This window comes from Drosophila miranda, assembly GCF_003369915.1.
Source record: "Drosophila miranda strain MSH22 chromosome Y unlocalized genomic scaffold, D.miranda_PacBio2.1 Contig_Y2_pilon, whole genome shotgun sequence".
Taxonomy (NCBI): domain Eukaryota; kingdom Metazoa; phylum Arthropoda; class Insecta; order Diptera; family Drosophilidae; genus Drosophila; species Drosophila miranda.
In genome coordinates this window covers 15,277,761-15,347,957 of record NW_022881614.1, presented here as the reverse complement: position 1 = coordinate 15,347,957, position 70,197 = coordinate 15,277,761, and the positions used below count along the sequence as shown (strand labels likewise).

Below are 70,197 nucleotides of genomic sequence, written 5' to 3'. Positions count from 1 at the left end.
GGCTGCCTATTTGTCCTTCGGGGCATCTGCGGCGCATTTAATTACCTCCTCGGTAATGGCTGCCCCAGCCACTCTGGCAATCTCCAAACTCTATATGCTGGAGACTGAGGAGAGTCAGACCACATCGGAGTCCATTGAGCTGGAGAAATCGTAGGTCAATGAATTATCCAGTGTGACAATTAAGTTTGACTATTTTCCCATACAGCCAGGATTCGTCCTTACTCGATGCTGCGTCCAGCGGTGCCAGCAATGCCGTGCCCATTGTCCTGGGTATCATTGCCAATATCGTGGCTTTTGTAGCCTTCGTCGCCTTCGTCAACGGCATAGTCAATTGGCTTGGATATCTGGTGGGCGTCGATGATATCGACTTTGAGTAAATATTTTCAAAGCTGTTCATTCCGCTCGTCTGGGCCATGGGCTGCCGAGCCAGGACTGTAATCTCGTTGCCAAGGTCGTTGCCACAAAGACTATAATCAACGAGTTTGTGGCCTACGAACGACTGGGCGCATACATACTAGCGGGCGACATCACAGTAAGCTTTGAATATAATATGGGGTCATCATTCACTAATCTTCAATGAATTTTAGGCTCGTAGCGGAGGAAGCGCAACGTTTGCCATCTGCGACTTTGCCAATCCCAGCTCCCTGGGCATCCTCATTGGCTCTCTGAGTGTCATGGCCCCGCATCGACGCCCAACCATCACCGCGGTGGCCTTCAGAGCCTTTGTCGTGGGCAGCATTGTGTGCTTTGTGTCAGCCAGTTTTGCAGGTCAGCTTACTAGATTAACCATAGAAGAATTGATGATTATTCAATGTCCTTTCAACTTTTCTTTTAGGCATACTTCTACAAGAAGGCGACGAAAGAGCGAACTACGACAGGATCATACAGAAATTGGCTAGCAGAAATGCCACGCACGACTAGGAATACACAGGTTTAGATCTTAAATCTTTATAGGCAGCTTATCATCTTAAGAATAATAAAAAAAAAACCTGTTATTTATTAAACCAAATCAACAAACGTCGATATGGTAGGGTTTCTATTATCCATTAAAAAACCAGTTAATTGAGGAGCAATGTGAGGACGGTCATCATAATTTTATATGTTTTCCGGACGATCAGGTAATCCTGACGTATTATATCATAATATAATGAACAGAGTATAACCTATATTGAAACCTATATTTCATAAAAAAATTCCTAAGATTCAAACATAAACCATGGAACCACTAGAGGACGAAGAAGTACCCTCGAAAAAGAGAAAAATTCTTCTTCTTTTGCTCCATATACTTTTTCACATTCTGTGGATTTCATATTTCATAGCCGCTACAGTGGTTTATATCACTTATGGTAGGTGTTGCAATTTATTTGATGCTTGATTTATGGTACGAAATGATCACATCCAGACAGGAAAACCGACAAATGTATTGATCCGAGCAGTTCAGACGAGCCGTCTTCGAGTAACACTACGAATGCAACCGATGCGAGTGACGTTGATTCAGAAGATGATAAATTTAAACCGTTCATACTATGCAAAATGAATTGGTGCCATGGCTACGGGTTCCTCATATTTTGCTTTGTAGTTTTCTATATACTTTGGCTATACTACTGGGTCTTCAAGCCTTTTATAGGACAAAAATTTTATGACAAAAGGATCGATCCGGCAATTGACAATTGGATAGAATTCAGTCGCCGCAAGTGAGTGTAGCGCACAACGAATGTTTTATTTGCTCCTAGTTGTTCCTTCTTTCCTAACCTGACAAACCACCGGATAGGATAATCTCTATTATAATGCTGATTTTTGTTATTGTCCGTGCTCTGGCCTATTTGCTATTCGAATGCCGCGATGACTCGAAAAAAATTGTGGGACTTGCGGGACCGGTAGTTTTAATACTCATAGGATTCGCTGTATCAAAGCACCACAAGACCATTCCATGGAGGATAGTTACGCATGGTCTCCTGGGACAGCTGTTGTTGTGCATTGTTTGCATCCGATTGGCCTTTGGTCGAGACTTGTTTGACTGCGCTGGCGAGAAAGTCACTATTTTCCTTAGATTTGCAGATCACGGAGCCAGCTTCGTCTATGGCGATCGCATTTGCGACGAGTTTGTGTTCGCCTTTGCCATACTGGCGGTGATATTCTTCTTCAGCGTGGTCACCTCCTGCCTGTACTATCTCGGCGTGATGCAGTTCTTTCTGGGTGCGTTTGGGTTCATGCTGCAGTCCATGGTTGGTACTACAGTCTGCGAGAGCGTCAATGCGGCCGGCAATGTTTTCCTGGGCATGTCAGAGAGTCCCCTACTCATTCGGCCGTACATCGAAATACTCACAAAGAGTGAGCTGCACACAATCTGCACCTCAGGCTATGCCACAGTCGCAGGAACAGTACTGGGTGCGTATATTTCGTTTGGCGCGGCGCCGGCCCATCTCATCACGGCCAGTGTGATGGCGGCTCCGGACTCGCTGGCGTTCTCCAAGCTCTTCTACCCGGAGACGGAGGAGTCCCAAACAAGATCTGAAAATATCCAGCTGGAGAAATCGTAAGTTTTATTTTTATCTAACAACATCAAACAAGAATATCCTTCGTCGTCTGCAGGTCGGAGACTTCCATCTTGGATGCAGCAATCAGCGGTGCTGCAGCCGCTATGATGATTGTCCTGTCTCGAACATTATTGCCTTTCTTGCCATTCTTTTTTTTTTCCATATTGTGGACGTTGACATGCAATGACTGCATCTTTCAAGAGGCGATGCAGTTACTGCACCGTCAAGTGGCCCGTGTGACACCAGCAGAAGGCTGTTACGCCCGGATCCCAGGTAAAACGCAGCCCTCCTCCCGCCCAACCGACCGAGGGGCGCTGCCGCATGACGCGCGGTGCGTAGCCGAACCAAACGCGAACATGCAAGAAAGATAGCTATTAGGAAAATTAGTACTAAACTTACTAAGAAACTAAGCATGCAATCAAAGTACAAATACCACTACAGTTACTAATTAATAGAAAGGTGTGTAAGGATTAATAATTTAATAAGAGGAAGAGAATTAGTGGTGAATATAATATGGTAGAGGGAATTATAATCCGAGCATAAGACCCTAAACGGAATAATTCGATCTACAAAGTGGAAGGAACAACGGTATAAAATTTCTAGTCAGTCTAATAGGAATCGTGAAGTTTATGCGGCTCAACAGATCACGGCTGCCTATGTCACCCCTGATCAAGTTGTGCCTAAATAACACACCAAGCATTTTTCTACGGTTAACTAAGGATGGGAGGTTTACTAATAGTAGTCTACTAGAGTAAGATGGGAGTCTTACACCCGCATCCCAGTTAAGGCCCCGCAGAGCAAAGAGTAAAAAGTTTTTCTGTACTGATCCTATACGGTCCTGGTGTACTTTGTACTGAGGGCACCATACACAGGAGCCGTATTCTAAGATCGGACGAACAAGCGAGGTATAGAGAGTCTTTGTTATATAGGGGTCGTCAAATTCCTTTGACCACCTCTTTATAAACCCAAGCACGCCCATGGCCTTATTTACCATGGTAGAAATGTGTTCGGAAAACTTTAACTTGGGGTCTAACATAACACCCAGATCATCCACCAGGGTAATTCTCTCAAGAGAACCACCAAATAGGGTGTAGGGAGCCAACAAAGGGCTAGAACGATGAAATGTCATAACTTTGCATTTCGAGGCATTAAGGTGTAACAAGTTTGCACAACACCATGACTGAAAGTTATTGAGATCGGATTGCAAGCGAGAATGAAATGAAATGTCCTTGTACTGGACACAGAGTTTAACATCATCCGCATACATAAGTACTCGAGAGTATGTTAATACTGAAGGTAAGTCATTAATAAAGAGTGTGAAGAGTAAGGGGCCTAGATGGCTGCCTTGTGGTACTCCCGAAGAAACCTTTACTGGGAAAGAGAGGGAGTTTTTGAAGAGGACTCTTTGAGACCTAGAACAAAGATAGCTAGAAATCCATCTCAGGAGGTTGGGCGGAAACCCTAAAAGGTCAAGTTTATGCGCTAAAAGGGAATGGTTTACAGAGTCGAATGCTTTACTTAAGTCGGTGTAAATAACATCCGTCTGTAAGTTACATTGAAAGCCTTTAATAATGAAAGAGGTAAACTCTAACAAGTTCGTGGTGGTTGATCACCGCCTTATAAATCCATGCTGAGTTGGAGATATAAGTGACTTGCAGAGATGTTGCAAGTGCGGAGTTAAAACCTTCTCAAACATTTTAGGAATAGCGGATAACTTTGCTATACCTCTATAATTTTTTGCATCAGACTTGCTACCTTTTTTATGGAGAGGAATTATAAACGATTCCTTCCAGATCGGCGGGAAGCAAGAAGAATCAATGGACAGGTTGAATAGTTTAAGCAAAGGTCCACACAGAGCCTCGGCGCAGTACCTGAGTACACAACCTTGAACCCCGTCTGGACCCGGTGAAAACACCGGCTTAACTAGTCGAAGATCATGAAGTAGGGAAGTTTCATTTAACAAGGGACTGAAAATGCCGTTCGACCTCGGTAAACCGTATGGGTACGGATGACCAGAGTAGCTTTCCTCAGAATAGGTGGTTTGGAAGAATTGGGCAAAAAGATCGGCAATTGCCTGATCATTATTTGCCGACGTATTACAAAATGATAGCGAGGATGGGTGTGCGGACGTTCTAGGCTTACTGTTTACGAAGCTGTAAAACTGTTTAGGGTCCTGAGAAAAACGTATCCTGCATCGAGATAGGTAGTTCTTATAGCATTGAGCATTAAGAACTGAAAAGTTTGACCGAGCTAATACATAGCGAGAGTGAGAAGTAGGAGAACCCACTTCTTGAAATTTTTTATAAAGTCTTGATTTTAAGTTTTTTAGACTGGATAACTCTTTGGTAAACCAAGGGGGTTTTCCAGATCTAGTCGGACAAGAAAGCGGGACACAAGAATCGAAAAATGTGCCAAGAACATTGTAAAAAATGTTTGTGCCTTTTATGATATCAGTGCACAAGTACAAAGCGGACCAATCAAAATCCCTAATGAGGTTATTAAGCTTCGCAAACTCGGCTTTACGAAAGCAGCGGACACGTTCGGGCAGCCTACTCGACCGATCCAATACAGTTTGTCCTATATCTAGCGACCCCTCGAAAGTAGGGTGGTAGGCGTCTTCAGGTATAGTGAGCGGAAGGGCTCGGGTTAACAACACTATGGTCGGATCCGATACAAAGCACAGATCAAGCAATCGACCCAAGGAATTTTTCACATGGTTGACTTGAGACAGGGATAGGTCAAGCAAGCCGTCAACAAAGTCATGTCGTGACATGGGCACTAGGATACTAGACTCGCTTACCGAAGACCAAACAGTGCCTGGCAAGTTGAAGTCACCAAGAACTATCATACGATCTTTATCAGATAGCGAGGAAGAAACAGCGGTTAAAGCGGACAAGTGCTGCTCATAAATTGAAATATCCGAAGAAGGTGGGATATACGAGCAAGTAATGAATATAGCGAAAGCGGGAAGAATCAGTTTTACACACAGGAATTCCAGTTCCTGTTGAACTTGGACTGTGAAGTGTTCCGACGTGAAGTAAGAGTCCACTGCAATTAGAACCCCCCCTGCCCGTCGAGACGAACGGTCCTTTATAAAAGTTGTGTACCGACCTGCCAAAACCTCGGAACTAAGAATGTCCGGCTTTAACCAGGTTTCAGTAAACACAATAACGTGGGAAGCAAATGCAACACTATCCCGGAAAAGAATGCTGAGCTTACTACGCAAGCCTCTTAAATTCTGATAGGTTACTAAAAGAGAAGTTAGTTTTTTGGAAAGGTGGAAGCAAGACGGGAAGTTGAGGTTGAGGGTGGCACACTGGAAAGATTTGGAAGGGATATGGGGGGCCTATTCTTCTTCTTAGCCTTAAACTCCTTCACCACCAAATGCTCCGGCCAAAATTTGGCGGAGCAAATGGTGTCAAATTGAGTTGGGGAGATGCTTATCTTAAACGAGGCTATCTCCCTGGCATAAGAGAAGTTAAATTTCTCCACCTTTAAACCCACAGCTTTTATTTTGCTTTGAATAAAAGCAATTACATCATTAGATGTGAGGTCAGGGGCCAGCCGTGAAACAAAAACTTGTCGTTTTGGTGGGACTCCCCCACCAGTGGTTTAGTCACCACAGGCCTAGTACCTGTGGTGGCAATATCCGGAGGTCCGGAACGTCTATTTACTGGTGGGATCGGGATAGACGGGACAACTAGCGAACTTGCGGACACCACGGACACGGACGCTGCAGACGTACTTGGCTGCACATTCTCCGAGGCGATGAATTCGGCTACCGAATCTGCATCGCCAGCAGCTGTCGTTGCCCTTGGAGTGGCAAACGAGATCAACTGCTGCACACTTGGAGTGGTCGGAGTCAGTTTTTCGGCGGCGCACGGCTGAGTGACGGTTGGCAATTGCAGATCCCGCGGAGTGACCTTTTTGCGCCTCGGAGACTCATTCAGCAGTTTTAAACCGCTAAACTGAGCCTCCATGGCTAGGAGCCGATCGTATTGGTTTTTAAAACCAACGGTCAGCTCCTTAAAGCCACTCCGCGTCTGCCTCATGAAAGCCACCATGTCTTTCTCCACCGCACGGCATGCCTCGCAACTGTAATGCAAGCCATTACGTTTGGCTATAGCATCACTCACGAGGCCAGAAAATCCAGCGCATTTTGCGTGCACTACGCTGTCGCAGAGCCAGCAGGGGACATTCGGCTGATCGTGGGTGATCTGCTTCTTACAGCTTTTTTTGGCACAGACCACAGCGTATTCCATTTTATTATTTATTTATATACTATTATTTGCAAAACAAATTGGTATCAGACCAATGTTCCAGACAACGCTCAAAGCGGAATTGGTAAAAAAAAGAGAGCAGAGTGGAGAGCGGTTATAGCGAGAGCTACTAAGCAGAGAGCGCTATTGCTCAGAAAGTTTAAAGAGCGAGAGAGAAAGAACAGTTATTGAAGTTGAGGTGATAGCGAGAGAGTGATAAAACAACAAAAGCTACCAGACGAGAGCGGACTGCAATGCAATGTAATGCGTACTCACTCACTGCAACAACACAAACACAAGCACAAGCACAAGCCGACGCCGAAAAATAAAAAGATAAATAATGTTTTAGCACAAATCAAAAGGCATGCACTCGCGTAATAGAATAGGTTTCCAGATTGTTGTCTGGTTAGGAAGTATAATTATAATTTAGTTAGGAAAACACCGGGTGTTTATTCAAAACAAAAGGAAAAAATGCGGAGCGCAAAACAAAAACACGTCTGATCACTACGAAAGATAATCGGATGACTTCTTACTTCTTCAGTGCCACCACCGAGTGGATATTCGAGATGCTTGGCCAGAATGACGTCAGCTTGCTGTATATGATGTTCATCCCACTGGTTTTCATCATGGGTGTGCCGTACTATGACTGTGAGAAAATTGGACTTGTGGTGGCCGAGAAGACGTTCATCAACGAGTTCGTGGGCTACAAGCACCTGGGCGAATTGATCAAAGGCAACAAAGTTGATGTAACACCATTGTTTACTCTCACCATTTGACAGTATTGATCTTTTTCTGCTTGCAGCATCGGAGCGCTGCAATCGGCACATTCGCCCTCTGCGGCTTCGCCAATCCGGGCTCCCTGGGCATCCTAATAGCAGCTTTGAGCGCCATGTCTCCATCCAGACGCTCGGATATATCGCGAGTAGCGGTGCGTGACTTCTTTGCTGGCAGTTTGTCAGCTATACAACGGCATCAATTGCTGGTAAGTTTTCATTCGTCACAAACATTGTCAGTATGATGCCATGCAGAAACATTCACTTTATTAGGTATTCTTATTCAAGAACGTGACATGGATACTATAAACCAGAGATTTGATGTTCGAAGACTACTTATTTACTACCACTACTTATATGATTTAAACAATACAATCTACTCTTTTCAGAATGTTACACAAGCTGTCGATGACTTTTTTTACCTGCTCTTTATCCGCAGCATCCAGACCGACTACACTCTGAACCAGCTGTAGGGAACTGTCGTGGAGTTCCCTTATTATTTCCTTGGGTGTGCTCTCAGCCCGCTTACGCTTCAGACACTGCACTTTACAGACGTGCTCCGTATCGCGCTTATAGCTAGATTTAGTCAGCAATTTTCACTGTCTGTCCGATGCGGTGGTCCCAGGCGATGGTTTCTGCTGCACTGCTTCCAACAGGGGTAGCACTATTTTATCTATGGAGTGGCGTGCGCTGAATGCCCTCAGCTGTGCATCATCGCCGCCCTTGCAGGCATGTAGAAACTTCTGGATATGCCAGTTGCATATAGTTCCCCGTATATCCCCGTAATAGTTGCAGCTGTGCGGATGGGCTAGTATGGCCCACCAGCTGGAAATATACACTGGTGAATGTATCGCGCTTTTCTTCCTTGAGTAGCTCCCTGACGAATTCATATGTCTGTTGAAGCCACTTTGAAAGATCCGTCTTTTTTTGGTGCGCTAATAGCTCCATGATAGCAACCTCTTGATAAACCAAACTTCAGAAACCCTTATATTCCTTTCGACTCTACTCACCACTTCATAGTACAGCTCTATTTTACTTTGTGCACCATTGCCTATGAGCTGCAACCGCTCCAGTAGAGTTTCCCCATATCTGTTATTTACAGGTGCAACAGCATGGAGATACCGAAAATTCTGAGCAGTAAATGGTGGAGGCTCATGTTTTCCGATGCCATGGAAATACCTAAGGGAGCGCTGCACATGCCACTGACTCGGGCTATGTGAGAACATCGCATACGAGTTGTTGCACTCTTTCCAGTAATTAGTAGCCTGGATTAGCGAGTTTCTGTTCCAGCCCGGATTTACCTCAACTAACCTGTAATGTGGGTATGGCAGCTACAACCGAAACGAGAGCATTAGTATATCTGCACAGACTTGTGATGTGACGGGATCCTCTTGAAACACACCAGAGCAAAAGTAGTTGACTAATTCCTCACTTTCTGCCAAGTACATTAGGCTGGCAAAGGCTTCAATTGCTCGTTCGTAATGGTCAGCGTTGACAAAATGAGAGGCGTCTGACAAGAAAATTAAATTATAGCACGAACGATCCTCATTAAGTTTTGTACCACACTTAACATACCTCTAAATATGTATTCAAATATTTTCTGCAATGTTTGACAGGTATAAGGCGTCACAGCTGCATTGTCTACTGTGACAACACCTACAAAATCAAAGCAAATATCAAAAAAGTAATTTTCTGCTTCCTCTGGGTCGATAAGTAAAGAAACAAGTCGCTAAAATGTAGACATTCGATTACCACACATCACAATTAAGTATGGTTTCAACATACCTTTTGAAAGTCCTCCAATGGATAGGCCATCTCAAAGATTTTCAGTAAGCATGGTCGTATATATTTAGATATAAGTAATGAAATATTTTCGCCAAGATCTTGAGTCGTAAAATAAACATGATCAAATTCAAGAAAAGCGTGGAATTTGACCGACCTACGATGAGCCACTCATTAGCAAATCAATAAGGGCTTCCGAAATAGATTCGCTTCCACTTAGTCTTAATAAGTTCGTACAGCATTAATAAATATGTGTGCGTTACTCGCAGATACTCTTCCACCTTTTCCAAGGGCACAGTTAGTGCATCCTATGAAAGAAAAGCCTACTTTTAGAGCTTGTAACTCATTGAATCTTCTTATGAGTGCTTACTTTCTTTTGGATTGTTTCCATTTGGTTGAGAACCGTGTCGCACAGATGCAAGACGGTTTCCTTGAGCCAATCAGGCATAGTCCCAGCTTCCCATTGGCCACGATCAACATTTTGCATGTAGTGCAGGCAAATATAGGTCATCGTTTCGCTTGTTTTTATAAATGCCTGCAGATGGGTTATCTTAGCGCTTAGGAAACCAGAAATTTCGTTCATCTGTTGGATCACTGTCAAATAAAGCCTGAAGAGTGAGCTGATCGTTGAAACTGCGACAATAACTTACGGGGTGTTATGCGCGCATTCACTTTCTTTGCACTGGCGGTGGTGTCTGTCAGCATGGAAAGCACAGCTAAGTGTAGGCCGATGGCATTTGGAACATGTTCCTTTAGGACACTGCGCTTGGAGCTACTTTCACTGGAGGGAAATTCCACATTTTATCATCTTGTAAATGAAACAGAGTCGCCAACTCACCTTTCACTAAGATAGCCGTGCACAATGGAAAAAAGGAAAAAGGCGGCAGCGTGTACTAGACGTTCACCCGCCTTCAGCAACGGTTCCTTGGACGCTGTTGTAAATTTCAGAGCCTCCGTAAGTACGGTGATCAGATCGCTGCAATCGACATCAGTCGACGATTTCTGTAAAAGACTGAAGACTTGAAGATTTTTTTGTGGATAGTTTTCCATGCATTCACTTACCATCATCTGAAACCAATCGCACATTTGTTTAAACGCAGTGACGCAGCGAGCCGCTTCATCAATATAAGCCCTGATACTTTTTTAAGCTTTTTTAATGTCAACACATCCACAGTCTTGACGGTGTTATTCCTTATGCATTCGCTGCAGCTTTTTAACGCCGACGCAAAATCGGTAAGGATAACAATATCTTTTTGGTCTATGCTCTGTTCTCCCGAATTTTCAGCCATTTCGTCGAATTTTAATATTATTTTAGTTTTCGGTACCGATTGGCGCCGAAAATCACTCGATAACAAATCGAATATAACAGAAATGTATTAACGCAACCGAAAAATAACCTAGCCGATAAGCCTGCCTATCGGAATTCTGCATCGCTGCAACATATATTTCGGCATATTTCTGACGGTCAGTACATTTTATAGACAAATCCGCGGTCACACAGATTTTCTTGCCACCCTGTCTAGCTCACACACCTTGCATATGTTTATACTTTTCGTAGTATTTTCCAGTATTTTTGAAGACGCGTTATGGACTCACCTTCTTGTCCGATGCACCAATGTAGAAATCGTGTAGAAATGCCATATAGAGCGATGTCAAAAAGTGCATAACGGAGGTTTTTCACACTGGCGCTTCCATGGGGCTTGTATGAAAAAAAAACGGCCAAAAAAATTCCAAACGTACATTTCCCCTTCAGGTGTCGCTTTTGGTAATTACATGCAAATTCAGTTAACATGTATCAAATGTGTAGTTTAGCGTATAGTTATTATGTAAAATAATTAATTCAGTGGACATTTTTTGCTTAAACCTCTGTTACAAACAATCCTATAAAGATGAGAACTTAAAATAAGCCAATCTTGTAGGAAAGTGATTCGTCAATCGGATAAAACTATGAGCGCAGATCTGGGGGTCCTAGCCGGCTAGTAATATTCAACCGAATATCAAAAACGAGGAATATGATGCACTTCAATCCGTCAGTATATTTATGGTATATTTCGGTATATTATTCAGGGTCAGACCGTACATTGTATGGACAAATCCGCAGTCACACTGCTGATCTCGCACACGTTGTTTTTTTTACAAGAAATGCAACGAAGGGAGGCGAATCCGTTTCAGAGCCTTGGACTACGTCCTTGGATGGTGAAACAACTAACAAAATTAGGTAACTATATATATTTACCACTAGATAAAGCCTGCTAATGTGTGAATTTTATTTGTACACGCCTCAAAGGCGCAACACCCATCCAACAGAATTGCATTCCCGCGATATTGTCGGGAACGGATTGCATTGGCGCCGCACAGACGGGATCAGGTAAGACCTTTGCCTTCGCCCTGCCCATTCTGGAGAGATTGAGCGAGGAGCCAGTTAGCCATTTTGCTTTGGTTCTAACCCCCACACATGAATTGACTTATCAAATATCGGAGCAGTTTCTGGTGGCCGGCCAACCTATGGGAGTGCGCGTGTGCGTCGTATCCGGCGGCACTGACCAGATGATCGAAAGCCAGAAGTTAATGCAGCGTCCGCACATTGTGGTGGCCATGCCCGGACGTCTGGCCGATCACTTGACGGGCTGTGACACGTTTTCATTCGATAATCTAAAATATCTCGTTGTGGACGAGGCTGATCGCATGCTGAACGGCGACTTTGATGAAAGCTTGGCCATAATCGAAAGATGTTTGCCGAGTACCAGGCAGAACCTTTTCTTCTCCGCCACTATGAAGGAGTCCAGTATATTCCCCATATCCAAGGATGTAAGTAGATCTCAATGACAAAAAGGATTAATTTCAACAGACTTGTTCTTTGTTTAGTGTATCGAATGGTCGCAAGACTCTAATGTAGCCACTGTAGACACTCTGGATCAGCGATACCTGCTGTGCGCCGACTACGATCGGGATATGGTTCTGATCGAGTCGCTGCGCAAATATCGCGAGGAAAACGAAAATTCCAATGTGATGATATTCACAAATACAAAAAGTACGTGCAACTCCATCTACCTCGAAAAACTAAACTCAAATTTCGTCAATTTCAGATACTGTCAACTTCTCTCCATGACCCTTAAGAGTATGGACATTGACAATGTATGCTTGTACTGGTTTATGCGGCAAAAGGAGCGTGTTGCGGCCCTCAGTCGCTTCAAGTCCAATCACATCCGCACACTGATTGCCACGGATGTGGCATCTCGCGGCCTGGACATACCCAGCGGGCAACTGGTGATCAATCACATGCTACCACGGACGCCCAAGGAATACATTCATCGCGTGGGTCGGACAGCGAGGGCTGGCCGCAAAGGCATGTCCATTTCCATATTTCGATTTCCGCGCGACCTCGAACTTCTGGGCGCCATTGAGACAGAAATTAACACAAAGCTTACAGAGCATCCAATAGATCGTATGTGGTCAACCTACCTTCTTATATACATATATCCATACTGAAACCCCCTATATTCTATATTTCAGAGCGAATGGTGGAGCGAATTTTCATGCAAGTGAATGTGACGCGACGTGAATCGGAGATGCAGCTGGATAACAATGACTTTGACGAGCGTGCCCAAAACTACAGACGCAAAACGTGGATAATGGAGGGCAAGGATCCATATGAAATGGAAGCGCTGTAAGCTGTCTAATTTTCGCTTTTTGAAATCATTGAATAATTTTTTTGATTTCTGTGTGTGCAGCTATCTCAAGAAGCAAAAGGATAAACTGAAGGAAATTCGTCGAAAACGAAAACTTCAGCAGGCAGACTCCGCCACTAGTGAAGAGGGCAAAGTGCTCCTACAAGACGAACGCTTCAAGTCCGTAGATAGTGCGCGATTCGAGAAAAAGGTAGAGGCCGAAGTCGATCTTCTAAAGATGGGGTGGAAGGTGAACCACCAAAGAAGATGAATCGAAGTAAACCGAACGTTTCATTGGAAAAGCAGAACATTTTTAAATCGAAAAGAAAAGTTTAGGGACATTTTTAAATAAATGTTTATATAATAACAAAATAACTTTTGAGCTTAAACTTCTAAGTAGTCTGCAAATTGCACACTTAAATAATTTTAAAATTTCAGACATGCTACGGCTAGAGAGCCAGGCACTTTACTTTACTACGCTTCTTGCTTCATCAGAAATCAGTCTAGGGCGATCGTCAGGAGGGCATCTTCGGGATGGACCTCAAGCAATGCCTTGGCGCCATCGTTGAATGGATAGGATATGCTGCCATCTATGACCAGATCTGTAAGCGAATGAAAATTAGAAATGTCTTATGCAAGATGATGCCCATCGACTACTCACTGGCATCGATGCAGTGCGACTTGACGAACACATTCTGCACGAAATCTCGCTTCTTAAATGTCTTCGGCGAGGGCCAAACGCCCACACAGATCTGCTCCCTGATCGAGTAGCAGAGCCGCGGATCGTCCGGTGCGAAGAGCAGCCCTTGGTTATACCGATGGGCGATCTCCTGAGTATTCTCGCGTAGTCGGAGCACATCGGCAGAGTTGCTATTGGGCAGCGATTGAAGCAAATCGTCAACGTCGCGGCTGGTGATGCGATTGATGCTTGTGTGCCACGATGTGGAGCCGGTGCCAGTGCTAACGCACAGTCCGGAACATTTTGTTTTGTTTACCACGTCCTGATGATTGAGCACAAGCTGCAGATGGGACACACGGGACGAAATGTGCTCGCCAATGAAAACCTGACATCGAATGGCGCAATATAGTTAGGAGTAGTTTGAAAGAGTCCTACTTTGCACTCACCTCGTTCAGAGCTAAATAGGGTAGGATGCGCTTCATCTTTGCTTTGTATTTGGTGGCCATGTGATTATCCAGCATTTCGGGATCCGTTGTCACCTGCTCCATCTTCACTTCTGTATGTCGGAACAGATCCGTGGACTCCGGAATCTTGCCATTGCTGCCCAGCAGCGTGGTGCGGACTCTTGAGCGATGCATCCACTTGAATTCGCCCTATAAAACGAAAAGAATCCCCAGTATCACACACGGATAACAATAATCAAGTAATAAAGCAGAACATAACTTACGCTCTTAATGCGCGCCACTGCATCGGCGGGATTGTCCGAATAGTGCTTGGGTAGCATGAGACGACCCTCCGAGTGGAGCGGATCAGAGTTGAAGCCCACAATGGGCGTCTTCTGCTGGCTGAGGGCAAAGAGGGGACTGACGCGACCGGCGGACAGCAGAAAGGTGCCATCACCGCCAACAGGAACGATGACATCCGCCCAGCTCATGACATCTTTGCTCAATGAGCTTCTAAATTCAAGTCTGCTAGTTTAGTAAAGTCAACAGCGTGAGGGGGGCCACATGAGAGACACATTATGCGGATGGTGGAAATACAATTGTAGTAGGTGGGGTAGTAATCGACGATTATGACGGCGACGACACAAGCACAGAACCACATAAACACAGCAACATCGACAAACGTTAGCCACACTCACACTCGCACTCATATTGAAGGCAGCGATACGCACCTGCTGGACAGCTTGACCTCGCACCCGACATCCTGGAAGCTCTGCACGATACGCCGCTCGAAGTCCTTGTGCAGATTGTGCAGACAGAGGACCATCTCCACATCGGTGCCCCGATCGCGCAGCTTCTGCTCCAGCTGCTCCTTCGACAGTCCCGGATGCCGCAGCTGCTCGAATTCATAGCGCGAGAGTTTCGTCACCACCAAAGCCCGCTTAAGCTTGAAGTTCGCAGGCGTAAACTTGGCATATTCTGGAACCAATTGAGCGCAATTGAAACTTGGTTAGTTCATCGTTTGGGTTCCCCCCACAGCGGCGGGTAATTTACTTAGCCCTTCTGGTACAATCCTCTTCGCACTCAGGATCATTTTAGGTACAGACAGTCTTTGGAGGAGACTGTGTGTCCACGACTATATAGTCGGCAGAGTACAACAATTTTGATTTCTAGCAATGCCAAAACACATGCCCGAGCTGATAATCATAATGGAGTAACAAGTGCCTACTCATCAGCGAGAAGCGAGTGTGTGTGTACGAGTATAACCGAATGATTGAGGGGAGATTGCCAACCAAAAAAAAATTTGAATTGCGACCCAGGAACTACAACCACCTCTGTCGAACAGTTTGATTCTGTTAGTTCTAAAAGTCCTTACCTTCGAAAAATCGCTGCAGGAATTGCTTCGATTTCAACATGGTGGGCACAGGCGAACAGCAAACATTTATTTGAAAGTTTAACGTTTATTTTTCCTTTTCTTTTTGATTTTACAAAACTAAAAATAATGGGGTCAGATTTTCTTTGTTCTTCTAATTGTCGTATGCCGGCATTCGATCTGAAAACAAAATAATTATTCACTTCGCGGCGTTGCGTGCAATAAATGGTCTTGAGCTCCCTATCCACTCAGCTATGTCACTTCCACGTTCTAACTATGAAGCAGATTAACTGATTGATTATTATTTTATTCTGTTCCTCCGTCGGCGAATCGCTTCTGTATGAACATTCGCCTTTTGCTGTAAAAATACATATATAAAAAACAAACTCAAATCTTGTTCGATCTCTGGAGTGCCATTCACTGCACCACTCGACCCTACTCTTCTTCTTGCCCTGCAATACACCAACGCACATTCACACTCGTCCGGCACGACCGGGTGCCCGCTAATATTCTTCCATGTTTGAATATTTATATTTAACCTATTGTCATAATGAACTCTTAATTATACTTCCGGCGACAAGATGGTACAATACTTTCTTGCATGGCATCCAGTTTCACGAATCGCGCTGCTGCGATGTACTTTTATTATGGACCCCATAGTTTGTCTAAAATAATCATACATATAAAAATATTTATATTACTTAAAGTCCTTATATTAGGCCATACCTTGCTTTCGGAATCCTTTTCAGCATTAGACAGCAAACTCAACACGTTTTGGGTAACTTGATGCACATCGACCGTTTTACAATCGCTTAGAGTCATACCAAGCGCCTCACCTATAAACATACCACGAGCTGGACGAGCTGGACCAACACTCAATGATGATGAGCCGTCGACTAATAGCTCCTGACGATTCACGAGTAAAAAGTTATTGGGTGGGATTCGCTTCGTCGAGTTCATCTCGATACTGCTGTTCCAATTGTTTGCAATGATATCGCGTCTGCTGGTGTTCGGATGATTCAAGCCTATCCCGTCGTAGCTGTTCATATTATTCGAGAGCAATCCGCCGTGGCCGTTTGAATTGACGACAACTTGATTATTCGAGAGCAACCCGCCGTGGCCGTTCGAATTGACGGCAACTTGATTATTCGAGAACAACCCGCCGTAGCCTTTCGAATTCACGGGTCCTGGATTATTCGAGAACAACCCGCCGTAGCCTTTCGAGTTCACGGGTCCTGGATTATTCGAGAGCAGCCCGCCGTAGCCGTTGGAATTGACAGGTACTGGATTATTCGAGAGCAACCCATCGTAGCCGTTCGAATTCACGTGTTCTTGGTTATTCTGCAGCATACACTCGATCCTGTTTGAATTTGCAGATCCTTGATTATTCGAGAACATCCCGACGCGGCTATTCGAATTAACGGGGCCTTGGTTATTCGGGAGCAGCCCGCCGAAGCTGTTTGAATCGGAGGTGTTCATATGATTCGAGCGCATCATAAAGTTGCTGTTCAAATTAAAATTATCAGTATTGGATCTGCCATTAAAGATGGGTCCATTGGGACCCAAGTTTTCAATATGGACATGACTATTTGGGATATTTAATACGTTTTGCGATTCACCAAAGCTTTCGTTACGCTCACGAAATTTATTATAGGCTTCTAGACCACGATGGAAATTTGCAGACACGCGGTTTTGATTGTAGTTTTCCATACTGTTGTTACGACCGTTTATATTGTAAGGATAGGTTTTGCCACGCTTTTGAATCGCTTTCTGCTGAGATTGTTTTCCGCGATTCCCCACGCGTTTGGTGGGCCTGACGCCAAGCCGCGATTTAACACTCGGACGTGGAGGCGTCTGACTTAGTGGTTCACATTGTTCAGTACTCGAATTTACATCATTAGTTTCCAGGCTTTCATTATACATTAGCTGATCGAAATCGTTCTTCTCGAAATTAAGCTGGTTTATATTCGCTGCGTGTGTGTCATCGTCCACATCGATACTTTTCTGCACCGTAAGAATATTGAAATCACCATCATCGTCTTCGTCCTGAGATAAGTCGGCCTCGGCTTTTATAGGATAGGTTTTGCCACGCTTTTGAATCGCTTTCTGCTGAGATTGTTTTCCGCGATTCCCCACGCGTTTGGTGGGCCTGACGCCAAGCCGCGATTTAACACTCGGACGTGGAGGCGTCTGACTTAGTGGTTCACATTGTTCAGTATTCGAATTTACATCATTAGTTTCCAGGCTTTCATTATACATTAGCTGATCGAAATCGTTCTTCTCGAAATTAAGCTGGTTTATATTCGCTGCGTGTGTGTCATCGTCCACATCGATACTTTTCTGCACCGTAAGAATATTGAAATCACCATCATCGTCTTCGTCCTGAGTTAAGTCGGCCTCGGCGTCTTTGTAAGACTTTAAATGCGCAGATTTTCTATTGAATCGTTTTGACATCTGATTTTTTTTTTTTTAGTAAATGGGCATTTCGTCTTTGTGTATTTTCATGTACTCATCTGCGAAAAGAATTTATTTAAAGATATACACGTTTCGGAGCCCGTTTCATTTTATAGAACGAAAACTAATATAAAATCGGCTTACCCAAGCTCCATAGTACGGCGTTTGCATCATATTTTGTCATTTTGCTAATACAATTTCTACGAAGCCATTTTTTAGGAAACCCGGCGTCAGAGATTTACAGTTATGAAAAAGGGTTGCATTTATCGCATTTATCAATATACCGAAAAGCTTTTACTTCACAACCAGGGCGACCGTTTCTGATGTTTTTAATACTTTTCGGTATTTTCTGAGGTCAAAATTGAATCGATGGCTTATTGGTTTTGGTTTTTATTTTGTCAATTTAATAAAAGCAAGTGTTTAAAATAAGCCATCAATTAGAAAATAGATTCACTAATCGGATAAAATTATGTGGGCATGGCTAAGTGTTCTATACAGCTAGTAATATACCACGGAATATCAAAAGCTGTTACACTTGGCTTGTTTCCCAGAGGGCAATGCCGGCTAGCTGTCGACCCCAGGGCTGGGTAGTTCCCCTTGCCCGCCAAATGTAGACAAAAAAGGAGACATACTACTTCTCGGGACATCAAAACTAACAACAACCTAACAACAACAAAGAAAATCATAAACAGACGGCTATCAAGTGGGTGAAGCTTGGGTGTTATCACTTCGCGCGCCCGCCCTACCTGTGACCAAACACAACGTTCATTTTGGCCACCCTCTGCTGGAACGGTAACGGCTGGCCTAATCCATGGCTTACGCCACGCGTCCTCCCTCTATTTTAAATTTAATGCATCATGCTTCAATATATATCCAAGCTTTGATAATCGTAAATTGACAATTTCATCTTTCTCATTAATAAATAGCTATACTCAAAATTATCACTAACCACTAAGAAACACCAAAACGTTCGACACAAAGGCAAACAAGGAAATAACTGCTGAAATTTCGTTCAACCAACAGGGATACCCTCACCCATACGTAATGGAATATGTGTAGATGAGTGGATCCAGTTTTACGGGAGTTAATTTAACTCGGGCCCCTACGGAGACTTAACCTACCAAGAGCTCTTGTTAAGGGTCCCCGGGACATAAACAATAAACAATATTTTTCCACAAATCGCTCGACCAAATACGGTGGACTGATGGGACCCCCGCGTCACCCACTAAGGGTTAATCTTCTGGCACTGAACAGCTGATCGCAGATTTAGGTTCGTGAAAGGTGTTGGTGTTTTTACATATTTTTTTTCAATGGCCAAGATTTTACGTTAAACGGTTTAAGCTAGTACTAATTACTAAATAAAGGACAACACACGGAACAAAATAACATTTAATGTGGAACGGTATTTGGAGTGCGGATTATGTTTTTTTTCTTTAAGTTCAAACGACGTGGGCGATCGCTGGCCGTGGCCGGTCAGCCCTAAATTTATATAGGTCCGTGTACACGTGTGCGCGTGTGTGTGTGTGTGAATAGGGTTTCGGGGTTTTTACTTGGTGAATGAGACCAAACGTGTGGCACGCACTGGAAGGCGATGCAACGATCGTGCGGTGTGGCTAGAATCGCCCTGGCAGCTAAATCGTCCTCTTTCACCCTCCCCCTTCACACGTCCCGCGCTACTTGGCTCACACACGCGCAACTGGAACGAACTCACTCAGGTTCCGTTGGGCAGTCTTCTTCTCTGCAGTCGACTTTCTCGAACTCCAGTGTCCCTCTCCAGGAAACCTTCTGGCCCGGTTCTGGTGGCTATATTCCTTGCCGGCTGTTAGTAAAATTTTCAGCATTACAACCTATTTTATCGCCCGCCTTTTCTGTACTCACTTCAAACTTTTTGTTTTAAGCACAAAATTTCAAATTTCGACGTTACTCCGTCCACGCTCCACGATTTCCATAATCCAATCCACGTTTTCTAATATTTTCACTCCTATTTATCCCTTTTTCCCTTACTAATACATATAACTAATCCTATTCTCTTCCTTATATCCCCAGTAACGGCTCCAGCTCCCCCCGATGTACCCTTACACCATCGAGCCTCCCTGGACTTCCGCTAGATGGCGCGTCGCCCTCAGCCCTGGCCACCTATCGTTCAGGTGGGACTGGAACACCACCACGAGTATGTCGTCAGTCCCAGGAGGGACAACATACGCGTGGGCATGCCCACCGGATTCCGGAACACTATTGAGCACACGCCGGCGTGCCCTGCATTCTTCTGCCGCGCCCAACGTAGGCCACACCCACACCTCACTACATTCTCAGGTCTTTGGCGTGGTACACTCCTATGGGACGGCCGTTAAGGTCCTCCAGAGCATACGCGTTCTCTCCTACTGGCTTCACTACCCGGCATCGGATGAATTTGCGCGCGAACTTGGCATTAAAGCCTTTTCCGAAGTCACTAAGGACAAAATTTCGGCGGAATACCTCTTGTCCCGGCCTCGCGTAAAACACCCGAGCTCGCTGGTTGTATCTTACCCTACTACGCTCGTATGCCTGATGTAAACTAGCGCGAATCCTCTTTTGGATGAGTTGTCGCTTGTGCTGACCCTCCAGCAGCGATATGTCATGCTCGCCGATTGACCGCAGTCGCTTTGCCAGCTTGTAGCATGACCCATGCAAATACATTTGCTGCCCGAAGACTGCAAAGAATGGTGTTACGCCTGTTGCCTCGTGAACCGAGTTCCTAATAGCCAGTTCTATCTCCGGCAGATGCACATCCCAGTCCCGGTGATCGTCTTCCAGATACGCCAGAATCGCGCTGAGTACTGTGCGATTCACGCGTTCGGCTGCGTTACTCTGCGGAGAATACACTGGCGTCCTCATATGAGTGACTCCGAATGCATCGGTCATCTCCTTAAAAGTTTTCGAGACGAACGATATAATCCCGCACCTCTATCGCCATGTTCGGCCAGTAAAACTGCCTACGCAATAAGTGCAAGGTTTTCGCGATTCCTCCGTGCGCTGTCTTCTCTTCCGAATGTGCTTTGTCTATCAACGCGGCCGTCAGCGAACTCGGAACCCACAATTTCCAGACGGCGCCCTCCAGTTGATCATCCAATCGTTCAAAGCGCATGCGCTTGAATATCATGCCGTCAACAATCTGGAGATCAGGTAAGCGGTATTGGTTCTCTGTTATTTCCTTCCTTAACTCCTGATATTCTCCAGATTCAAACTCCACCGTTTCAAAACCCAGGATACTACTCGGATCCACTTCCAGCTCTTCAATACTGCGTGACAATGTATCTGCCACTACATTGTCCGCTCCTTTCCGGTGTTCTATGCCGAAATCGAAGGCCTGCAGTTGAAGGGACCAACGAGCTAAGCGACCATCCAGGTTCTTCATGGTCATGAGCCATTTGAGACTGGCGTGGTCAGTTATGACTGTAAACGGCATAAGCTCTACGTACGGACGGAACTTAAGGATCGCCATGAGGGCTGCCAGACACTCTTTCTCTGTCACCGAGTAGTTTTTTTGGTGGCAATTCAGTTTGGCAGAGAAAAACGCTGTGGGCCTCTCGTTCTGCTCGTCATCCCTTTGGAAGAGTACGGCTCCTACTCCATAATGTGAGGCGTCGCACTGTATGTAGAAGTGCCGCTTGAAATTCGCGTGTACCAGGACTGGTGCCGAGGTGAGTGCAGCTTTTAGCTCCCCCATGGCTCGTTTTGCCTCCTCCGTCAATTTAAACTTTCCATTTCCCGACTTTTTCAGGGCGTCTGTGAGCGGACCGGCCATCTCAGCATAGTTTTTCATAAAGCGCCGGTACCAGCCCGCAGTTCCCAGGAAACTACGCAATTCTCGAACAGATCGCGGCTCGGGAATGCGCAAAATGGCCGACACACGATCCGGATCCATCTTCAGCGCTCCTCCTCCCACTATAAATCCCAGGTATTTAATGTTTTTATAGCAAAAATGAGATTTGCTCAGCCCTATCGTTAAATTTGCTTCTCGTAGACGCTCGGCAACCTGTCGCAGAATCTTCACGTGCGTTTGGAAGTCCTCAGCTATAATCAGCAAGTCGTCGAGATACGCATAGACGTTTGAACGCATCTCAACCGGAATCACCTTATCGACCAGTCTACATAGGCGTTGTGCGGCGTTGCAGAGGCCAAAGGGCATCATACGGAACTGGTACAGAGGCCGTCCCGGCACCGTGAACGCCGTATATGGTCGACTCTGCTCGTCCAGCTCGATTTTCCAAAAAGCGAATTTTAAGTCGACGTTGGAGATATATATCGTCTGATCGAGACGCGACAAAATCCCCTCGATGCTAGGAAGTGGGTAAGCGTCCTTGATGGTTACTTTGTTGAGCTTTCGGGCATCGAGGCGATTTTTGCCCGGCCTTCGCACCACGGTGGTACGGTTGCTCCACGGACTCCACTGTACTCGATGACTCCCAAAGCCAACATTTTGTCCACCTCACCACACACCACTTCCTGCATCGCTGGCGACAGCGGGTAATGTCGATCCTTCACAGGCTCGGCCTTCTCCACCAACTGAATTTTGTGAGTCTCTCTCGACGTCCTCCCCAGGCCTACGGCTTCGAAAGTCAGAAACTCTGCCTTCACCTGATCCAAGGCTGCCCTTTGCTCTTCTGACAACTCCCATTCTTCCTGCACTATCTCCTTCTCCGGGCCTTCCACATAGTGAGCGACTTGATCAGCCAGCACTTCTTCCACTAATCTGTGAGATGCCCCTACTGGACCTTCTCACATCACCTCAGGAGCCAATGAGAATACCCGCCAAAAGTCTACCCCCAAGTAAATTTCCTGTTCCAAGAACGGGCATACGAAAAACGTTAATCTTTTTACCTCTCCCTTGTATTTCACCGGTAATTCCACTCGGCCAACGATTGCGCGATCTTCCCCATTCGCTACCTTCACTATAGAAGAATATCGACGAGCCTCCACGCCCAGCTTCTCCAGGAATTCCTGACCATTACACCCTAGCATGCTGTGTGTAGCGCCTGAATCCAACAGGCCTCGCACGGACTCGCCCATTATAGAGATTTCTGCGAAAACTCTCGGGTCTTTCTTGCACCAACGCTTTACTGAAGCAATCACCTGCCTCCTCATAGCTCGCCTTTGCTTAAAACGGGATCTCGCCTTTCTCACCCGCACCGACAGTGCTCGCATACCATCCACTCGTAGTTCAGAAAATATTCTATTTCTCGTTTCTAAATAATTTCTTAAGCGCTCTTCATATGATAAGTTCCTTAACCTAGCATGCAATTTACGTCTATCTAATTCATTTTTATTTTCTTCTACTTTCTCTGCGCAGGCCCCTTCTGTGAGCGTGATTCGCCTGCTTGGATCGCACCCCTCTTCACGTTTCCCGCGCAATTCGGACAGGTTGGACAATATGCATCGGGCTTTCCACACCGGTAGCAGAAAATGCGCCTCTCCGATGCCATACAGTCCCTAAAGCCATGATCGGTCTGCCCGCAGTTCCAGCAAATCTACTTCTGTGGAACACGCTGTGTCACTTGCGCTTCCTCAATGACCTCTGCCTCTTCATCGCCAATCGACCGATCCTGCGCGACGTCGCTGACGTTCGCATTCGGCCCGCGACCATAGTTTGTGGCTTTGGGTGCTCCTCGCCACGAAGATCGAGCCTTCCTCTTCAGATGTGCCTCTATTTCCACGCACTCATCCCGCAGTTGGTCTAAGGAATAAACCCGTAAGCCGTAGACGAAACTCGCTATCTCATCTGTGAGTGCCTTTTTGACGATTTTTACCATCTCCTTTTCAGGTGGTGGCATCTCCAACCTCGACGCGAGCTTTCTCATGACATGGAAAAAGTCTTCCACACTCTTCGACCGCTGCATTCTTTCTCGCAGTTCTCTCATGCGGTCGAACTCGGACGCCGTGCCTCGGAAACGAGCAATTAAGTCGCCCCTTAGTTCCTGCCAAACACCACCGCCATGATCACGGATGTACTGCCAGTACCATTCCCGCGCGTTTCCTGTAACCAGGTGATGAAATCCCTTTAGAACTTCATCCCACGGACAGCGGCATTGGGCTTGTAGGGATTCAATTCGGAACACAAAATCCTCGACTGTCATTTTGTTGCTGTCTCCGTCGAACGTCACGTCCCATTTTTCGACTCGGCCCCACCGTGGCCAAGGTCTATAACCCGGGGGATTTGGATGCGGATCTTCTCGAGGAATCCCACCAGCTCTCCTACCCTCGCCACGACCCTGACCCGAGTGTCTGAGTGCTATCGGGTTTCGCCAATTTCGCGCTTGATGCCCACCCCGTTGATGCTGCTCACTGGATGCGGTCGGTCCTACTCCTGAAGACGGTTCCGGACCAATACCACCTCGCCCCGAGCGAGCCAAAAATGGTTTTGGTGGCGGAATCGGCGCATCAGTCGTGCTAGACGGCTTCCTTTTCGGGATTGCTCCTCGATACTCCTGCTCGTGGTGAACCTCCTCCCGCTACGGTTCCTTCTGCTGCTGCAGCTGTCTAACCGGCTGGAGTACCTCGTTTAGTTGATGCATCATCTCGATAAACCCCTTACGCAACTCCTCCTGCAACACCCGACTAATCGAGTCAGTGTTCGCTGCCCTGTGTGTCGCATGAGCCTGAGCCAACGATACGTTGACTGCTGATGCCAGTTCGGAAGCAAGCGTGGGTGTAGGATCGGACATTGGCCATTCTTCTGACCTGGCCTGGACCGGTGTTCTTGGCAACCCACCCACAGCTCCAAGTTCCTCCCGATCTTGATCAAACATCGCCCCTGACACTTCTCCTATCTGGTCCACTGTTTTGTTTACGCGTGATCGCGTATGATACTGTCGACTACCCCCTTCTTGTGGCATCTGCACCGAGCAACACCAATATTACAAAAAAAAAGGGAAACTCCTAAACTAAGATAATATATATAAATAAAGAAATAAATACCCAAAGAAATAACTAGTAAGAATAAATAACACCACGCTTCGGACCAATAAATACTCGGATAAATAAATAAATAAATACCGATATAAATATTGCGCCAACCAGCGCCGTTAACGAGATATATGCAATTAAATATTTGAATAAATAAATAATAACATACATGTATATTCGATCGACACCTAAGACACTCAAGCTTCAAACACATTCAACACAACACAAAACCTAACAACAAAAATTCCTAACAGTTCTTCTTCTTCTTACAAGATTCATTAAGAGGGGGACACGTGACTAGCCGGGACCAGCAACCGCTCCAGTTTCTGCGCTCCACTTGACAGTCGCCCTACGGATATCCTACAATTACGAACACCACCTTTGTGTGGCCTGTCATCTACTCTAGTCATCGCTCTAAGCGATGGCCGATAAACGAAAAGCCTCACGGTGCATGAGCTCACTTTGTTTGTGATTTGTTCCTGTCATCCATCATACCGATCTGCCATGACAACAGATGCATCGCGGGTTGTCTTTACGACTCCCGGGCCACCTACTCCTCACCACCTCTCGGCAGACAGACAACAGGTTCAAAAACACGAAAGCGGCTTTGTTTTAAACAAACAGGTGCGAAACTACAATGAACATTTACCTACATGACTTACTCTAACTTATTCCAATATCACATTCCATCACAGATTTATTCGATATCACAGTCCACCAGGCAATGTGTCCGTCGCAAACTCCCTGTCCATTTTTTTGTTGAACGGCAGTGACTTACGTTCACTTGCGACATCGAATAGCGACAAAATGTTCAACTGTAATTCGTAAGTCCCTATCACATATTTTATATATCCGTTAACTGCCTCCGTCTATCCATCCCTAGCATCAATCACCCCGCGCCATTAAGGACCAGCTTTACGCTCACCTTCAGCCTGCAGCAGCGACTTCTGCCGGGACAGCTAAACTGCACTTCGCGAGCTGTCGTCTTCTCCACTAAATTTATTATTTTTTTTCATTCCCCTCATCTGCCTTTACCAGCCCGAGTGACATTTCTTGTAATACCACCCGAACCTGCGTCAGTCCAGATGCATGCGAATTCGAAAATAATCTTGGGCGCCATTTGTTACACTTGGCTTGTTTCCCAGAGGGCAATGCCGGCTAGCTGTCGACCCCAGGGCTGGGTAGTTCCCCTTGCCCGCCAAATGTAGACAAAAAAGGAGACATACTATTTCTCGGGACATCAAAACTAACAACAACCTAACAACAACAAAGAAAATCATAAACAGACGGCTATCAAGTGGTTGAAGCTTGGGTGTTATCACTTCGCGCGCCCGCCCTACCTGTGACCAAACACAACGTTCATTTTGGCCACCCTCTGCTGGAACGGTAACGGCTGGCCTAATCCATGGCTTACGCCACGCGTCCTCCCTCTATTTTAAATTTAATGCATCATGCTTCAATATATATCCAAGCTTTAATAATCGTAAATTGACAATTTCATCTTTCTCATTAATAAATAGCTATACTCAAAATTATCACTAACCACTAAGAAACACCAAAACGTTCGACACAAAGGCAAACAAGGAAATAACTGCTGAAATTTCGTTCAACCAACAGGGATACCCTCACCCATACGTAATGGAATATGTGTAGATGAGTGGATCCAGTTTTACGGGAGTTAATTTAACTCGGGCCCCTACGGAGACTTAACCTACCAAGAGCTCTTGTTAAGGGTCCCCGGGACATAAACAATAAACAATATTTTTCCACAAATCGCTCGACCAAATACGGTGGACTGATGGGACCCCCGCGTCACCCACTAAGGGTTAATCTTCTGGCACTGAACAGCTGATCGCAGATTTAGGTTCATGAAAGGTGTTGGTGTTTTTACATATTTTTTTTCAATGGCCAAGATTTTACGTTAAACGGTTTAAGCTAATACTAATTACTAAATAAAGGACAACACACGGAACAAAATAACATTTAATGTGGAACGGTATTTGGAGTGCGGATTATGTTTTTTTTCTTTAAGTTCAAACGACGTGGGCGATCGCTGGCCGTGGCCGGTCAGCCCTAAATTTATATAGGTCCGTGTACACGTGTGCGCGTGTGTGTGTGTGTGAATAGGGTTTCGGGGTTTTTACTTGGTGAATGAGACCAAACGTGTGGCACGCACTGGAAGGCGATGCAACGATCGTGCGGTGTGGCTAGAATCGCCCTGGCAGCTAAATCGTCCTCTTTCACCCTCCCCCTTCACACGTCCCGCGCTACTTTGCTCACACACGCGCAACTGGAACGAACTCACTCAGGTTCCGTTGGGCAGTCTTCTTCTCTGCAGTCGACTTTCTCGAACTCCAGTGTCCCTCTCCAGGAAACCTTCTGGCCCGGTTCTGGTGGCTATATTCCTTGCCGGCTGTTAGTAAAATTTTCAGCATTACAACCTATTTTATCGCCCGCCTTTTCTGTACTCACTTCAAACTTTTTGTTTTAAGCACAAAATTTCAAATTTCGACGTTACTCCGTCCACGCTCCACGATTTCCATAATCCAATCCACGTTTTCTAATATTTTCACTCCTATTTATCCCTTTTTCCCTTACTAATACATATAACTAATCCTATTCTCTTCCTTATATCCCCAGTAACGGCTCCAGCTCCCCCCGATGTCACCATACACCATCGAGCCTCCCTGGACTTCCGCTAGATGGCGCGTCGCCCTCAGCCCTGGCCACCTATCGTTCAGGTGGGACTGGAACACCACCACGAGTATGTCGTCAGTCCCAGGAGGGAGTACCTCGTTGAGTTGATGCATCATCTCGATAAACCCCTTACGCAACTCCTCCTGCAACACCCGACTAATCGAGTCAGTGTTCGCTGCCCTGTGTGTCGCATGAGCCTGAGCCAACGATACGTTGACTGCTGATGCCAGTTCGGAAGCAAGCGTGGGTGTAGGATCGGACATTGGCCATTCTTCTGACCTGGCCTGGACCGGTGTTCTTGGCAACCCACCCACAGCTCCAAGTTCCTCCCGATCTTGATCAAACATCGCCCCTGACACTTCTCCTATCTGGTCCACTGTTTTGTTTACGCGTGATCGCGTATGATACTGTCGACTACCCCCTTCTTGTGGCATCTGCACCGAGCAACACCAATATTACAAAAAAAAAGGGAAACTCCTAAACTAAGATAATATATATAAATAAAGAAATAAATACCCAAAGAAATAACTAGTAAGAATAAATAACACCACGCTTCGGACCAATAAATACTCCGATAAATAAATAAATAAATACCGATATAAATATTGCGCCAACCAGCGCCGTTAACGAGATATATGCAATTAAATATTTGAATAAATAAATAATAACATACATGTATATTCGATCGACACCTAAGACACTCAAGCTTCAAACACATTCAACACAACACAAAACCTAACAACAAAAATTCCTAACAGTTCTTCTTCTTCTTACAAGATTCATTAAGAGGGGGACACGTGACTAGCCGGGACCAGCAACCGCTCCAGTTTCTGCGCTCCACTTGACAGTCGCCCTACGGATATCCTACAATTACGAACACCACCTTTGTGTGGCCTGTCATCTACTCTAGTCATCGCTCTAAGCGATGGACGATAAACGAAAAGCCTCACGGTGCATGAGCTCACTTTGTTTGTGATTTGTTCCTGTCATCCATCATACCGATCTGCCATGACAACAGATGCATCGCGGGTTGTCTTTACGACTCCCGGGCCACCTACTCCTCACCACCTCTCGGCAGACAGACAACAGGTTCAAAAACACGAAAGCGGCTTTGTTTTAAACAAACAGGTGCGAAACTACAATGAACATTTACCTACATGACTTACTCTAACTTATTCCAATATCACATTCCATCACAGATTTATTCGATATCACAGTCCACCAGGCAATGTGTCCGTCGCAAACTCCCTGTCCATTTTTTTGTTGAACGGCAGTGACTTACGTTCACTTGCGACATCGAATAGCGACAAAATGTTCAACTGTAATTCGTAAGTCCCTATCACATATTTTATATATCCGTTAACTGCCTCCGTCTATCCATCCCTAGCATCAATCACCCCGCGCCATTAAGGACCAGCTTTACGCTCACCTTAAGCCTGCAGCAGCGACTTCTGCCGGGACAGCTAAACTGCACTTCGCGAGCTGTCGTCTTCTCCACTAAATTTATTATTTTTTTTCATTCCCCTCATCTGCCTTTACCAGCCCGAGTGACATTTCTTGTAATACCACCCGAACCTGCGTCAGTCCAGATGCATGCGAATTCGAAAATAATCTTGGGCGCCATTTGTTACACTTGGCTTGTTTCCCAGAGGGCAATGCCGGCTAGCTGTCGTTCTCGAACTCCAGTGTCCCTCTCCAGGAAACCTTCTGGCCCGGTTCTGGTGGCTATATTCCTTGCCGGCTGTTAGTAAAATTTTCAGCATTACAACCTATTTTATCGCCCGCCTTTTCTGTACTCACTTCAAACTTTTTGTTTTAAGCACAAAATTTCAAATTTCGACGTTACTCCGTCGACGCTCCACGATTTCCATAATCCAATCCACGTTTTCTAATATTTTCACTCCTATTTATCCCTTTTTCCCTTACTAATACATATAACTAATCCTATTCTCTTCCTTATATCCCCAGTAACGGCTCCAGCTCCCCCCGATGTACCCTTACACCATCGAGCCTCCCTGGACTTCCGCTAGATGGCGCGTCGCCCTCAGCCCTGGCCACCTATCGTTCAGGTGGGACTGGAACACCACCACGAGTATGTCGTCAGTCCCAGGAGGGACAACATACGCGTGGGCATGCCCACCGGATTCCGGAACACTATTGAGCACACGCCGGCGTGCCCTGCATTCTTCTGCCGCGCCCAACGTAGGCCACACCCACACCTCACTACATTCTCAGGTCTTTGGCGTGGTACACTCCTATGGGACGGCCGTTAAGGTCCTCCAGAGCATACGCGTTCTCTCCTACTGGCTTCACTACCCGGCATCGGATGAATTTGCGCGCGAACTTGGCATTAAAGCCTTTTCCGAAGTCACTAAGGACAAAATTTCGGCGGAATACCTCTTGTCCCGGCCTCGCGTAAAACACCCGAGCTCGCTGGTTGTATCTTACCCTACTACGCTCGTATGCCTGATGTAAACTAGCGCGAATCCTCTTTTGGATGAGTTGTCGCTTGTCCTGACCCTCCAGCAGCGATATGTCATGCTCGCCGATTGACCGCAGTCGCTTTGCCAGCTTGTAGCATGACCCATGCAAATACATTTGCTGCCCGAAGACTGCAAAGAATGGTGTTACGCCTGTTGCCTCGGGAACCGAGTTCCTAATAGCCAGGTCTATCTCCGGCAGATGCACATCCCAGTCCCGGTGATCGTCTTCCAGATACGCCCGAATCGCGCTGAGTACTGTGCGATTCACGCGTTCGGCTGCGTTACTCTGCGGAGAATACACTGGCGTCCTCATATGAGTGACTCCGAATGCATCGGTCATCTCCTTAAAAGTTTTCGAGACGAACTGAGCCCCATTGTCCGAGTGAATCATCTCCGGCACTCCAAACTTGTAAAACACCTCGTGAACGAGGAATCTTACAACTTCCTTTGCTGTGGCCTTGGTCATGGTCTTTAGGAATGTGAACTTAGAGAACTGGTCAACTACAATAAATATCCACGCCTGACCGTTCTTTGACCGCGGATATTTGCCCAAAAAATCAATATAAAGTTTTTGGAACGGGCGCTCAGTGACCACTTCTTGCCCCATCCCGACCTGCATCCGATAATTCGGCGCTTTCGACTCCTTGCACACGGTGCACCGTCGGATATAATCCCGCACCTCTATCGCCATGTTCGGCCAGTAAAACTGCCTACGCAATAAGTGCAAGGTTTTCGCGATTCCTCCGTGCGCTGTCTTCTCTTCCGAATGTGCTTTGTCTATCAACGCGGCCGTCAGCGAACTCGGAACCCACAATTTCCAGACGGCGCCCTCCAGTTGATGATCCAATCGTTCAAAGCGCATGCGCTTGAATATCATGCCGTCAACAATCTGGAGATCAGGTAAGCGGTCTTGGTTCTCTGTTATTTCCTTCCTTAACTCCTGATATTCTCCAGATTCAAACTCCACCGTTTCAAAACCCAGGATACTACTCGGATCCACTTCCAGCTCTTCAATACTGCGTGACAATGTATCTGCCACTACATTGTCCGCTCCTTTCCGGTGTTCTATGCCGAAATCGAAGGCCTGCAGTTGAAGGGATCAACGAGCTAAGCGACCATCCAGGTTCTTCATGGTCATGAGCCATTTGAGACTGGCGTGGTCAGTTATGACTGTAAACGGCATAAGCTCTACGTACGGACGGAACTTAAGGATCGCCATGAGGGCTGCCAGACACTCTTTCTCTGTCACCGAGTAGTTTTTTTGGTGGCAATTCAGTTTGGCAGAGAAAAACGCTATGGGCCTCTCGTTCTGCTCGTCATCCCTTTGGAAGAGTACGGCTCCTACTCCATAATGTGAGGCGTCGCACTGTATGTAGAAGTGCCGCTTGAAATCCGCGTGTACCAGGACTGGTGCCGAGGTGAGTGCAGCTTTTAGCTCCCCCATGGCTCGTTTTGCCTCCTCCGTCAATTTAAACTTTCCATTTCCCGACTTTTTCAGGGCGTCTGTGAGCGGACCGGCCATCTCAGCATAGTTTTTCATAAAGCGCCGGTACCAGCCCGCAGTTCCCAGGAAACTACGCAATTCTCGAACAGATCGCGGCTCGGGAATTCGCAAAATGGCCGACACACGATCCGGATCCATCTTCAGCGCTCCTCCTCCCACTATAAATCCCAGGTATTTAATGTTTTTATAGCAAAAATGAGATTTGCTCAGCCCTATCGTTAAATTTGCTTCTCGTAGACGCTCGGCAACCTGTCGCAGAATCTTCACGTGCGTTTGGAAGTCCTCAGCTATAATCAGCAAGTCGTCGAGATACGCATAGACGTTTGAACGCATCTCAACCGGAATCACCTTATCGACCAGTCTACATAGGCGTTGTGCGGCGTTGCAGAGGCCAAAGGGCATCATACGGAACTGGTACAGAGGCCGTCCCGGCACCGTGAACGCCGTATATGGTCGACTCTGCTCGTCCAGCTCGATTTTCCAAAAAGCGAATTTTAAGTCGACGCTGGAGATATATATCGTCTGATCGAGACGCGACAAAATCCCCTCGATGCTAGGAAGTGGGTAAGCGTCCTTGATGGTTACTTTGTTGAGCTTTCGGGCATCGAGGCGATTTTTGCCCGGCCTTCGCACCACGGTGGTACGGTTGCTCCACGGACTCCACTGTACTCGATGACTCCCAAAGCCAACATTTTGTCCACCTCACCACACACCACTTCCTGCATCGCTGGCGACAGCGGGTAATGTCGATCCTTCACAGGCTCGGCCTTCTCCACCAACTGAATTTTGTGAGTCTCTCTCGACGTCCTCCCCAGGCCTACGGCTTCGAAAGTCAGAAACTCTGCCTTCACCTGATCCAAGGCTGCCCTTTGCTCTTCTGACAACTCCCATTCTTCCTGCACTATCTCCTTCTCCGGGCCTTCCACATAGTGAGCGACTTGATCAGCCAGCACTTCTTCCACTAATCTGTGAGATGCCCCTACTGGACCTTCTCACATCACCTCAGGAGCCAATGAGAATACCCGCCAAAAGTCTACCCCCAAGTAAATTTCCTGTTCCAAGAACGGGCATACGAAAAACGTTAATCTTTTTACCTCTCCCTTGTATTTCACCGGTAATTCCACTCGGCCAACGATTGCGCGATCTTCCCCATTCGCTACCTTCACTATAGAAGAATATCGACGAGCCTCCACGCCCAGCTTCTCCAGGAATTCCTGACCATTACACCCTAGCATGCTGTGTGTAGCGCCTGAATCCAACAGGCCTCGCACGGACTCGCCCATTATAGAGATTTCTGCGAAAACTCTCGGGTCTTTCTTGCACCAACGCTTTACTGAAGCAATCACCTGCCTCCTCATAGCTCGCCTTTGCTTAAAACGGGATCTCGCCTTTCTCACCCGCACCGACAGTGCTCGCATACCATCCACTCGTAGTTCAGAAAATATTCTATTTCTCGTTTCTAAATAATTTCTTAAGCGCTCTTCATATGATAAGTTCCTTAACATAGCATGCAATTTACGTCTATCTAATTCATTTTTATTTTCTTCTACTTTCTCTGCGCAGGCCCCTTCTGTGAGCGTGATTCGCCTGCTTGGATCGCACCCCTCTTCACGTTTCCCGCGCAATTCGGACAGGTTGGACAATATGCATCGGGCTTTCCACACCGGTAGCAGAAAATGCGCCTCTCCGATGCCATACAGTCCCTAAAGCCATGATCGGTCTGCCCGCAGTTCCAGCAAATCTACTTCTGTGGAACACGCTGTGTCACTTGCGCTTCCTCAATGACCTCTGCCTCTTCATCGCCAATCGACCGATCCTGCGCGACCTCGCTGACGTTCGCATTCGGCCCGCGACCATAGTTTGTGGCTTTGGGTGCTCCTCTCCACGAAGATCGAGCCTTCCTCTTCAGATGTCCCTTTATTTCCACGCACTCATCCCGCAGTTGGTCTAAGGAATAAACCCGTAAGCCGTAGACGAAACTCGCTATCTCATCTGTGAGTGCCTTTTTGACGATTTTTACCATCTCCTTTTCAGGTGGTGGCATCTCCAACCTCGACGCGAGCTTTCTCATGACATGGAAAAAGTCTTCCACACTCTCGTTTGACCGCTGCATTCTTTCTCGCAGTTCTCTCATGCGGTCGAACTCGGACGCCGTGCCTCGAAAACGAGCAATTAAGTCGCCCCTTAGTTCCTGCCAAACACCACCGCCATGATCACGGATGTACTGCCAGTACCATTCCCGCGCGTTTCCTGTAACCAGGTGATGAAATCCCTTTAGAACTTCATCCCACGGACAGCGGCATTGGGCTTGTAGGAATTCAATTCGGAACACAAAATCCTCGACTGTCATTTTGTTGCTGTCTCCGTCGAACGTCACGTCCCATTTTTCGACTCGGCCCCACCGTGGCCAAGGTCTATAACCCGGGGGATTTGGATGCGGATCTTCTCGAGGAATCCCACCAGCTCTCCTACCCTCGCCACGACCCTGACCCGAGTGTCTGAGTGCTATCGGGTTTCGCCAATTTCGCGCTTGAAGCCCCCCCCGTTGATGCTGCTCACTGGATGCGGTCGGTCCTACTCCTGAAGACGGTTCCGGACCAATACCACCTCGCCCCGAGCGAGCCAAAAATGGTTTTGGTGGCGGAATCGGCGCATCAGTCGTGCTAGACGGCTTCCTTTTCGGGATTGCTCCTCGATACTCCTGCTCGTGGTGAACCTCCTCCCGCTACGGTTCCTTCTGCTGCTGCAGCTGTCTAACCGGCTGGAGTACCTCGTTGAGTTGATGCATCATCTCGATAAACCCCTTACGCAACTCCTCCTGCAACACCCGACTAATCGAGTCAGTGTTCGCTGCCCTGTGTGTGGCATGAGCCTGAGCCAACGATACGTTGACTGCTGATGCCAGTTCGGAAGCAAGCGTGGGTGTAGGATCGGACATTGGCCATTCTTCTGACCTGGCCTGGACCGGTGTTCTTGGCAACCCACCCACAGCTCCAAGTTCCTCCCGATCTTGATCAAACATCGCCCCTGACACTTCTCCTATCTGGTCCACTGTTTTGTTTACGCGTGATCGCGTATGATACTGTCGACTACCCCCTTCTTGTGGCATCTGCACCGAGCAACACCAATATTACAAAAAAAAAGGGAAACTCCTAAACTAAGATAATATATATAAATAAAGAAATAAATACCCAAAGAAATAACTAGTAAGAATAAATAACACCACGCTTCGGACCAATAAATACTCGGATAAATAAATAAATAAATACCGATATAAATATTGCGCCAACCAGCGCCGTTAACGAGATATATGCAATTAAATATTTGAATAAATAAATAATAACATACATGTATATTCGATCGACACCTAAGACACTCAAGCTTCAAACACATTCAACACAACACAAAACCTAACAACAAAAATTCCTAACAGTTCTTCTTCTTCTTACAAGATTCATTAAGAGGGGGACACGTGACTAGCCGGGACCAGCAACCGCTCCAGTTTCTGCGCTCCACTTGACAGTCGCCCTACGGATATCCTACAATTACGAACACCACCTTTGTGTGGCCTGTCATCCTCTAGTCATCGCTCTAAGCGATGGCCGATAAACGAAAAGCCTCACGGTGCATGAGCTCACTTTGTTTGTGATTTGTTCCTGTCATCCATCATACCGATCTGCCATGACAACAGATGCATCGCGGGTTGTCTTTACGACTCCCGCGCCACCTACTCCTCACCACCTCTCGGCAGACAGACAACAGGTTCAAAAACACGAAAGCGGCTTTGTTTTAAACAAACAGGTGCGAAACTACAATGAACATTTACCTACATGACTTACTCTAACTTATTCCAATATCACATTCCATCACAGATTTATTCGATATCACAGTCCACCAGGCAATGTGTCCGTCGCAAGCTCCCTGTCCATTTTTTTGTTGAACGGCAGTGACTTACGTTCACTTGCGACATCGAATAGCGACAAAATGTTCAACTGTAATTCGTAAGTCCCTATCACATATTTTATATATCCGTTAACTGCCTCCGTCTATCCATCCCTAGCATCAATCACCCCGCGCCATTAAGGACCAGCTTTACGCTCACCTTAAGCCTGCAGCAGCGACTTCTGCCGGGACAGCTAAACTGCACTTCGCGTGCTGTCGTCTTCTCCACTAAATTTCTTATTTTTTTTCATTCCCCTCATCTGCCTTTACCAGCCCGAGTGACATTTCTTGTAATACCACCCGAACCTGCGTCAGTCCAGATGCATGCGAATTCGAAAATAATCTTGGGCGCCATTTGTTACACTTGGCTTGTTTCCCAGAGGGCAATGCCGGCTAGCTGTCGACCCCAGGGCTGGGTAGTTCCCCTTGCCCGCCAAATGTAGACAAAAAAGGAGACATACTATTTCTCGGGACATCAAAACTAACAACAACCTAACAACAACAAAGAAAATCATAAACAGACGGCTATCAAGTGGGTGAAGCTTGGGTGTTATCACTTCGCGCGCCCGCCCTACCTGTGACCAAACACAACGTTCATTTTGGCCACCCTCTGCTGGAACGGTAACGGCTGGCCTAATCCATGGCTTACGCCACGCGTCCTCCCTCTATTTTAAATTTAATGCATCATGCTTCAATATATATCCAAGCTTTAATAATCGTAAATTGACAATTTCATCTTTCTCATTAATAAATAGCTATACTCAAAATTATCACTAACCACTAAGAAACACCAAAACGTTCGACACAAAGGCAAACAAGGAAATAACTGCTGAAATTTCGTTCAACCAACAGGGATACCCTCACCCATACGTAATGGAATATGTGTAGATGAGTGGATCCAGTTTTACGGGAGTTAATTTAACTCGGGCCCCTACGGAGACTTAACCTACCAAGAGCTCTTGTTAAGGGTCCCCGGGACATAAACAATAAACAATATTTTTCCACAAATCGCTCGACCAAATACGGTGGACTGATGGGACCCCCGCGTCACCCACTAAGGGTTAATCTTCTGGCACTGAACAGCTGATCGCAGATTTAGGTTCGTGAAAGGTGTTGGTGTTTTTACATATTTTTTTTCAATGGCCAAGATTTTACGTTAAACGGTTTAAGCTAATACTAATTACTAAATAAAGGACAACACACGGAACAAAATAACATTTAATGTGGAACGGTATTTGGAGTGCGGATTATGTTTTTTTTCTTTAAGTTCAAACGACGTGGGCGATCGCTGGCCGTGGCCGGTCAGCCCTAAATTTATATAGGTCCGTGTACACGTGTGCGCGTGTGTGTGTGTGTGTGAATAGGGTTTCGGGGTTTTTACTTGGTGAATGAGACCAAACGTGTAGCACGCACTGGAAGGCGATGCAACGATCGTGCGGTGTGGCTAGAATCGCCCTGGCAGCTAAATCGTCCTCTTTCACCCTCCCCCTTCACACGTCCCGCGCTACTTGGCTCACACACGCGCAACTGGAACGAACTCATTCAGGTTCCGTTGGGCAGTCTTCTTCTCTGCAGTCGACTTTCTCGAACTCCAGTGTCCCTCTCCAGGAAACCTTCTGGCCCGGTTCTGGTGGCTATATTCCTTGCCGGCTGTTAGTAAAATTTTCTGCATTACAACCTATTTTATCGCCCGCCTTTTCTGTACTCACTTCAAACTTTCTGTTTTAAGCACAAAATTTCAAATTTCGACGTTACTCCGTCCACGCTCCACGATTTCCATAATCCAATCCACGTTTTCTAATATTTTCACTCCTATTTATCCCTTTTTCCCTTACTAATACATATAACTAATCCTATTCTCTTCCTTATATCCCCAGTAACGGCTCCAGCTCCCCCCGATTTACCCTTACACCATCGAGCCTCCCTGGACTTCCGCTAGATGGCGCGTCGCCCTCAGCCCTGGCCACCTATCGTTCAGGTGGGACTGGAACACCACCACGAGTATGTCGTCAGTCCCAGGAGGGACAACATACGCGTGGGCATGCCCACCGGATTCCGGAACACTATTGAGCACACGCCGGCGTGCCCTGCATTCTTCTGCCGCGTCCAACGTAGGCCACACCCACACCTCACTACATTCTCAGGTCTTTGGCGTGGTACACTCCTATGGGACGGCCGTTAAGGTCCTCCAGAGCATACGCGTTCTCTCCTACTGGCTTCACTACCCGGCATCGGATGAATTTGCGCGCGAACTTGGCATTAAAGCCTTTTCCGAAGTCACTAAGGACAAAATTTCGGCGGAATACCTCTTGTCCCGGCCTCGCGTAAAACACCCGAGCTCGCTGGTTGTATCTTACCCTACTACGCTCGTATGCCTGATGTAAACTAGCGCGAATCCTCTTTTGGATGAGTTGTCGCTTGTCCTGACCCTCCAGCAGCGATATGTCATGCTCGCCGATTGACCGTAGTCGCTTTGCCAGCTTGTAGCATGACCCATGCAAATACATTTGCTGCCCGAAGACTGCAAAGAATGGTGTTACGCCTGTTGCCTCGTGAACAAAGTCCCTTATAGCCAGTTCTATCTCCGGCAGATGCACATCCCAGTCCCGGTGATCGTCTTCCAGATACGCCCGAATCGCGCTGAGTACTGTGCGATTCACGCGTTCGGCTGCGTTACTCTGCGGAGAATACACTGGCGTCCTCATATGAGTGACTCCGAATGCATCGGTCATCTCCTTAAAAGTTTTCGAGACGAACTGAGCCCCATTGTCCGAGTGAATCATCTCCGGCACTCCAAACTTGTAAAACACCTCGTGAACGAGGAATCTTACAACTTCCTTTGCTGTGGCCTTGGTCATGGTCTTTAGGAATGTGAACTTAGAGAACTGGTCAACTACAATAAATATCCACGCCTGACCGTTCTTTGACCGCGGATATTTGCCCAAAAAATCAATATAAAGTTTTTGGAACGGGCGCTCAGTGACCACTTCTTGCCCCATCCCGACCTGCATCCGATAATTCGGCGCTTTCGACTCCTTGCACACGGTGCACCGTCGGATATAATCCCGCACCTCTATCGCCATGTTCGGCCAGTAAAACTGCCTACGCAATAAGTGCAAGGTTTTCGCGATTCCTCCGTGCGCTGTCTTCTCTTCCGAATGTGCTTTGTCTATCAACGCGGCCGTCAGCGAACTCGGAACCCACAATTTCAGACGGCGCCCTCCAGTTGATCATCCAATCGTTCAAAGCGCATGCGCTTGAATATCATGCCGTCAACAATCTGGAGATCAGGTAAGCGGTCTTGGTTCTCTGTTATTTCCTTCCTTAACTCCTGATATTCTCCAGATTCAAACTCCACCGTTTCAAAACCCAGGATACTACTCGGATCCACTTCCAGCTCTTCAATACTGCGTGACAATGTATCTGCCACTACATTGTCCGCTCCTTTCCGGTGTTCTATGCCGAAATCGAAGGCCTGCAGTTGAAGGGACCAACGAGCTAAGCGACCATCCAGGTTCTTCATGGTCATGAGCCATTTGAGACTGGCGTGGTCAGTTATGACTGTAAACGGCATAAGCTCTACGTACGGACGGAACTTAGGGATCGCCATGAGGGCTGCCAGACACTCTTTCTCTGTCACCGAGTAGTTTTTTTGGTGGCAATTCAGTTTGGCAGAGAAAAACGCTATGGGCCTCTCGTTCTGCTCGTCATCCCTTTGGAAGAGTACGGCTCCTACTCCATAATGTGAGGCGTCGCACTGTATGTAGAAGTGCCGCTTGAAATCCGCGTGTACCAGGACTGGTGCCGAGGTGAGTGCAGCTTTTAGCTCCCCCATGGCTCGTTTTGCCTCCTCCGTCAATTTAAACTTTCCATTTCCCGACTTTTTCAGGGCGTCTGTGAGCGTACCGGCCATCTCAGCATAGTTTTTCATAAAGCGCCGGTACCAGCCTGCAGTTCCCAGGAAACTACGCAATTCTCGAACAGATCGCGGCTCGGGAATGCGCAAAATGGCCGACACACGATCCGGATCCATCTTCAGCGCTCCTCCTCCCACTATAAATCCCAGGTATTTAATGTTTTTATAGCAAAAATGAGATTTGCTCAGCCCTATCGTTAAATTTGCTTCTCGTAGACGCTCGGCAACCTGTCGCAGAATCTTCACCTGCGTTTGGAAGTCCTCAGCTATAATCAGCAAGTCGTCGAGATACGCATAGACGTTTGAACGCATCTCAACCGGAATCACCTTATCGACCAGTCTACATAGGCGTTGTGCGGCGTTGCAGAGGCCAAAGGGCATCATACGGAACTGGTACAGAGGCCGTCCCGGCACCGTGAACGCCGTATATGGTCGACTCTGCTCGTCCAGCTCGATTTGCCAAAAAGCGAATTTTAAGTCGACGCTGGAGATATATATCGTCTGATCGAGACGCGACAAAATCCCCTCGATGCTAGGAAGTGGGTAAGCGTCCTTGATGGTTACTTTGTTGAGCTTTCGGGCATCGAGGCAGAAACGATTTTTGCCCGGCCTTCGCACCACGGTGGTACGGTTGCTCCACGGACTCCACTGTACTCGATGACTCCCAAAGCCAACATTTTGTCCACCTCACCCCACACCACTTCCTGCATCGCTGGCGACAGCGGGTAATGTCGATCCTTCACAGGCTCGGCCTTCTCCACCAACTGAATTTTGTGAGTCTCTCTCGACGTCCTCCCCAGGCCTACGGCTTCGAAAGTCAGAAACTCTGCCTTCACCTGATCCAAGGCTGCCCTTTGCTCTTCTGACAACTCCCATTCTTCCTGCACTATCTCCTTCTCCGGGCCTTCCACATAGTGAGCGACTTGATCAGCCAGCACTTCTTCCACTAATCTGTGAGATGCCCCTACTGGACCTTCTCCCATCACCTCAGGAGCCAATGAGAATACCCGCCAAAAGTCTACCCCCAAGTAAATTTCCTGTTCCAAGAACGGGCATACGAAAAACGTTAATCTTTTTACCTCTCCCTTGTATTTCACCGGTAATTCCACTCGGCCAACGATTGCGCGATCTTCCCCATTCGCTACCTTCACTATAGAAGAATATCGACGAGCCTCCACGCCCAGCTTCTCCAGGAATTCCTGACCATTACACCCTAGCATGCTGTGTGTAGCGCCTGAATCCAACAGGCCTCGCACGGACTCGCCCATTATAGAGATTTCTGCGAAAACTCTCGGGTCTTTCTTGCACCAACGCTTTACTGAAGCAATCACCTGCCTCCTCATAGCTCGCCTTTGCTTAAAACGGGATCTCGCCTTTCTCACCCGCACCGACAGTGCTCGCATACCATCCACTCGTAGTTCAGAAAATATTATATTTCTGGTTTCTAAATAATTTCTTAAGCGCTCTTCATATGATAAGTTCCTTAACCTAGCATGCAATTTACGTCTATCTAATTCATTTTTATTTTCTTCTACTTTCTATGCGCAGGCCCCTTCTGTGAGCGTGATTCGCCTGCTTGGATCGCACCCCTCTTCACGTTTCCCGCGCAATTCGGACAGGTTGGACAATATGCATCGGGCTTTCCACACCGGTAGCAGAAAATTCGCCTCTCCGATGCCATACAGTCCCTAAAGCCATGATCGGTCTGCCCGCAGTTCCAGCAAATCTACTTCTGTGGAACACGCTGTGTCACTTGCGCTTCCTCAATGACCTCTGCCTCTTCATCGCCAATCGACCGATCCTGCGCGACCTCGCTGACGTTCGCATTCGGCCCGCGACCATAGTTTGTGGCTTTGGGTGCTCCTCGCCACGAAGATCGAGCCTTCCTCTTCAGATGTGCCTCTATTTCCACGCACTCATCCCGCAGTTGGTCTAAGGAATAAACCCGTAAGCCGTAGACGAAACTCGCTATCTCATCTGTGAGTGCCTTTTTGACGATTTTTACCATCTCCTTTTCAGGTGGTGGCATCTCCAACCTCGACGCGAGCTTTCTCATGACATGGAAAAAGTCTTCCACACTCTCGTTTGACCGCTGCATTCTTTCTCGCAGTTCTCTCATGCGGTCGAACTCGGACGCCGTGCCTCGGAAACGAGCAATTAAGTCGCCCCTTAGTTCCTGCCAAACACCACCGCCATGATCACGGATGTACTGCCAGTACCATTCCCGCGCGTTTCCTGTAACCAGGTGATGAAATCCCTTTAGAACTTCATCCCACGGACAGCGGCATTGGGCTTGTAGGAATTCAATTCGGAACACAAAATCCTCGACTGTCATTTTGTTGCTGTCTCCGTCGAACGTCACGTCCCATTTTTCGACTCGGCCCCACCGTGGCCAAGGTCTATAATCCGGGGGATTTGGATGCGGATCTTCTCGAGGAATCCCACCAGCTCTCCTACCCTCGCCACGACCCTGACCCGAGTGTCTGAGTGCTATCGGGTTTCGCCAATTTCGCGCTTGATGCCCACCCCGTTGATGCTGCTCACTGGATGCGGTCGGTCCTACTCCTGAAGACGGTTCCGGACCAATACCACCTCGCCCCGAGCGAGCCAAAAATGGTTTTGGTGGCGGAATCGGCGCATCAGTCGTGCTAGACGGCTTCCTTTTCGGGATTGCTCCTCGATACTCCTGCTCGTGGTGAACCTCCTCCCGCTGCGGTTCCTTCTGCTGCTGCAGCTGTCTAACCGGCTGGAGTACCTCGTTGAGTTGATGCATCATCTCGATAAACCCCTTACGCAACTCCTCCTGCAACACCCGACTAATCGAGTCAGTGTTCGCTGCCCTGTGTGTCGCATGAGCCTGAGCCAACGATACGTTGACTGCTGATGCCAGTTCGGAAGCAAGCGTGGGTGTAGGATCGGACATTGGCCATTCTTCTGACCTGGCCTGGACCGGTGTTCTTGGCAACCCACCCACAGCTCCAAGTTCCTCCCGATCTTGATCAAACATCGCCCCTGACACTTCTCCTATCTGGTCCACTGTTTTGTTTACGCGTGATCGCGTATGATACTGTCGACTACCCCCTTCTTGTGGCATCTGCACCGAGCAACACCAATATTACAAAAAAAAAGGGAAACTCCTAAACTAAGATAATATATATAAATAAAGAAATAAATACCCAAAGAAATAACTAGTAAGAATAAATAACACCACGCTTCGGACAAATAAATACTCCGATAAATAAATAAATAAATACCGATATAAATATTGCGCCAACCAGCGCCGTTAACGAGATATATGCAATTAAATATTTGAATAAATAAATAATAACATACATGTATATTCGATCGACACCTAAGACACTCAAGCTTCAAACACATTCAACACAACACAAAACCTAACAACAAAAATTCCTAACAGTTCTTCTTCTTCTTACAAGATTCATTAAGAGGGGACACGTGACTAGCCGGGACCAGCAACCGCTCCAGTTTCTGCGCTCCACTTGACAGTCGCCCTACGGATATCCTACAATTACGAACACCACCTTTGTGTGGCCTGTCATCTACTCTAGTCATCGCTCTAAGCGATGGCCGATAAACGAAAAGCCTCACGGTGCATGAGCTCACTTTGTTTGTGATTTGTTCCTGTCATCCATCATACCGATCTGCCATGACAACAGATGCATCGCGGGTTGTCTTTACGACTCCCGGGCCACCTACTCCTCACCACCTCTCGGCAGACAGACAACAGGTTCAAAAACACGAAAGCGGCTTTGTTTTAAACAAACAGGTGCGAAACTACAATGAACATTTACCTACATGACTTACTCTAACTTATTCCAATATCACATTCCATCACAGATTTATTCGATATCACAGTCCACCAGGCAATGTGTCCGTCGCAAACTCCCTGTCCATTTTTTTGTTGAACGGCAGTGACTTACGTTCACTTGCGACATCGAATAGCGACAAAATGTTCAACTGTAATTCGTAAGTCCCTATCACATATTTTATATATCCGTTAACTGCCTCCGTCTATCCATCCCTAGCATCAATCACCCCGCGCCATTAAGGACCAGCTTTACGCTCACCTTAAGCCTGCAGCAGCGACTTCTGCCGGGACAGCTAAACTGCACTTCGCGTGCTGTCGTCTTCTCCACTAAATTTCTTATTTTTTTTCATTCCCCTCATCTGCCTTTACCAGCCCGAGTGACATTTCTTGTAATACCACCCGAACCTGCGTCAGTCCAGATGCATGCGAATTCGAAAATAATCTTGGGCGCCATTTGTTACACTTGGCTTGTTTCCCAGAGGGCAATGCCGGCTAGCTGTCGACCCCAGGGCTGGGTAGTTCCCCTTGCCCGCCAAATGTAGACAAAAAAGGAGACATACTATTTCTCGGGACATCAAAACTAACAACAACCTAACAACAACAAAGAAAATCATAAACAGACGGCTATCAAGTGGGTGAAGCTTGGGTGTTATCACTTCGCGCGCCCGCCCTACCTGTGACCAAACACAACGTTCATTTTGGCCACCCTCTGCTGGAACGGTAACGGCTGGCCTAATCCATGGCTTACGCCACGCGTCCTCCCTCTATTTTAAATTTAATGCATCATGCTTCAATATATATCCAAGCTTTAATAATCGTAAATTGACAATTTCATCTTTCTCATTAATAAATAGCTATACTCAAAATTATCACTAACCACTAAGAAACACCAAAACGTTCGACACAAAGGCAAACAAGGAAATAACTGCTGAAATTTCGTTCAACCAACAGGGATACCCTCACCCATACGTAATGGAATATGTGTAGATGAGTGGATCCAGTTTTACGGGAGTTAATTTAACTCGGGCCCCTACGGAGACTTAACCTACCAAGAGCTCTTGTTAAGGGTCCCCGGGACATAAACAATAAACAATATTTTTCCACAAATCGCTCGACCAAATACGGTGGACTGATGGGACCCCCGCGTCACCCACTAAGGGTTAATCTTCTGGCACTGAACAGCTGATCGCAGATTTAGGTTCGTGAAAGGTGTTGGTGTTTTTACATATTTTTTTTCAATGGCCAAGATTTTACGTTAAACGGTTTAAGCTAATACTAATTACTAAATAAAGGACAACACACGGAACAAAATAACATTTAATGTGGAACGGTATTTGGAGTGCGGATTATGTTTTTTTTCTTTAAGTTCAAACGACGTGGGCGATCGCTGGCCGTGGCCGGTCAGCCCTAAATTTATATAGGTCCGTGTACACGTTTTTTTTTTTTTTTTTTTTTTTTTGTTGTTGTGTGACTACAGGAAAGCTTCATGCCGACTCAGCCGAAGCCGAAGTGAGGGACTCTAACCGCTCTAAAACCAACCACACCTATCCCGGATCCCGGCGGTACTGTCGCGAGATATTACTTCGCCGGGGGGAGATGCCCGTAGGGCTCTTCTCTTAATAATCTCCTTTATCCTTTATCTCCTTGCATTGCGTGCTCTTTCTTCGCGACGCAGTTTGGTAGCCATAGTTACGGCCATGAATCTAATCGAGGCCCAGTTTCCTTCCGACTCCAGCAGGCATTCTGCCAGGTTTGACACCGCTGGCATTCTTCCAAGCTTGTTGCTTAGATCCTCTCGTTCTTGCCGAAATCTTGGACATTCGAAGAAGCAGTGCTCTGCGTCTTCGATGACCCCTGCGCAGACCACGCAGAAGGGGTCGTCCTCGTGCTTAAACCTATGCAGGTAGGCTTTAAAGCAACCGTGTCCTGTCAGCAGTTGTGTCAGGTGATACTCCACTTGTCCATGGCTACGGTTCAGCCAACTCTTCAGGTCTGGGATTAGCCTATGAGTCCATCGCCCTTTGCTGCTGTTATCCCACGAATCTTGCCATTGCAGGATTGTGCGCTGCCTTAAGGCACCTCTGGTGTCCTGGTCCGTAGTCCCCAGGGTTCGCTGTGCCCTGATTCCTGCGGCTTCTCTTGCCAGCAGATGGATGGGAATCATTCCTGCGACCACAAGTGCGGCGTCTTGGGATACCGTTCTGAATGCGCAACACACCCTCAGGGCACACAGCCTCTGGACTGCGTTGCATTCTCGGGCATATGTTTTATGCTTCATTGCATAAACCCATATTGGTGCAGCGTACATTAGCGTTGAGCCAACTACGCTCGCTAGTAGCTTTCGCCTTGGCTGTTTCGGGCCTCCGGTGTTGGCCATGATGCGGGATAGGGCCACTGCCGTCTTTCCTGCCTTGCTGCTTGCATACGCCATGTGATGCTTGAAGCTGAGTCTGTGGTCAATCATGACCCCCAGGTACTTCAGGCTTGGACTGGAGCTAATAGTGCAGTCTCCTACTCGGATCGTGGCCGTCTCCACTACTTTCCTGCTGCTTATGAGCACCGCCTCCGTTTTGTGGGTGGCTAATGAGAGATCCCTCCCTGATAGCCATGTTCTGGCTCTCTCTACCGCGTCGTTGCAGATTTCTTCCGCCGCATCTTTCTGTTTTGCCACTACGACTATTGCTATGTCGTCGGCAAAGCCTATCACCGTGGCGCCCATTGGCATATCCATCTTGAGGATTCCATCATACATGATGTTCCACAGCAGCGGGCCGAGGACCGATCCTTGGGGAACTCCTCCAGTGATTTGGTGCTCACGTGTCCCTTTATCCGTCTCATATATGAGCACTCGGTCTCTTAGGTAGTCCGCGATGATATTCTGCAGATACGGCGGTATTTGAAAGTTTCTCAATTCTTCTAGTATGTGATCCCAATTGGCAGAGTTGAATGCATTTTGGACATCGAGTGTTGCCACTATGCAATACTCTTTGGTCCCGTACATCCATCGGGTGCCATCGATAGCTCGCTTTGCTATCTCACATACCTCGCCGATTGCGTCCACCGTGGACCTGCCTTTGCGAAACCCGTGCTGTCTCGGTGAGAGCTGACGCGTTACTGCCTTCTCCAGCCTGGTGTGGATTATGCGCTCGAGGATCTTACCCACTGTGTCGAGCATGCAGAGTGGTCTATAGGATGATGGCTCCTCGGTCGGCTTGTTCCCCTTGGGTAAGAGGACTAGCCGCTGTCGCTTCCATGGTCTGGGGAAGGTCCCTTCGGACATGCACGCATTGAATAAATCCACGTACATTTGTGGATTGGTCTCAATAGCCGTGCGGAGAACGGCATTTGGGACCCCATCAGGTCCTGGTGCTTTCCCGTTCTTGATCCGTTGTAGAGCTTCGAGGACTTCTGCTCCCGTGGTGGCTTCTATTTCAGGTGGCGGTATTCTATCCATCACCCTCTGGGCTGCCACTTTCTCTGGAAATAGGGTTTCTACTATGTTAACCAGCAGATCTGCACACATTGGCGGGGGGGGACTGAACACTCGCAGTCTCTTCATTACCAGCCTGTATGCGTAGCCCCAAGGGTTCGCATCTGCGTCATCGCAGAGCTTTTCGAAGCATTTGCGCTTGGCATCCTTGATCTGCCTCTTCAAGCAGCGTCTGCTTTCCTTATATTCTCCTTGGAGCCTCTCGAATTCCGGGGAACCTCTCGAACGCTGGTATAGTCGTCTTTTCCGCTGGCACTCCTGCCTGGCGCTACCTATTGCAGCGTTCCACCAATACGTTGGCCTGCGGTTGTTCAGACTTCTTCTTTTCCTTAGCATGGAGGCATCACATGCTTCCAGCGTATGTATAGCCAGTTGGCTTGCTCTCTCGTCAGCCGTACCGTTGGTCTCGTAGTCCTCAAACATGGCCCGGACCATATCCGGCTCTAGCGTTTCGGTCTTATAACCGATCTGCTTACCAATGAACGGGTTAGGTGCGCCCGTTTCCTGGATTTCACATATGAGGGCTTGGTGGTCACTCCCGGTGTATAAGCCACTAACTTCCCACGTTGTCCTGCGGCTGAGGCTGCTGCTCACGAACGTAAGGTCTATTATAGACCCCGTTCCAGCTCTGCCGAACGTCTGCTGTGTGCCTGTGTTCAGCAGTACGGCATCCAACGTCGCAAAGCATTCTAAGAGCGCCTGTCCCCTTGGGTTCGTTCTCGGGCATCCCCACTCCGTCGCCCAAGCGTTGAAATCGCCGGCTATGAGCGTAGGGTGTTTCTCCCGCGCATCTTCAGCAATCCTTTCCAGTGCCTGCGTCGCCTGCTGTAGGCAGAGGCTCGGGGGCAGGTAGCAGCTATATATGTGCACTCCATTTATCCGGGCTCTGGCGAATCCGTCTCCGACGTATGTTTGCAGTAGTTGCTGTGTGGGACTCGCACAGCTCCATATCGCTGCCTTCTTGCTCGAGTCAGCAACCCACTCTCCCGAGTTGCGATTCCGGTATTGCTCGCTTATGACTGCTACATCAATACGGTGCTCCCTTATGGTCTGGTCCAGCAGCTGCTGTGCCATCTCGCAGTGGTTGAGGTTTAGTTGGATGATTTTCATCTATCCTTCATTTGCTGCATCGCCTTTTGGTACTGCGGGCACCTCGAACTCGTCGTTTGGTGCTTCAAGTCCTTCACCCGGTGGCGCTTGCAAAGAATGCAACTTGGTTCGTCTTTGCAATCTTTGGCCTGGTGGTCGGCTCCTGCGCAATTGTAGCAGCACTTCGTGAAGTCTTGGCTGCTCTTACAATTAGGCGCGATGTGGCCAAATTCCATGCACTTGTAGCATCTTCGGGGAGTTGACTTGGGTCGTATTCTGCAATACCCCCACCCCAGGCGAATTCTTCCTTTCTCCAGGAGGGGCTTTGCTATAGCCGGTGGAACTTTCAGAGTCAGGGTCTGCGTGCTCCTATAGGCTGGTCTGATGGAGATGGCTGCGGCCTCGCAGATTTCCACCCCTGCCTGCGCTTTGAGTTCCGCTAGGACTTCCTCTTGGGTGGACACTTCGTCTATGTCCCTTACCTCCAAGATGACAGTTTCGGTAAGACTCCTTACTTCAACCGTGCTTCCTAGCGCTTCCTTGACTGCTGCCTGCATCTCGTGGGTTCTCGGGTCCGCCGATTTTTCCAGCATCAGCAACAGCTCTCCTTTTGCCGTGCGTCGCACCCCTTGCACCGATTGCCCTAGCTTTTTAAGACTTGGCTCTGTCTTGACCTTCCTTAGAATGTCTGCATATGAGACAGTGCTGGTGGCGGCGATGACTATTGCATCGCTGCGTGGCGGTCTTGGTCGTTGCTGCTGCTTTGGCTTTGGCCTTTGCCTAGCTACGACCTTCACCCACCCCACATCTCGATCCTTTGGGGCGTCCTCCGGTCCCTTGCGAGCTACGGCGTCCCTCATTTGGCCTTCCTGCGGCTTCTTCTCCGTTTTTTTTGACTTTTTGGGTCCATGTTTTGGCTTCTTCGGCCTTGGGGACGGGGACGGGGACGGGTGGGTGGTGTTCCTGGGCTCTGGCCGTGCCCTCTTTCCCGCCCTCTCCGTCACTGCCGGCTGTGTAACCTTGGCTACAGCCTGCTCCGCAGAGATCGCCTGCCAGCACGATTCCAACTCTCGCTGCAGATATTCGATCTCATCCACCAGATCCCTCATTGGGTTCGTGATGGACCTCTTTGGGAGCACCATCAGCTTCCTCAACTCTCTGGCCTTTTGGCCCAAGCTCGCCAAATGCGCCATGGCCCTCTCCTTCTGGTCTGCTTGCTCCTCTTGGGGGCGCTGCAGCGTTGGAGGAGAGGATCTTGCGCGCTCCTCCACTGCTTCCGCCAACTGGTTTGGCGATCGCGCCAGAGCATTTTTCCGGCGAAAGGGATTCTCCTCATCCCAGGCGAATGAGCTTGTCAGTGGAGTGCTGCAAGCCGCAGCTTGTTCCCGCTGATCGCTCATCTCCGATCTGGCCGTTGATCTGGCAACTCCGGTTGCTGTGGCCGCGCCCTCTATTGGCCAGACGCTGTCGTTTTCCAGCACTTAGCTCCGTGCCTTTAGTCAGCTGTTCTTCCGTCGTTATCCAACACCACTTGCGGTGTGCTTGGCCAATTTTGCCCAAAACAAAAAGAAGGCAGCAACAAACAAGTGGCGCCAAGAATCACAGCGAAGAAGAATAGGAAAACAGGCACTTACCTGCTGTTCCTTCCCCCCCCCTTCGGCCTAGGGCTCGACGGCGTCCCACTGGGATTTCGGCCAGTACTATTGGCCAGGTGGCCGCTTCTCTGCTTGCGGACTTGTGTTCCGCGCAGGTAAGTAACGCAGCACTACTATGGCTCGCGCTAACAACTCTTTGCCTCTTTTCCAGGCTAACTTCCGACGTTTTCCACTGAATTGTACGGAACGATTTAAAAACACGACCGCACTCACTAGAATACACACTGTGTCCGTGTGTGTGTGTGTGTGTGTGTCAGGTCCGTGTACACGTGTGCGCGCGTGTGTGTGTGTGTGAATAGGGTTTCGGGGTTTTTACTTGGTGAATGAGACCAAACGTGTGGCACGCACTGGAAGGCGATGCAACGATCGTGCGGTGTGGCTAGAATCGCCCTGGCAGCTAAATCGTCCTCTTTCACCCTCCCCCTTCACACGTCCCGCGCTACTTGGCTCACACACGCGCAACTGGAACGAACTCACTCAGGTTCCGTTGGGCAGTCTTCTTCTCTGCAGTCGACTTTCTCGAACTCCAGTGTCCCTCTCCAGGAAACCTTCTGGCCCGGTTCTGGTGGCTATATTCCTTGCCGGCTGTTAGTAAAATTTTCAGCATTACAACCTATTTTATCGCCCGCCTTTTCTGTACTCACTTCAAACTTTTTGTTTTAAGCACAAAATTTCAAATTTCGACGTTACTCCGTCCACGCTCCACGATTTCCATAATCCAATCCACGTTTTCTAATATTTTCACTCCTATTTATCCCTTTTTCCCTTACTAATACATATAACTAATCCTATTCTCTTCCTTATATCCCCAGTAACGGCTCCAGCTCCCCCCGATGTACCCATACACCATCGAGCCTCCCTGGACTTCCGCTAGATGGCGCGTCGCCCTCAGCCCTGGCCACCTATCGTTCAGGTGGGACTGGAACACCACCACGAGTATGTCGTCAGTCCCAGGAGGGACAACATACGCGTGGGCATGCCCACCGGATTCCGGAACACTATTGAGCACACGCCGGCGTGCCCTGCATTCTTCTGCCGCGCCCAACGTAGGCCACACCCACACCTCACTACATTCTCAGGTCTTTGGCGTGGTACACTCCTATGGGACGGCCGTTAAGGTCCTCCAGAGCATACGCGTTCTCTCCTACTGGCTTCACTACCCGGCATCGGATGAATTTGCGCGCGAACTTGGCATTAAAGCCTTTTCCGAAGTCACTAAGGACAAAATTTCGGCGGAATACCTCTTGTCCCGGCCTCGCGTAAAACACCCGAGCTCGCTGGTTGTATCTTACCCTACTACGCTCGTATGCCTGATGTAAACTAGCGCGAATCCTCTTTTGGATGAGTTGTCGCTTGTCCTGACCCTCCAGCAGCGATATGTCATGCTCGCCGATTGACCGTAGTCGCTTTGCCAGCTTGTAGCATGACCCATGCAAATACATTTGCTGCCCGAAGACTGCAAAGAATGGTGTTACGCCTGTTGCCTCGTGAACCGAGTTCCTAATAGCCAGTTCTATCTCCGGCAGATGCACATCCCAGTCCCGGTGATCGTCTTCCAGATACGCCCGAATCGCGCTGAGTACTGTGCGATTCACGCGTTCGGCTGCGTTACTCTGCGGAGAATACACTGGCGTCCTCATATGAGTGACTCCGAAAGCATCGGTCATCTCCTTAAAAGTTTTCGAGACGAACTGAGCCCCATTGTCCGAGTGAATCATCTCCGGCACTCCAAACTTGTAAAACACCTCGTGAACGAGGAATCTTACAACTTCCTTTGCTGTGGCCTTGGTCATGGTCTTTAGGAATGTGAACTTAGAGAACTGGTCAACTACAATAAATATCCACGCCTGACCGTTCTTTGACCGCGGATATTTGCCCAAAAAATCAATATAAAGTTTTTGGAACGGGCGCTCAGTGACCACTTCTTGCCCCATCCCGACCTGCATCCGATAATTCGGCGCTTTCGACTCCTTGCACACGGTGCACCGTCGGATATAATCCCGCACCTCTATCGCCATGTTCGGCCAGTAAAACTGCCTACGCAATAAGTGCAAGGTTTTCGCGATTCCTCCGTGCGCTGACTTCTCTTCCGAATGTGCTTTGTCTATCAACGCGGCCGTCAGCGAACTCGGAACCCACAATTTCCAGACGGCGCCCTCCAGTTGATCATCCAATCGTTCAAAGCGCATGCGCTTGAATATCATGCCGAAAACAATCTGGAGATCAGGTAAGCGGTCTTGGTTCTCTGTTATTTCCTTCCTTAACTCCTGATATTCTCCAGATTCAAACTCCACCGTTTCAAAACCCTGGATACTACTCGGATCCACTTCCAGCTCTTCAATACTGCGTGACAATGTATCTGCCACTACATTGTCCGCTCCTTTCCGGTGTTCTATGCCGAAATCGAAGGCCTGCAGTTGAAGGGACCAACGAGCTAAGCGACCATCCAGGTTCTTCATGGTCATGAGCCATTTGAGACTGGCGTGGTCAGTTATGACTGTAAGCGGCATAAGCTCTACGTACGGACGGAACTTAAGGATCGCCATGAGGGCTGCCAGACACTCTTTCTCTGTCACCGAGTAGTTTTTTTGGTGGCAATTCAGTTTGGCAGAGAAAAACGCTATGGGCCTCTCGTTCTGCTCGTCATCCCTTTGGAAGAGTACGGCTCCTACTCCATAATGTGAGGCGTCGCACTGTATGTAGAAGTGCCGCTTGAAATCCGCGTGTACCAGGACTGGTGCCGAGGTGAGTGCAGCTTTTAGCTCCCCCATGGCTCGTTTTGCCTCCTCCGTCAATTTAAACTTTCCATTTCCCGACTTTTTCAGGGCGTCTGTGATCGGACCGGCCATCTCAGCATAGTTTTTCATAAAGCGCCGGTACCAGCCTGCAGTTCCCAGGAAACTACGCAATTCTCGAACAGCGCGCGGCTCGGGAATGCGCAAAATGGCCGACACACGATCCGGATCCATCTTCAGCGCTCCTCCTCCCACTATAAATCCCAGGTATTTAATGTTTTTATAGCAAAAATGAGATTTGCTCAGCCCTATCGTTAAATTTGCTTCTCGTAGACGCTCGGCAACCTGTCGCAGAATCTTCACGGGCGTTTGGAAGTCCTCAGCTATAATCAGCAAGTCGTCGAGATACGCATAGACGTTTGAACGCATCTCAACCGGAATCACCTTATCGACCAGTCTACATAGGCGTTGTGCGGCGTTGCAGAGGCCAAAGGGCATCATACGGAACTGGTACAGAGGCCGTCCCGGCACCGTGAACGCCGTATATGGTCGACTCTGCTCGTCCAGCTCGATTTGCCAAAAAGCGAATTTTAAGTCGACGCTGGAGATATATATCGTCTGATCGAGACGCGACAAAATCCCCTCGATGCTAGGAAGTGGGGAAGCGTCCTTGATGGTTACTTTGTTGAGCTTTCGGGCATCGAGGCAGAAACGATTTTTGCCCGGCCTTCGCACCACGGTGGTACGGTTGCTCCACGGACTATCACTGTACTCGATGACTCCCAAAGCCAACATTTTGTCCACCTCACCACACACCACTTCCTGCATCGCTGGCGACAGCGGGTAATGTCGATCCTTCACAGGCTCGGCCTTCTCCACCAACTGAATTTTGTGAGTCTCTCTCGACGTCCTCCCCAGGCCTACGGCTTCGAAAGTCAGAAACTCTGCCTTCACCTGATCCAAGGCTGCCCTTTGCTCTTCTGACAACTCCCATTCTTCCTGCACTATCTCCTTCTCCGTGCCTTCCACATAGTGAGCGACTTGATCAGCCAGCTCTTCTTCCACTAATCTGTGAGATGCCCCTACTGGACCTTCTCCCATCACCTCAGGAGCCAAAGAGAATACCCGCCAAAAGTCTACCCCCAAGTAAATTTCCTGTTCCAAGAACGGGCATACGAAAAACGTTAATCTTTTTACCTCTCCCTTGTATTTCACCGGTAATTCCACTCGGCCAACGATTGCGCGATCTTCCCCATTCGCTACCTTCACTATAGAAGAATATCGACGAGCCTCCACGCCCAGCTTCTCCAGGAATTCCTGACCATTACACCCTAGCATGCTGTGGGTAGCGCCTGAATCCAACAGGCCTCGCACGGACTCGCCCATTATAGAGATTTCTGCGAAAACTCTCGGGTCTTTCTTGCACCAACGCTTTACTGAAGCAATCACCTGCCTCCTCATAGCTCGCCTTTGCTTAAAACGGGATCTCGCCTTTCTCACCCGCACCGACAGTGCTCGCATACCATCCACTCGTAGTTCAGAAAATATTCTATTTCTGGTTTCTAAATAATTTCTTAAGCGCTCTTCATATGATAAGTTCCTTAACCTAGCATGCAATTTACGTCTATCTAATTCATTTTTATTTTCTTCTCCTTTCTCTGCGCAGGCCCCTTCTGTGAGCGTGATTCGCCTGCTTGGATCGCACCCCTCTTCACGTTTCCCGCGCAATTCGGACAGGTTGGACAATATGCATCGGGCTTTCCACACCGGTAGCAGAAAATTCGCCTCTCCGATGTCATACAGTCCCTAAAGCCATGATCGGTCTGCCCGCAGTTCCAGCAAATCAACTTCTGTGGAACACGCTGTGTCACTTGCGCTTCCTCAATGACCTCTGCCTCTTCATCGCCAATCGACCGATCCTGCGCGACGTCGCTGACGTTCGCATTCGGCCCGCGACCATAGTTTGTGGCTTTGGGTGCTCCTCGCCACGAAGATCGAGCCTTCCTCTTCAGATGTGCCTCTATTTCCACGCACTCATCCCGAAGTTGGTCTAAGGAATAAACCCGTAAGCCGTAGACGAAACTCGCTATCTCATCTGTGAGTGCCTTTTTGACGATTTTTACCATCTCCTTTTCAGGTGGTGGCATCTCCAACCTCGACGCGAGCTTTCTCATGACATGGAAAAAGTCTTCCACACTCTCGTTTGACCGCTGCATTCTTTCTCGCAGTTTTTTCATGCGGTCGAACTCGGACGCCGTGCCTCGGAAACGAGCAATTAAGTCGCCCCTTAGTTCCTGCCAAACACCACCGCCATGATCACGGATGTACTGCCAGTACCATTCCCGCGCGTTTCCTGTAACCAGGTGATGAAATCCCTTTAGAACTTCATCCCACGGACAGCGGCATTGGGCTTGTAGGAATTCAATTCGGAACACAAAATCCTCGACTGTCATTTTGTTGCTGTCTCCGTCGAACGTCACGTCCCATTTTTCGACTCGGCCCCACCGTGGCCAAGGTCTATAACCCGGGGGATTTGGATGCGGATCTTCTCGAGAAATCCCACCAGCTCTCCTACCCTCGCCACGACCCTGACCCGAGTGTCTGAGTGCTATCGGGTTTCGCCAATTTCGCGCTTGATGCCCACCCCGTTGATGCTGCTCACTGGATGTGGTCGGTCCTACTCCTGAAGACGGTTCCGGACCAATACCACCTCGCCCCGAGCGAGCCAAAAATGGTTTTGGTGGCGGAATCGGCGCATCAGTCGTGCTAGACGGCTTCCTTTTCGGGATTGCTCCTCGATACTCCTGCTCGTGGTGCACCTCCTCCCGCTGCGGTTCCTTCTGCTGCTGCAGCTGTCTAACCGGCTGGAGTGACTCGTTGATTTGATGCATCATCTCGATAAACCCCTTACGCAACTCCTCCTGCAACACCCGACTAATCGAGTCAGTGTTCGCTGCCCTGTGTGTCGCATGAGCCTGAGCCAACGATACGTTGACTGCTGATGCCAGTTCGGAAGCAAGCGTGGGTGTAGGATCGGACATTGGCCATTCTTCTGACCTGGCCTGGACCGGTGTTCTTGGCAACCCACCCACAGCTCCAAGTTCCTCCCGATCTTGATCAAACATCGCCCCTGGCACTTCTCCTATCTGGTCCACTGTTTTGTTTACGCGTGATCGCGTATGATACTGTCGACTACCCCCTTCTTGTGGCATCTGCACCGAGCAACACCAATATTACAAAAAAAAAGGGAAACTCCTAAACTAAGATAATATATATAAATAAAGAAATAAATTCCCAAAGAAATAACTAGTAAGAATAAATAACACCACGCTTCGGACCAATAAATACTCCGATAAATAAATAAATAAATACCGATATAAATATTGCGCCAACCAGTGCCGTTAACGAGATATATGCAATTAAATATTTGAATAAATAAATAATAACATACATGTATATTCGATCGACACCTAAGACACTCAAACTTCAAACACATTCAATACAACACAAAACCTAACAACAAAAATTCCTAACAGTTCTTCTTCTTATTACAAGATTCATTAAGAGGGGGACACGTGACTAGCCGGGACCAGCAACCGCTCCAGTTTCTGCGCTCCACTTGACAGTTGCCCTACGGATATCCTACAATTACGAACACCACCTTTGTGTGGCCTGTCATCTACTCTAGTCATCGCTCTAAGCGATGGCCGATAAACGAGAAGCCTCACGGTGCATGAGCTCACTTTGTTTGTGATTTGTTCCTGTCATCCATCATACCGATCTGCCATGACAACAGATGCATCGCGGGTTGTCTTTACGACTCCCGGGCCACCTACTCCTCACCACCTCTCGGCAGACAGACAACAGGTTCAAAAACACGAAAGCGGCTTTGTTTTAAACAAACAGGTGCGAAACTACAATGAACATTTACCTACATGACTTACTCTAACTTATTCCAATATCACATTCCATCACAGATTTATTCGATATCACAGTCCACCAGGCAATGTGTCCGTCGCAAACTCCCTGTCCATTTTTTTGTTGAACGGCAGTGACTTACGTTCACTTGCGACATCGAATAGCGACAAAATGTTCAACTGTAATTCGTAAGTCCCTATCACATATTTTATATATCCGTTAACTGCCTCCGTCTATCCATCCCTAGCATCAATCACCCCGCGCCATTAAGGACCAGCTTTACGCTCACCTTAAGCCTGCAGCAGCGACTTCTGCCGGGACAGCTAAACTGCACTTCGCGAGCTGTCGTCTTCTCCACTAAATTTATTATTTTTTTTCATTCCCCTCATCTGCCTTTACCAGCCCGAGTGACATTTCTTGTAATACCACCCGAACCTGCGTCAGTCCAGATGCATGCGAATTCGAAAATAATCTTGGGCGCCATTTGTTACACTTGGCTTGTTTCCCAGAGGGCAATGCCGGCTAGCTGTCGACCCCAGGGCTGGGTAGTTCCCCTTGCCCGCCAAATGTAGACAAAAAAGGAGACATACTATTTCTCGGGACATCAAAACTAACAACAACCTAACAAAAACAAAGAAAATCATAAACAGGGTGTTATCACTTCGCGCGCCCGCCCTACCTGTGACCAAACACAACGTTCATTTTGGCCCCCCTCTGCTGGAACGGTAACGGCTGGCCTAATCCAAAGGCAAACAAGGAAATAACTGCTGAAATTTCGTTCAACCAACAGGGATACCCTCACCCATACGTAATGGAATATGTGTAGATGAGTGGATCCAGTTTTACGGGAGTTAATTTAACTCGGGCCCCTACGGAGACTTAACCTACCAAGAGCTCTTGTTAAGGGTCCCCGGGACATAAACAATAAACAATATTTTTCCACAAATCGCTCGACCAAATCCGGTGGACTGATGGGACCCCCGCGTCACCCACTAAGGGTTAATCTTCTGTCACTGAACAGCTGATCGCAGATTTAGGTTCGTGAAAGGTGTTGGTGTTTTTACATATTTTTTTTCAATGGCCAAGATTTTACGTTAAACGGTTTAAGCTAATACCAATAAAAAAATAAACGACAACACACGGAACAAAATAACATTTAATGTGGAACGGTATTTGGAGTGCGGATTATGTTTTTTTTCTTTAAGTTCAAACGACGTGGGCGATCGCTGGCCGTGGCCGGTCAGCCCTAAATTTATATAGGTCCGTGTACACGTGTGCGCGCGTGTGTGTGTGTGTGAATAGGGTTTCGGGGTTTTTACTTGGTGAATGAGACCAAACGTGTGGCACGCACTGGAAGGCGATGCAACGATCGTGCGGTGTGGCTAGAATCGCCCTGGCAGCTAAATCGTCCTCTTTCACCCTCCCCCTTCACACGTCCCGCGCTACTTGGCTCACACACGCGCAACTGGAACGAACTCACTCAGGTTCCGTTGGGCAGTCTTCTTCTCTGCAGTCGACTTTCTCGAACTCCAGTGCCCCTCTCCAGGAAACCTTCTGGCCCGGTTCTGGTGGCTATATTCCTTGCCGGCTGTTAGTAAAATTTTCTGCATTACAACCTATTTTATCGCCCGCCTTTTCTGTACTCACTTCAAACTTTCTGTTTTAAGCACAAAATTTCAAATTTCGACGTTACTCCGTCCACGCTCCACGATTTCCATAATCCAATCCACGTTTTCTAATATTTTCACTCCTATTTATCCCTTTTTCCCTTACTAATACATATAACTAATCCTATTCTCTTCCTTATATCCCCAGTAACGGCTCCAGCTCCCCCTGATGTACCCATACACCATCGAGCCTCCCTGGACTTCCGCTAGATGGCGCGTCGCCCTCAGCCCTGGCCACCTATCGTTCAGGTGGGACTGGAACACCACCACGAGTATGTCGTCAGTCCCAGGAGGGACAACATACGCGTGGGCATGCCCACCGGATTCCGGAACACTATTGAGCACACGCCGGCGTGCCCTGCATTCTTCTGCCGCGCCCAACGTAGGCCACACCCACACCTCACTACATTCTCAGGTCTTTGGCGTGGTACACTCCTATGGGACGGCCGTTAAGGTCCTCCAGAGCATACGCGTTCTCTTCTACTGGCTTTTGGATGAGTTGTCGCTTGTCCTGACCCTCCAGCAGCGATATGTCATGCTCGCCGATTGACCGCAGTCGCTTTGCCAGCTTGTAGCAAGACCCATGCAAATACATTTGCTGCCCGAAGACTGCAAAGAATGGTGTTACGCCTGTTGCCTCGTGAACCGAGTTCCTAATAGCCAGTTCTATCTCCGGCAGATGCACATCCCAGTCCCGGTGATCGTCTTCCAGATACGCCCGAATCGCGCTGAGTACTGTGCGATTCACGCGTTCGGCTGCGTTACTCTGCGGAGAATACACTGGCGTCCTCATATGAGTGACTCGGAATGCATCGGTCATCTCCTTAAAAGTTTTCGAGACGAACTGAGCCCCATTGTCCGAGTGAATCATCTCCGGCACTCCAAACTTGTAAAACACCTCGTGAACGAGGAATCTTACAACTTCCTTTGCTGTGGCCTTGGTCATGGTCTTTAGGAATGTGAACTTAGAGAACTGGTCAACTACAATAAATATCCACGCCTGACCGTTCTTTGACCGCGGATATTTGCCCAAAAAATCAATATAAAGTTTTTGGAACGGGCGCTCAGTGACCACTTCTTGCCCCATCCCGACCTGCATCCGATAATTCGGCGCTTTCGACTCCTTGCACACGGTGCACCGTCGGATATAATCCCGCACCTCTATCGCCATGTTCGGCCAGTAAAACTGCCTACGCAATAAGTGCAAGGTTTTCGCGATTCCTCCGTGCGCTGTCTTCTCTTCCGAATGTGCTTTGTCTATCAACGCGGCCGTCAGCGAACTCGGAACCCACAATTTCCAGACGGCGCCCTCCAGTTGATCATCCAATCGTTCAAAGCGCATGCGCTTAAATATCTTGCCGTCAACAATCTGGAGATCAGGTAAGCGGTCTTGGTTCTCTGTTATTTCCTTCCTTAACTCCTGATATTCTCCAGATTCAAACTCCACCGTTTCAAAACCCAGGATACTACTCGGATCCACTTCCAGCTCTTCAATACTGCGTGACAATGTATCTGCCACTACATTGTCCGCTCCTTTCCGGTGTTCTATGCCGAAATCGAAGGCCTGCAGTTGAAGGGACCAACGAGCTAAGCGACCATCCAGGTTCTTCATGGTCATGAGCCATTTGAGACTGGCGTGGTCAGTTATGACTGTAAACGGCATAAGCTCTACGTACGGACGGAACTTAGGGATCGCCATGAGGGCTGCCAGACACTCTTTCTCTGTCACCGAGTAGTTTTTTTTGGTGGCAATTCAGTTTGGCAGAGAAAAACGCTATGGGCCTCTCGTTCTGCTCGTCATCCCTTTGGAAGAGTACGGCTCCTACTCCATAATGTGAGGCGTCGCACTGTATGTAGAAGTGCCGCTTGAAATCCGCGTGTACCAGGACTGGTGCCGAGGTGAGTGCAGCTTTTAGCTCCCCCATGGCTCGTTTTGCCTCCTCCGTCAATTTAAACTTTCCATTTCCCGACTTTTTCAGGGCGTCTGTGAGCGGACCGGCCATCTCAGCATAGTTTTTCATAAAGCGCCGGTACCAGCCAGCAATTCTCGAACAGATCGCGGCTCGGGAATGCGCAAAATGGCCGACACACGATCCGGATCCATCTTCAGCGCTCCTCCTCCCACTATAAATCCCAGGTATTTAATGTTTTTATAGCAAAAATGAGATTTGCTCAGCCCTATCGTTAAATTTGCTTCTCGTAGACGCTCGGCAACCTGTCGCAGAATCTTCACGTGCGTTTGGAAGTCCTCAGCTATAATCAGCAAGTCGTCGAGATACGCATAGACGTTTGAACGCATCTCAACCGGAATCACCTTATCGACCAGTCTACATAGGCGTTGTGCGGCGTTGCAGAGGCCAAAGGGCATCATACGGAACTGGTACAGAGGCCGTCCCGGCACCGTGAACGCCGTATATGGTCGACTCTGCTCGTCCAGCTCGATTTGCCAAAAAGCGAATTTTAAGTCGACGCTGGAGATATATATCGTCTGATCGAGACGCGACAAAATCCCCTCGATGCTAGGAAGTGGGTAAGCGTCCTTGATGGTTACTTTGTTGAGCTTTCGGGCATCGAGGCAGAAACGATTTTTGCCCGGCCTTCGCACCACGGTGGTACGGTTGCTCCACGGACTCCACTGTACTCGATGACTCCCAAAGCCAACATTTTGTCCACCTCACCACACACCACTTCCTGCATCGCTGGCGACAGCGGGTAATGTCGATCCTTCACAGGCTCGGCCTTCTCCACCAACTGAATTTTGTGAGTCTCTCTCGACGTCCTCCCCAGGCCTACGGCTTCGAAAGTCAGAAACTCTGCCTTCACCTGATCCAAGGCTGCCCTTTGCTCTTCTGACAACTCCCATTCTTCCTGCACTATCTCCTTCTCCGGGCCTTCCACATAGTGAGCGACTTGATCAGCCAGCACTTCTTCCACTAATCTGTGAGATGCCCCTACTGGACCTTCTCCCATCACCTCAGGAGCCAATGAGAATACCCGCCAAAAGTCTACCCCCAAGTAAATTTCCTGTTCCAAGAACGGGCATACGAAAAACGTTAATCTTTTTACCTCTCCCTTGTATTTCACCGGTAATTCCACTCGGCCAACGATTGCGCGATCTTCCCCATTCGCTACCTTCACTATAGAAGAATATCGACGAGCCTCCACGCCCAGCTTCTCCAGGAATTCCTGACCATTACACCCTAGCATGCTGTGTGTAGCGCCTGAATCCAACAGGCCTCGCACGGACTCGCCCATTATAGAGATTTCTGCGAAAACTCTCGGGTCTTTCTTGCACCAACGCTTTACTGAAGCAATCACCTGCCTCCTCATAGCTCGCCTTTGCTTAAAACGGGATCTCGCCTTTCTCACCCGCACCGACAGTGCTCGCATACCATCCACTCGTAGTTCAGAAAATATTCTATTTCTGGTTTCTAAATAATTTCTTAAGCGCTCTTCATATGATAAGTTCCTTAACCTAGCATGCAATTTACGTCTATCTAATTCATTTTTATTTTCTTCTACTTTCTCTGCGCAGGCCCCTTCTGTGAGCGTGATTCGCCTGCTTGGATCGCACCCCTCTTCACGTTTCCCGCGCAATTCGGACAGGTTGGACAAAATGCATCGGGCTTTCCACACCGGTAGCAGAAAATTCGCCTCTCCGATGCCATACAGTCCCTAAAGCCATGATCGGTCTGCCCGCAGTTCCAGCAAATCTACTTCTGTGGAACACGCTGTGTCACTTGCGCTTCCTCAATGACCTCTGCCTCTTCATCGCCAATCGACCGATCCTGCGCGACCTCGCTGACGTTCGCATTCGGCCCGCGACCATAGTTTGTGGCTTTGGGTGCTCCTCGCCACGAAGATCGAGCCTTCCTCTTCAGATGTGCCTCTATTTCCACGCACTCATCCCGCAGTTGGTCTAAGGAATAAACCCGTAAGCCGTAGACGAAACTCGCTATCTCATCTGTGAGTGCCTTTTTGACGATTTTTACCATCTCCTTTTCAGGTGGTGGCATCTCCAACCTCGACGCGAGCTTTCTCATGACATGGAAAAAGTCTTCCACACTCTCGTTTGACCGCTGCATTCTTTCTCGCAGTTCTCTCATGCGGTCGAACTCGGACGCCGTGCCTCGGAAACGAGCAATTAAGTCGCCCCTTAGTTCCTGCAAAACACCACCGCCATGATCACGGATGTACTGCCAGTACCATTCCCGCGCGTTTCCTGTAACCAGGTGATGAAATCCCTTTAGAACTTCATCCCACGGACAGCGGCATTGGGCTTGTAGGAATTCAATTCGGAACACAAAATCCTCGACTGTCATTTTGTTGCTGTTTCCGTCGAACGTCACGTCCCATTTTTCGACTCGGCCCCACCGTGGCCAAGGTCTATAACCCGGGGGATTTGGATGCGGATCTTCTCGAGGAATCCCACCAGCTCTCCTACCCTCGCCACGACCCTGACCCGAGTGTCTGAGTGCTATCGGGTTTCGCCAATTTCGCGCTTGATGCCCACCCCGTTGATGCTGCTCACTGGATGCGGTCGGTCCTACTCCTGAAGACGGTTCCGGACCAATACCACCTCGCCCCGAGCGAGCCAAAAATGGTTTTGGTGGCGGAATCGGCGCATCAGTCGTGCTAGACGGCTTCCTTTTCGGGATGGCTCCTCGATACTCCTGCTCGTGGTGAACCTCCCCGCTGCGGTTCCTTCTGCTGCTGCAGCTGTCTAACCGGCTGGAGTACCTCGTTGAGTTGATGCATCATCTCGATAAACCCCTTACGCAACTCCTCCTGCAACACCCGACTAATCGAGTCAGTGTTCGCTGCCCTGTGTGTCGCATGAGCCTGAGCCAACGATACGTTGACTGCTGATGCCAGTTCGGAAGCAAGCGTGGGTGTAGGATCGGACATTGGCCATTCTTCTGACCTGGCCTGGACCGGTGTTCTTGGCAACCCACCCACAGCTCCAAGTTCCTCCCGATCTTGATCAAACATCGCCCCTGACACTTCTCCTATCTGGACCACTGTTTTGTTTACGCGTGATCGCGTATGATACTGTCGACTACCCCCTTCTTGTGGCATCTGCACCGAGCAACACCAATATTACAAAAAAAAAAGGGAAACTCCTAAACTAAGATAATATATATAAATAAAGAAATAAATACCCAAAGAAATAACTAGTAAGAATAAATAACACCACGCTTCGGACCAATAAATACTCCGATAAATAAATAAATAAATACCGATATAAATATTGCGCCAACCAGCGCCGTTAACGAGATATATGCAATTAAATATTTGAAGCGAGACACCTAAGACACTCAAACTTCAAACACATTCAACACAACACAAAACCTAACAACAAAAATTCCTAACAGTACTTCTTCTTCTTACAAGATTCATTAAGAGGGGGACACGTGACTAGCCGGGACCAGCAACCGCTCCAGTTTCTGCGCTCCACTTGACAGTTGCCCTACGGATATCCTACAATTACGAACACCACCTTTGTGTGGCCTGTCATCTACTCTAGTCATCGCTCTAAGCGATGGCCGATAAACGAGAAGCCTCACGGTGCATGAGCTCACTTTGTTTGTGATTTGTTCCTGTCATCCATCATACCGATCTGCCATGACAACAGATGCATCGCGGGTTGTCTTTACGACTCCCGGGCCACCTACTCCTCACCACCTCTCGGCAGACAGACAACAGGTTCAAAAACACGAAAGCGGCTTTGTTTTAAACAAACAGGTGCGAAACTACAATGAACATTTACCTACATGACTTACTCTAACTTATTCCAATATCACATTCCATCACAGATTTATTCGATATCACAGTCCACCAGGCAATGTGTCCGTCGCAAACTCCCTGTCCATTTTTTTGTTGAACGGCAGTGACTTACGTTCACTTGCGACATCGAATAGCGACAAAATGTTCAACTGTAATTCGTAAGTCCCTATCACATATTTTATATATCCGTTAACTGCCTCCGTCTATCCATCCCTAGCATCAATCACCCCGCGCCATTAAGGACCAGCTTTACGCTCACCTTAAGCCTGCAGCAGCGACTTCTGCCGGGACAGCTAAACTGCACTTCGCGAGCTGTCGTCTTCTCCACTAAATCCGCCAAATGTAGACAAAAAAGGAGACATACTATTTCTCGGGACATCAAAACTAACAACAACCTAACAAAAACAAAGAAAATCATAAACAGGGTGTTATCACTTCGCGCGCCCGCCCTACCTGTGACCAAACACAACGTTCATTTTGGCCACCCTCTGCTGGAACGGTAACGGCTGGCCTAATCCATGGCTTACGCCACGCGTCCTCCCTCTATTTTAAATTTAATGCATCATGCTTCAATATATATCCAAGCTTTAATAATCGTAAATTGACAATTTCATCTTTCTCATTAATAAATAGCTATACTCAAAATTATCACTAACCACTAAGAAACACCAAAACGTTCGACACAAAGGCAAACAAGGAAATAACTGCTGAAATTTCGTTCAACCAACAGGGATACCCTCACCCATACGTAATGGAATATGTGTAGATGAGTGGATCCAGTTTTACGGGAGTTAATTTAACTCGGGCCCCTACGGAGACTTAACCTACCAAGAGCTCTTGTTAAGGGTCCCCGGGACATAAACAATAAACAATATTTTTCCACAAATCGCTCGACCAAATACGGTGGACTGATGGGACCCCCGCGTCACCCACTAAGGGTTAATCTTCTGGCACTGAACAGCTGATCGCAGATTTAGGTTCGTGAAAGGTGTTGGTGTTTTTACATATTTTTTTTCAATGGCCAAGATTTTACGTTAAACGGTTTAAGCTAATACTAATTACTAAATAAAGGACAACACACGGAACAAAATAACATTTAATGTGGAACGGTATTTGGAGTGCGGATTATGTTTTTTTTCTTTAAGTTCAAACGACGTGGGCGATCGCTGGCCGTGGCCGGTCAGCCCTAAATTTATATAGGTCCGTGTACACGTTTTTTTTTTTTTTTTTTTTTTTTTTTGTTGTTGTGTGACTACAGGAAAGCTTCATGCCGACTCAGCCGAAGCCGAAGTGAGGGACTCTAACCGCTCTAAAACCAACCACACCTATCCCGGATCCCGGCGGTACTGTCGCGAGATATTACTTCGCCGGGGGAGATGCCCGTAGGGCTCTTCTCTTAATAATCTCCTTTATCCTTTATCTCCTTGCATTGCGTGCTCTTTCTTCGCGACGCAGTTTGGTAGCCATAGTTACGGCCATGAATCTAATCGAGGCCCAGTTTCCTTCCGACTCCAGCAGGCATTCTGCCAGGTTTGACACCGCTGGCATTCTTCCAAGCTTGTTGCTTAGATCCTCTCGTTCTTGCCGAAATCTTGGACATTCGAAGAAGCAGTGCTCTGCGTCTTCGATGACCCCTGCGCAGACCACGCAGAAGGGGTCGTCCTCGTGCTTAAACCTATGCAGGTAGGCTTTAAAGCAACCGTGTCCTGTCAGCAGTTGTGTCAGGTGATACTCCACTTGTCCATGGCTACGGTTCAGCCAACTCTTCAGGTCTGGGATTAGCCTATGAGTCCATCGCCCTTTGCTGCTGTTATCCCACGAATCTTGCCATTGCAGGATTGTGCGCTGCCTTAAGGCACCTCTGGTGTCCTGGTCCGTAGTCCCCAGGGTTCGCTGTGCCCTGATTCCTGCGGCTTCTCTTGCCAGCAGATGGATGGGAATCATTCCTGCGACCACAAGTGCGGCGTCTTGGGATACCGTTCTGAATGCGCAACACACCCTCAGGGCACACAGCCTCTGGACTGCGTTGCATTCTCGGGCATATGTTTTATGCTTCATTGCATAAACCCATATTGGTGCAGCGTACATTAGCGTTGAGCCAACTACGCTCGCTAGTAGCTTTCGCCTTGGCTGTTTCGGGCCTCCGGTGTTGGCCATGATGCGGGATAGGGCCACTGCCGTCTTTCCTGCCTTGCTGCTTGCATACGCCATGTGATGCTTGAAGCTGAGTCTGTGGTCAATCATGACCCCCAGGTACTTCAGGCTTGGACTGGAGCTAATAGTGCAGTCTCCTACTCGGATCGTGGCCGTCTCCACTACTTTCCTGCTGCTTATGAGCACCGCCTCCGTTTTGTGGGTGGCTAATGAGAGATCCCTCCCTGATAGCCATGTTCTGGCTCTCTCTACCGCGTCGTTGCAGATTTCTTCCGCCGCATCTTTCTGTTTTGCCACTACGACTATTGCTATGTCGTCGGCAAAGCCTATCACCGTGGCGCCCATTGGCATATCCATCTTGAGGATTCCATCATACATGATGTTCCACAGCCTCCTCCAGTGATTTGGTGCTCACGTGTCCCTTTATCCGTCTCATATATGAGCACTCGGTCTCTTAGGTAGTCCGCGATGATATTCTGCAGATACGGCGGTATTTGAAAGTTTCTCAATTCTTCTAGTATGTGATCCCAATTGGCAGAGTTGAATGCATTTTGGACATCGAGTGTTGCCACTATGCAATACTCTTTGGTCCCGTACATCCATCGGGTGCCATCGATAGCTCGCTTTGCTATCTCACATACCTCGCCGATTGCGTCCACCGTGGACCTGCCTTTGCGAAACCCGTGCTGTCTCGGTGAGAGCTGACGCGTTACTGCCTTCTCCAGCCTGGTGTGGATTATGCGCTCGAGGATCTTACCCACTGTGTCGAGCATGCAGAGTGGTCTATAGGATGATGGCTCCTCGGTCGGCTTGTTCCCCTTGGGTAAGAGGACTAGCCGCTGTCGCTTCCATGGTCTGGGGAAGGTCCCTTCGGACATGCACGCATTGAATAAATCCACGTACATTTGTGGATTGGTCTCAATAGCCGTGCGGAGAACGGCATTTGGGACCCCATCAGGTCCTGGTGCTTTCCCGTTCTTGATCCGTTGTAGAGCTTCGAGGACTTCTGCTCCCGTGGTGGCTTCTATTTCAGGTGGCGGTATTCTATCCATCACCCTCTGGGCTGCCACTTTCTCTGGAAATAGGGTTTCTACTATGTTAACCAGCAGATCTGCACACATTGGCGGCGGGGGACTGAACACTCGCAGTCTCTTCATTACCAGCCTGTATGCGTAGCCCCAAGGGTTCGCATCTGCGTCATCGCAGAGCTTTTCGAAGCATTTGCGCTTGGCATCCTTGATCTGCCTCTTCAAGCAGCGTCTGCTTTCCTTATATTCTCCTTGGAGCCTCTCGAATTCCGGGGAACCTCTCGAACGCTGGTATAGTCGTCTTTTCCGCTGGCACTCCTGCCTGGCGCTACCTATTGCAGCGTTCCACCAATACGTTGGCCTGCGGTTGTTCAGACTTCTTCTTTTCCTTAGCATGGAGGCATCACATGCTTCCAGCGTATGTATAGCCAGTTGGCTTGCTCTCTCGTCAGCCGTACCGTTGGTCTCGTAGTCCTCAAACATGGCCCGGACCATATCCGGCTCTAGCGTTTCGGTCTTATAACCGATCTGCTTACCAATGAACGGGTTAGGTGCGCCCGTTTCCTGGATTTCACATATGAGGGCTTGGTGGTCACTCCCGGTGTATAAGCCACTAACTTCCCACGTTGTCCTGCGGCTGAGGCTGCTGCTCACGAACGTAAGGTCTATTATAGACCCCGTTCCAGCTCTGCCGAACGTCTGCTGTGTGCCTGTGTTCAGCAGTACGGCATCCAACGTCGCAAAGCATTCTAAGAGCGCCTGTCCCCTTGGGTTCGTTCTCGGGCATCCCCACTCCGTCGGCCAAGCGTTGAAATCGCCGGCTATGAGCGTAGGGTGTTTCTCCCGCGCATCTTCAGCAATCCTTTCCAGTGCCTGCGTCGCCTGCTGTAGGCAGAGGCTCGGGGGCAGGTAGCAGCTATATATGTGCACTCCATTTATCCGGGCTCTGGCGAATCCGTCTCCGACGTATGTTTGCAGTAGTTGCTGTGTGGGACTCGCACAGCTCCATATCGCTGCCTTCTTGCTCGAGTCAGCAACCCACTCTCCCGAGTTGCGATTCCGGTATTGCTCGCTTATGACTGCTACATCAATACGGTGCTCCCTTATGGTCTGGTCCAGCAGCTGCTGTGCCATCTCGCAGTGGTTGAGGTTTAGTTGGATGATTTTCATCTATCCTTCATTTGCTGCATCGCCTTTTGGTACTGCGGGCACCTCGAACTCGTCGTTTGGTGCTTCAAGTCCTTCACCCGGTGGCGCTTGCAAAGAATGCAACTTGGTTCGTCTTTGCAATCTTTGGCCTGGTGGTCGGCTCCTGCGCAATTGTAGCAGCACTTCGTGAAGTCTTGGCTGCTCTTACAATTAGGCGCGATGTGGCCAAATTCCATGCACTTGTAGCATCTTCGGGGAGTTGACTTGGGTCGTATTCTGCAATACCCCCACCCCAGGCGAATTCTTCCTTTCTCCAGGAGGGGCTTTGCTATAGCCGGTGGAACTTTCAGAGTCAGGGTCTGCGTGCTCCTATAGGCTGGTCTGATGGAGATGGCTGCGGCCTCGCAGATTTCCACCCCTGCCTGCGCTTTGAGTTCCGCTAGGACTTCCTCTTGGGTGGACACTTCGTCTATGTCCCTTACCTCCAAGATGACAGTTTCGGTAAGACTCCTTACTTCAACCGTGCTTCCTAGCGCTTCCTTGACTGCTGCCTGCATCTCGTGGGTTCTCGGGTCCGCCGATTTTTCCAGCATCAGCAACAGCTCTCCTTTTGCCGTGCGTCGCACCCCTTGCACCGATTGCCCTAGCTTTTTAAGACTTGGCTCTGTCTTGACCTTCCTTAGAATGTCTGCATATGAGACAGTGCTGGTGGCGGCGATGACTATTGCATCGCTGCGTGGCGGTCTTGGTCGTTGCTGCTGCTTTGGCTTTGGCCTTTGCCTAGCTACGACCTTCACCCACCCCACATCTCGATCCTTTGGGGCGTCCTCCGGTCCCTTGCGAGCTACGGCGTCCCTCATTTGGCCTTCCTGCGGCTTCTTCTCCGTTTTTTTTGACTTTTTGGGTCCATGTTTTGGCTTCTTCGGCCTTGGGGACGGGGACGGGGACGGGTGGGTGGTGTTCCTGGGCTCTGGCCGTGCCCTCTTTCCCGCCCTCTCCGTCACTGCCGGCTGTGTAACCTTGGCTACAGCCTGCTCCGCAGAGATCGCCTGCCAGCACGATTCCAACTCTCGCTGCAGATATTCGATCTCATCCACCAGATCCCTCATTGGGTTCGTGATGGACCTCTTTGGGAGCACCATCAGCTTCCTCAACTCTCTGGCCTTTTGGCCCAAGCTCGCCAAATGCGCCATGGCCCTCTCCTTCTGGTCTGCTTGCTCCTCTTGGGGGCGCTGCAGCGTTGGAGGAGAGGATCTTGCGCGCTCCTCCACTGCTTCCGCCAACTGGTTTGGCGATCGCGCCAGAGCATTTTTCCGGCGAAAGGGATTCTCCTCATCCCAGGCGAATGAGCTTGTCAGTGGAGTGCTGCAAGCCGCAGCTTGTTCCCGCTGATCGCTCATCTCCGATCTGGCCGTTGATCTGGCAACTCCGGTTGCTGTGGCCGCGCCCTCTATTGGCCAGACGCTGTCGTTTTCCAGCACTTAGCTCCGTGCCTTTAGTCAGCTGTTCTTCCGTCGTTATCCAACACCACTTGCGGTGTGCTTGGCCAATTTTGCCCAAAACAAAAAGAAGGCAGCAACAAACAAGTGGCGCCAAGAATCACAGCGAAGAAGAATAGGAAAACAGGCACTTACCTGCTGTTCCTTCCCCCCCCTTCGGCCTAGGGCTCGACGGCGTCCCACTGGGATTTCGGCCAGTACTATTGGCCAGGTGGCCGCTTCTCTGCTTGCGGACTTGTGTTCCGCGCAGGTAAGTAACGCAGCACTACTATGGCTCGCGCTAACAACTCTTTGCCTCTTTTCCAGGCTAACTTCCGACGTTTTCCACTGAATTGTACGGAACGATTTAAAAACCCGACCGCCCTCACTAGAATACACACTGTGTCCGTGTTTTTTTTTTTTTTTTTTTATTGGGAAAACAATTTATATTTATAAAATAACAATTATGGCTGGGAAGGGGTGGGGGGGGGGGGGGGGGGGTGGGTCCGCTCCCGCGGGACTGCCGCTAGGCATTACTTCGCGGTGCGGGCTGTGGGGTCATCCTTCTGGCTTAGTTTGTCCGGCTTCGCTCCAGCCTGCGCAGCTCCTTGATCACGCTTGCTGCCATGTAGGCGACCGCGTTCCAAGATTGCTCATCGGCTAGCATCTGGTCGGTGAGGGTGTCCACACTCACTTCTGCAAGCGTCTCCCCTAGCCTCGTTCGTTCTTGCGAGAAGCGGGGGCATACAAAGAAGACGTGCTCTGCA

The 70,197-nt window shown here is 48.4% G+C and overlaps 4 protein-coding genes, 1 long non-coding RNA gene and 2 pseudogenes across 12 annotated transcripts; 5 read left to right on the top strand and 2 right to left on the bottom strand.

The window, feature by feature from the left end:
- Positions 1–975, top strand: part of LOC117193261 — a 3,155-nt pseudogene extending 2,180 nt beyond the window's left edge.
- Positions 976–1,159: 184 nt separating this feature from the next.
- LOC117193105 (solute carrier family 28 member 3-like) lies at positions 1,160–7,313 on the top strand. Its single transcript, XM_033397826.1, has 4 exons — positions 1,160–1,346; positions 1,403–2,536; positions 2,593–2,748; positions 7,310–7,313. The coding sequence occupies exons 2-4, from the start codon at positions 1,788–1,790 to the stop codon at positions 7,311–7,313; spliced, it is 909 nt and encodes a 302-aa protein (XP_033253717.1). The 5' UTR covers positions 1,160–1,346; positions 1,403–1,787.
- Positions 7,251–7,917, top strand: LOC117193263 (uncharacterized transporter YutK-like). The gene is made up of 3 exons (XM_033398001.1): positions 7,251–7,542; positions 7,599–7,778; positions 7,843–7,917. The coding sequence occupies exons 1-3, from the start codon at positions 7,318–7,320 to the stop codon at positions 7,876–7,878; spliced, it is 441 nt and encodes a 146-aa protein (XP_033253892.1). The 5' UTR covers positions 7,251–7,317; the 3' UTR covers positions 7,879–7,917.
- LOC117193262 lies at positions 7,803–10,683 on the bottom strand. 3 transcript variants are annotated; one of them, XM_033397999.1, is made up of 8 exons: positions 10,414–10,683; positions 10,190–10,353; positions 10,002–10,132; positions 9,722–9,945; positions 9,355–9,659; positions 9,145–9,298; positions 8,972–9,079; positions 7,803–8,900 (listed from the first exon to the last, which is right to left on the bottom strand). In XM_033397999.1, exons 1-5 carry the CDS (start codon positions 10,435–10,437, stop codon positions 9,534–9,536), a joined length of 669 nt encoding a protein of 222 aa, XP_033253890.1. In that variant the 5' UTR covers positions 10,438–10,683; the 3' UTR covers positions 7,803–8,900; positions 8,972–9,079; positions 9,145–9,298; positions 9,355–9,533. The 3 variants fall into 3 exon arrangements, 2 of the variants coding, with proteins under 2 accessions (XP_033253890.1, XP_033253891.1); XM_033398000.1 differs by having other exon boundaries at positions 9,145–9,225; XR_004474554.1 differs by lacking the exons at positions 9,722–9,945; positions 10,002–10,132; positions 10,190–10,353; positions 10,414–10,683 and having other exon boundaries at positions 7,803–8,526; positions 8,580–8,900; positions 9,355–9,522.
- A 795-nt stretch (positions 10,684–11,478) lies between these two features.
- On the top strand, positions 11,479–13,355 carry LOC117193103 (annotated as a pseudogene).
- Positions 13,356–13,358: 3 nt separating this feature from the next.
- On the bottom strand, positions 13,359–18,240 carry LOC117185836 (NAD kinase 2, mitochondrial-like). 6 transcript variants are annotated; one of them, XM_033397917.1, is made up of 7 exons: positions 16,240–17,574; positions 15,517–16,178; positions 14,873–15,119; positions 14,426–14,666; positions 14,145–14,351; positions 13,681–14,083; positions 13,359–13,621 (listed from the first exon to the last, which is right to left on the bottom strand). In XM_033397917.1, exons 2-7 carry the CDS (start codon positions 15,554–15,556, stop codon positions 13,518–13,520), a joined length of 1,242 nt encoding a protein of 413 aa, XP_033253808.1. In that variant the 5' UTR covers positions 15,557–16,178; positions 16,240–17,574; the 3' UTR covers positions 13,359–13,517. The 6 variants fall into 6 exon arrangements, with proteins under 6 accessions (XP_033253808.1, XP_033253810.1, XP_033253812.1 ...); XM_033397919.1 differs by having other exon boundaries at positions 14,426–14,654; XM_033397921.1 differs by having other exon boundaries at positions 14,426–14,651.
- A 30,908-nt stretch (positions 18,241–49,148) lies between these two features.
- Positions 49,149–49,734, top strand: LOC117192803. Its single transcript, XR_004474452.1, has 2 exons — positions 49,149–49,609; positions 49,666–49,734. It is a non-coding gene; the product is annotated as an uncharacterized LOC117192803 (long non-coding RNA).
- Positions 49,735–70,197: the final 20,463 nt, after the last annotated feature.

What these genes read in the sequence shown, in the direction of transcription:
- LOC117193262 (XM_033397999.1), bottom strand. Translation starts at nt 10,437, where the DNA reads ATGTGCGATTGGTTTCAGATGATG. An exon ending in CACGGCTATCTTAGTGAAAG is followed by an intron (nt 10,133 to 10,189) that starts GTGAGTTGGCGA and finishes ATTTCCCTCCAG; the next exon opens with TGAAAGTAGCTCCAAGCGCA. An exon ending in GAATGCGCGCATAACACCCC is followed by an intron (nt 9,946 to 10,001) that starts GTAAGTTATTGT and finishes TTTATTTGACAG; the next exon opens with TGATCCAACAGATGAACGAA.
- LOC117193105 (XM_033397826.1), top strand. Translation starts at nt 1,788, where the DNA reads ATGCTGATTTTTGTTATTGTCCGTGCTCTGGCCTATTTGCTATTCGAA. An exon ending in AATATCCAGCTGGAGAAATC is followed by an intron (nt 2,537 to 2,592) that starts GTAAGTTTTATT and finishes CGTCGTCTGCAG; the next exon opens with GTCGGAGACTTCCATCTTGG.
- LOC117185836 (XM_033397916.1), bottom strand. Translation starts at nt 17,967, where the DNA reads ATGTCAAAACGATTCAATAGAAAATCTGCGCATTTAAAGTCTTACAAA. An exon ending in AGTCTTACAAAGACGCCGAG is followed by an intron (nt 17,575 to 17,910) that starts GCCGACTTAACT and finishes ATAAAAGCCGAG; the next exon opens with GCCGACTTATCTCAGGACGA. An exon ending in AAAAGGATTCCGAAAGCAAG is followed by an intron (nt 16,179 to 16,239) that starts GTATGGCCTAAT and finishes TGATTATTTTAG; the next exon opens with ACAAACTATGGGGTCCATAA.
- LOC117193263 (XM_033398001.1), top strand. Translation starts at nt 7,318, where the DNA reads ATGACTTCTTACTTCTTCAGTGCCACCACCGAGTGGATATTCGAGATG. An exon ending in TCAAAGGCAACAAAGTTGAT is followed by an intron (nt 7,543 to 7,598) that starts GTAACACCATTG and finishes TTCTGCTTGCAG; the next exon opens with CATCGGAGCGCTGCAATCGG. An exon ending in TACAACGGCATCAATTGCTG is followed by an intron (nt 7,779 to 7,842) that starts GTAAGTTTTCAT and finishes TCACTTTATTAG; the next exon opens with GTATTCTTATTCAAGAACGT.